The 72089-nt window shown below is 37.4% G+C and overlaps 1 protein-coding gene across 1 annotated transcript; it reads right to left on the bottom strand.

Annotated features, from left to right (window-relative positions):
- Nucleotides 1-56173: 56173 nt before the first annotated feature.
- Nucleotides 56174-66466, bottom strand: LOC124918396. Its single transcript, XM_047458565.1, has 9 exons — nucleotides 66122-66466; nucleotides 65692-65974; nucleotides 65078-65601; nucleotides 64436-64714; nucleotides 64262-64360; nucleotides 57935-58327; nucleotides 57505-57787; nucleotides 56891-57414; nucleotides 56174-56527 (listed from the first exon to the last, which is right to left on the bottom strand). The coding sequence occupies exons 1-9, from the start codon at nucleotides 66464-66466 to the stop codon at nucleotides 56174-56176; spliced, it is 3084 nt and encodes a 1027-aa protein (XP_047314521.1).
- Nucleotides 66467-72089: the final 5623 nt, after the last annotated feature.

Genomic DNA, 72089 nt, shown 5'->3' with positions numbered 1-72089 from the left:
GTAGTTCTAAATGCTCAGTTTCAATAGCATTTGACTAATTATTCACAACGGGATCAACAGTCTTTGGTGTAGAAGCATTAACTATCGATTGAACCTCTAAAGCGGCAGGCTCAATCGCAGTAGGAGGAGTTGTACTTTCTACAAGTACAGGTTATGCATTAAATAGAGGGGGAGTTAGGATATTTACCTTAGATTGAGTTCTCTTTCGAGATGACGTGATTTCACTGGTCTCTCTAGGTCCAGTTCTTGCAACGCTGTTTGTGCTTACAGTGGATTCAACTATGGATTTGAGTCTTTTTGAAGACGCGGCACATGTGGACATGTTTATCCATTTTGAGCCGCCCATAGACCTTTACTGCTAGACTGTTGTCTAGAGGCGTCGAAGGTAGACTCTTTGGCCTTTTTTTACCCCTAGTAATGTATTTACCAACAGTTGCAGCTAACATTATTTTATTAGGGTTTACCAGAATACATGGACCGATCGGGATGTATAAGTGCTTCAGAATCTCTTCTATTTGGACTGAGAACCCCAAACTTCTCTTTGTGTGTGGAGACATCATTTCACTCAGAGTGTTGAATAGGACGAATACCCATTTGATGCTATCGCCCCTGATTATCGCACTCATCATATCAAACTTAAATTGAGTGATTGTGTCAAAATTTCCGCCTCTTCCTTGCAGCGCCTTAGCTGCGATATCGCACAGAACACAGTACTCGTACTTCAAGTCCTTCTTCTTTCCTCTAAATATTACTAGAACATTGCTATCATAAAATGAGGATTACATATGGGATGTCGCATCGGGAGACATTATTTCTTCAGAAAATTTCTTCCCGGTTCTTGAAAGCTTAAGAACTTTAGTGAATAGTTCTTACACGATCATGAACTCTATGCTATTTAACATGGAAGTTATGGAATCGCCGATGACTTTTGCAGATGCGAAAAATTCCTGTATTGCTAGACCGTAACAAGTATTTGGGCCGCTCAAGAACGGTCTGAGATCGGAAAGTTCAATACATTGCAAAACACGCACCATCTCCAACATTTTTCCTTGGTTCTTTCATTTCCATCATGAATCTGAATCACTACTTCCCATGTTTCCTTTTCTATTTTGCGATCTCTGAACTTGCAATACGTATTTCTGTCCAAACCGTTGGAGATGCGGTTTCTGGCATGATTATCCAGATTATTTCTTCTCATATCTTCAGTTGTCCAATCCTTTCTGTCTTTATCAATTATTATCGGTCCTTCGGTTATGATGAACTGCATCTCGTCATCCATAGTGATTAAATGCAAGTGCATGCGTGCCTTCCAGTTGGCAAAGTCGTCACTTTCTAGCATTGGGGGCCTATCGAAAAACATGTTTGCTTGAGTATTGAAACTAACTGCTCTGATACCAATTGTTAGGATCTAGGTCGCGGCTGGCGGACCGGGGTCTGACCGGTCAGCGCGTCTTTCACTCAAAGGGTGGTGATTAATCCGGTTAGAGATTAATACCGGGGTTTCAATACTACACAAACTGTCATAAACCCTTGAACAGAGTTCAAGCGCGGAAGTGGTTTGTTTCAGGTTGAAGCAACACACACACGAGATAGGCAGAACCAGATTTGAATAAGATAGATTTGGAATTTACTGGGTCGGTTTTGGGATTCAGTAAGTCGATTTAAGTGATGTTGAATCGGTTGGAGCGGTATTAGTAGGTTAGTGTAGATCGGTTAGAATGTAAAGCTGGCGGAAAGTAAATAACAAGACAGGTTTTTATGGATGTTCGGAGATGAAACTCCTACGTCACCCCTTCCTCTCGAAACCGCGAGAAGGATATTCACTAAGGAATACACACACAATCCAATCGAGACTTATTTCCTGCTCGATAACACTTGTACAATTTTAACCGAAATTGTAAATACACTTCAAAGAAGCGTTTTAGCTTTCTAGAGATAGAACACAATTTTTGACTTAGGCTGTAGAAAACTTTCAGAACTTGTAACCGCATTTATTCCTCTTCAGCTCCTTCTTTTATAGGTGAAATGCGCCAACGGTCACATTTAATTTCTTTGACTCTGATTGGTTGAGCAGAGGTTCAGTGATTCAGACCTGGCGGTCTAGTCTTCAGACCTGGCGGTCTAGTCTTCCAGTGTGTAGGTCAAACCGACTAGGTTTGTCTTTTACTTAATATGGCAACTGTCGGTTGGACAGTTGCCTGTACCTAGAAGACTACCTTTATGATTTATCCTGGAGTGGAAAGATCTTATAGGACGATCTTCTGCAGCCTGCAGACTTTCCTCAGACTTGTATGAATATGGCAATACTATGTCTGTTCCTACGGTATCATTCTCAACAGATACCCGAAGTGTCTTTTTATACTAGTCGGTTGTTTATGTTAACCGGATGACTTCCGATTTTTCCATAGCTTCTGATTAACCGACTGTTCAATGATTCTGGCCTTCTAATTTGACCAATCTTGTCTTTCTTGTTTGGTCAGGTTTTTGGTCGGTTTGATTGCTTGACCGGTTGAGTTTCTTAACCGGTTGAGTTTCTTAACCGGTTGAGTTCCTTAACCGGTTGAGTAATTTGACCGGTTGAATTCTTTGTCTATTCCTGCACAAGAGATTTGTTTTAGTTAAGTTTTGTTTAACCGATCTAATTTAATCTAACATAAGGCATCATTTTATCCGAGAACACGTCAATCAGAAGCAGATTCGTCTTGAATATGTTCCCATAGATCAACAAACGACAAACATCTTCATGAAGCCTTTGCCCGAAGCTAAGTTCTCTCATTTTAGAAACATTTTAGGTCTTGTTGATCTTGATTGATGTGATTACGTGTATAAATTGAGGGGGAACGTATTGTTCAAAACGTAACTAAACAGACATTAAAATAGAGGTCTTAATACGTACGTCTACTCTAGTAGTTTAATCTTCCTTTGGAATATTTGTCTTGGTTAGTTAACCTGTATGGTTAGATGCATACGTCTAATAGACGTTAGACGTTTTTACGTCATGAGCAAGAGGATGCTCACGTCTAACTAGACACACGTGTTGCACGTGTTGTTCTTGCATAATTAGACGTATACGTCTAATAGACGGATTTCCAAATAGAAGTTGAAAATGTGAAAAGGAGAATAAACGTCTAACTACTCGTGTAATTGGACTTTTCATCTTCTGGCTATTTGGACAACTTAGTTTTGATTATGTATCTGCTCATGTACTTATTCCCGCCAAAAATCAAATCAGTCATTCCTCAAAAGGATTGAAGACACGTGTCTCTCAATACATAAACAATGACTAATATTTCTAATAACTTTAGTTTGTACGTTTAGTATTAACTGTGCATTGTCATGATTAGTATTAAATGATGCGTCCGCTGGGAACAAATTTCTGGATTTTTGATGGTAGATATGATCATTGCATATTAACTACACTATAGGTTTTTAATATTTAATGAGTAATATTACTCAAATGGTTGAGTACTTCAAAGTCTGTGTCTCTCTCTCTAAAATTTGAATCGTCTAGTTCTTGTTCACCTAGTCGAAATGTCATCCTTCTTCCCAAAATCTCTTCAAGTGGATTTTAGATCGGCATCCACATTGAAATCCTCTGGAATGTTTAAAATGTTTGAGTCATTAAAAGCCTCCGGGCTACGAAAGTTCCTCACCCCTCATCCTATCTATCACGAACAGTTGATTCGTGAGTTCCTTGAATCGACAAATTTTTATTAAGACAAGTATATTGCTGGGATCGTTATGGGCAGGATGATCTGCTTTACCGAAAGTTCATTCAGTATGTTCTTCCAACTTCCCACTATAGGTATTCATGAGTTTTCACCCTCTCAATCTGAAATCATGTTTATAATGATGAAAGTCTTCTCTGATTCTCCCCTTATGGATATTCACGGTAAGAAAAGCCTTCTGAAAGATGAGTTTTCTCTTCTAAGCGAAATCATTTCCAAATATATTCTCGACAAAGAGTCCTCCTACAAGTATTGTACGAAGGTTTTTGAGATAATGGTGGCTATCACTAGGAGCGTACATGTCAACTGGACTAGTTTTCTCTTCGGAAATCTGGTCAGAATGATTTGCGCTCGGAAGAGAATCTTTGGCTTTGACGGTCCTCTTGGCGCCTTTCTTTGCTTCCTTCTCGATGAACCCGGTAAAGGTTATCACCTTTCTTCTAAAACTCTGAACAACCAGAAGGTTATTGAATATGTTCTTAGGGTGAAGAGGCTCAAGTCTGAGAAAAGGAAAAGAGATGTTTACAACCATCCTCTAACCGCAGTCTTAGAGACTTCCTAGGTTGAAGACTATCCTTTCCAGAAAAATGATTAAGAAGAAGAAGAAGATTAGAATAAAATTTATTTTCATTTAAGATGAAGTTTTTGAAAGATTTTTGATGTTGTTGTGTTTTGAACTTATTTCGGTCACTTTTGGAACAATGTTTTGTGTGTTTCTCCTGAAAACACTCATATTTATGTGCTTATGAATTTTATATTCTGAATAATGTGTGTTTGAACAGGGGTTTGTTTACATCTATATGATGGATACGCTAATTTGTTGCCTATGTACGATTTCAATCTCATCATCAAAAAGGGGGAAATTGTTGTGTCAAATTATTTTGACTAAGGGATGAAATAGTTTGACTATTGAAATTTTGATGATGAAATGATGAATGGATTATATATGCATCTAATTGTTTTTGATGCAGGTGTATCAAAATCAGATATCATTAGACTTGGTTCTAATGAGGTTCATTAGACCGTTTTGGTATTAGATGCATGGTGTTAGACGTGCAGTCTAACTAGCGAAGTTAGACGTGTAGTCTAACTAAGCGGTGTTAGACGTGCAGTCTAACTAGAGAAATTAGACGTGTAGTCTAACTCGTGGAGTTAGACGTGCAGTCTAATAGACTCGGAATTAGACGTGCAGTCTAACTCGTGGAGTTAGACGTGCAGTCTAATAGACTCGTAATTAGACGTGCAGTCTAACTCGTGGAGTTAGACGTGCAGTCTAACTCGTGGAGTTAGACGTGCAGTCTAACTCGTGGAGTTAGACGTGCAGTCTAATGGAACCGTAATTAGACGTGCATTCTAACTCATGGAATTTGACGTGCAGTCTAATGAATAGTGAAAGTTAGACATGTAGTCTAACTCCTTTAGACTAGTCTGAAGTAGAACCGTAATTAGACGTGTAGTCTAACTCGTGGAGTTAAACGTGCAGTCTAATGTAAATAGAAAGTTAGACGTGCCGTCTAACTAGTGAAAGTTAGACGTGCAGTCTAACTCCTTCAGATTAGTCTGAAGTGATTGTAATTAGACGTAAGTCTAATCCTATTAGACCGGGTGGTCTAATGGATTATGTTATTATACGGGGACGTTTGATTTCATTAGAAGAGGTCGTCTAATTGAAATACGTCTAATGCCTTGCTTAAGCAGTTGCTTGAAGCTAGCTCCCGCCTACCCACGTGCTATAGTTGTATGCTACTCCTACTCCACTTTCTAGTGAAGATCAGTACGACAGCAAGATGTAACCAATCAACCAATGACACTTAAGCGAATATCCTTCCACTACTTGTTTTGCAGGTAAATCTATGAAGAATATTCGGTGCACTACCTGTTGTGTACAGCCACGATCCTTTTATTCAGAGTATGATGTGTACTATGGAGGCGTTCCAATGGAAGAGTGCCATATATCATTATGAAGATTTGACCGTTGGTACCTATCCATATTTAAAGATTCTTAAGGACAACGGACGAACTGCCGGATTTGCAGAGAGAGAATTCAATCGATCATTTTGATATCTAGATTACTGAAACTGTTAGCTGCTTTCTTGCTTTACTGTGTGTTAATCAAGAGAGAGTTTGAATCAAAGAATTGTATTTATTGAGTGATATTCTTTATCATATTGTAAGTTGAACAGAGTCTGTTCTGTTCAACAGTGAGCTATTCGTGCAAACTGTATTTGATTCAAAGTATATAATAGTGAATCCTTCTGGTGGTTGGAAGAAGGGGTGACGTAGGAGAGTTTGCTCCGAACATCCATAAACAAACTGTTGTGTTTTCCATTTCTGTCATCTTCTCATTCTTGATCATAAGCTTCAAACCTTAGTAAACATTTCCACACTTAATTATATTTCAAATGTTTATAAGGGTTTGCGTAGAAGAGAAAGTGAATCAAATCCCTAACAAGATTTCTTTCAAACCGTCTTTCATAAGCCTTCATCAATCGCTAGACCTCCGTCTCTATTGATAAATCCGATCCTATCACTATGCCACTGTGACTTATCGGTTGGCTCCACATATTTTATTTCCCTTTTTGTTATTGACTCATTTGCGTCGTTACTTCCTTGAATGTTGGTTAAGGTACCCTTGACATAAGTTATGAACGAAAGTTTGTCTTTCTTGGGTTTCAACTCTTTGCATGACTTGTTTGGGTTGTTGTTGTTGTATCCTAGCCCAAACTTGCAGTTGGTTGGCCTTTAATGAGTTGTCATCTGATTGACTGCATCCCCAGACTTAGTCCATGCAACAATCACGTAGTTAGTTCTCTCGTTTTCCTTTGTCAACAGCTAAACTGTCTCCTTGAGCTTTTCGTTCTTAGACGATAGTTTATCTGTTTCCCGGATTATGTTGTCTGTTTGAGTTAAGGCAAGGACAGATAGTTTCTTGTACTCAATGACCATGTCATTGAGTGCAGTGACTAAATCGTCTCGAGTGAACTCTTTAAAAGCAAAGTCAAATACCTCTTCATTGTTGGCCATGAAGCACCTAACTTTTTCATCATTACTATCCGAATAACTTTGAGCCCATTTGCTTTTGCTCTCTCCTCTACCACCATTGCTTTCTAATCTTTATTTTGCTTGGATATTTGATGATCCTCCTTGGATTTCTGATTGGTTGGTTTCTTGTCGTCTCTACTTGGCTTCATACATTCTAACTTGTAGTGACCTAAAGTATCACAATTAAAACAACGAATGTTAGTCTTGTAATCATAAGATTAGTTGTTGTTGTTGTGGTAGGATGAGTTGGATTTCTTAATGAATCTGCCAAACTTCTTCACGAGTAAGGCCATTTCATCTTTGTTGAATTACTCAACTGACTTGATAGGCTCAGAAACTACTGGCTCCACAGATGACACCAATGCCCTGGTTACGTTTGAGGATGATGGTTCATCTTCATTTCTTGACTTCATCTTGAATTCATAGGCTTTCAAGTCATCGAACAAATCATGCAACGACATCTTGTGAAGATTTCTAGACTCCCTCATCACCATTGTCTTGACCTCCCAAACACTGGGAAGAGCCCTCATTACTTTGACTATGATCTCCTTATTCCCATAGTCCTTTCCCAAGATGGTAAGCTCATTCACGATGTTGGTAAATCGTTCGTTAAATTCATTCATCGTTTCTCCAGGGCGCATCTTGATGTTGTCAAACTTCTGAGTGGCTACCATGATTTTGTTCTATTTGGTTTGTTCATTGCCTTCAATTAGTTGGATGATCTTTTATCATACTTCCTTGTCAGTGGTACATGTTCGGATCTTTCCAAAAGTGTTCTTATCTAGAGTACCATATATAGCGTTTCTGGCCAAGTTGTCGAGATTGATCTTCTTTCTATCATCATTAGTTTAATCACATCTTTCCTTTTCAATCTTGAAAGGGCCGTTAATAACAACATACCACATGTCATCATCTAGCGAAGCCAGATACACGTTCATACATAGCTTCCAGTCAACAAAATATTCACTTTTTAACATTGGAGGCTTGGTGAAAGAAGTCATGATGATATTTGTGTGTTTGAGAATAGAAACTAGCTTCTCTGATACCACTTGTTGGGATCGGGATCGACGATGGAGACTAGGGTCTAACAAAGTTGAACGTTTACACACACTTCGTTCGATATTAACTCTGTTAAAAGTTAATATTTGGTTTATATTCTTCACAAGTCGTCAAAAACTCTTGAACCGTGTTCAAGTGCAGAAATGTTTGTTTCGACTGAAGCAACATAACGAGATTAGAGTAATGCAATAGGAAAGAAAACACGACACAAAGAATGTTTATGGATGTTTAGAAATAAAGATTCTACGTCACCCCTTCTTTTCAACCTTGAGAAGGATATTCACTAGATGATTTGATTGAATACAACACTTGTACACAACCTAGTCGAACAACCAGGACTTAGTTACTACATGTTTTCGATCTCCTAGCACACATGCTCTTGTTGAACAGAAACAAAATTTGTCAACTTACAATGCTAACAAACTCACACAGAATAGGTAGAATTATAATATAAATTTAGAACTCTAACACTCTTGAAGGCTTATAAACTTTGAGATCTTAAGAGAGTTGATGGCTTAATAGTTCGCAAGAGGATTTTTTAGAAGCCGGTATGAAGTAAGTTGTCCTCTATCTTCTTAAATAGGTAAATGTCAACGGACATGTTTTTGCTGCTCAAAGGACATATTTTGCTTCATAAGACATCAGTCTTGATCTTAATTGGTTGAAGTCCAGAATAGTACTTTAAATGTGATATTCTTTGATATTGTCTGTACTTCGATGATAATAAGCCAAATTGTCATTAATGAGACTATGATTTATGAGGAGCGTAAATATTAGAAGTTTGACTTGTCTTTGATTCTTTTAGTAGAGTTGTACTTAGTTGTGATTCTTTGATCCTCCTCCATCTTCTGTTTGTGCACCTTCTCCAAAATTTTCTTGTCAACCTTCCTTTTTTCCAATTCTTCTTGTCAACCTTTTTCTTCTCCAAATTCTCCACAAACACATCATCCTCCACCTTCTGCTTGTCTTCCTTCTTCTCCACTTTCTTCTTTTGCACCACCACATACACCTTCTCATTTACCACATCTTCCTTGTCTTTATCATTCACCTTCTCCACATCATTAATCTCATCCTTAATTTATACAAAATTCTTAATTTATACAAAATGCTTGAATTATACCTCATTCTTCAGCACCACAACATCATCATTTCCTTTATCATTCAACTTATCCCCTTTATACAAAATGTTTGGCAACTAAGTTTTTTGAAGAATTAATTGGGTTATTTTAGTTCCATCTTAATTTTGTTAAGTTAACTTGGTCTGGATTTAGTTACTCTATTTTATTTTCCCCTTTTGAATTGAAAGACTTGAAGGTTGTATTATTATTATTATCTTTATATTTTGAGATTGATTAAAAAAATATAGCTCTAGAGGCGGTATCTCAAGAGGTGGAGTTACTAGAGGAACCTGATCGAAATCCAAACGCAAAGCTTATGAAGAGATCGGAACAGGTTGCAAACCAGCAAAGAAAGGTCCAGGTCGTGAAGGCGACATAGGTGGTGGAAGTGGAGGCAGCTGAGGCACTATCACTCGATTTCACGACCTCCAAACGGGCAACCCTCTTCTAGGAGAAGAAGCTGATCCAAACGTAAAAAGGGAAGGACCATTAATCTTTTTCTTTTCTTTTCATATTTTAAAAACTCATGTTGGAATACTTTTGTGAATCACTTTGATTTCTATCGTATTTGATGGGTGTTTACATTGTTTTATTAATAATTACCTGGTTTTAACATCATCAAAAGAATTTTTTGGGGGATTAAATGAACTCATCTGATTTTGACAATTTAGCTTAAATAATCAAAAGGGGGAAATTGTTGGGAAAATTTAAGTAAAAAGTTAATTAACTTAGAAGAAATTGTTTGGAAAAACTAAGTAAAGAGTTGATTAACGAAAAATACGAAATATTAAACAACTGAATTTTGATGATGTTTAAATATGAAAGAAGTTAAGCTGTCTAATTGTTTCTATGGAGGTGCATCAGACTTTGCTAACTTAGACGTGGTCTAAGCAGGCTAATTAGACGTGATGCGTAGTTAGACGTTGCGTCTAACAAATACATAGTTAGACGTTGCAGTCTAACAGATACATAGTTAGACGTTGCAGTTTAACAGATACGTAGTTAGACGGTTAACGTCTAACTCCTTTAGACAAGTCTAAAGTGATACGTAGTTAGACATTGAGGTCTAACAGATACGTAGTTAGACGTTTCAGTCTAACAGATAAGTAGTTAAACGTTGCAGTCTAACATATACGTAGTTAAACGTTGGAGTCTAACATATACATAGTTAAACATTGCAGTTTAACAGATACGTAGTTAGACGTTGCAGTCTAACAGATACGTAATTAGACGTTGACGTCTAACTCCTTCAAACAAGTCTGAAATGATACGTAGTTAGACGTTGAGGTATAACAGATACGTAGTGAGACGTTGAAGTCTAACAGATACATAGTTAGAGGTTGCAGTCTAACAGATGCATAGTTAGACGTTGCAGTCTAACAGCTACGTAGTTAGACATTGCAGTCTAATAAATACGTAGTTAGACATTGACGTCTAACTCATTCAGACAAGTCTGAAGGGATGCATAGTTAGACGTTGCAGTCTAATTCCATTAAAGTTATCGGTTTAATGGAACATGCTATTAGACGTTGACGTCTAACTCTCTTAGACTAGGCAGTCTAATGGAGCACGTTTAATGCCTCACTTTAGTAGTTGTTTGAAGTTAGCATACGTCTACCCACGATCAACTAGCTGTGTGCTACTCTACTCCACTCACTCTTGTGCAGTCTGACAAGCTATCTAATTGCATCCAATGAATGAACGCCACATGTGCAAATGTCCTTCCAACAGTTTGTCCAGTACAAGACAATATCAGAGAGGATATTCGACACACTATCAGTTCGGTACAGCCACGATCCATTTGCTTAGAGTCTGCTATACTCTTTTCCTTTGGGCGACCTTCCTATGGACGCTTGACCGTATCCTTGAAGAAAATTCGACTATTGGTGTCCTTCCACTACAAATTGATACTCAAGGACAACGACTGAAAAAATGGTTACTTTGCTTACATTACTATATTAACGAATTACTCTTGCCTTACTGATTTCTATCATCTTCCAAGTTCAAGAGAGAAAGATTCAAAAAACTGTCTAGCGGAGAGAATATTGTTCTTAATATTGTAAGTTGAATAGAGATTGTATGTTCAACATAGTGTTATCTAGTTCAGTAAACTGTATTTGATTCAAAGAAGTTAGTGAAATCCTTCCAGTTGTGGAAGAAGGGGTGACGTAGGAGGGTTTGCTGCGAACATCCATAAACAACATGTTGTGTTCTTTACTTTTCTGTCTTTCATCTTTCATTTGTTCTAGCTTCAAATCCGACGAACACTTCCACCCTTGAATATGTTTCAAGTGTTCGAAGGATTTGCGAGGAATAGAAATAGATTTTAACTTCTAACAAAGTTAAAATCGAATTATTAATCGTTAGTTGTTATCAATAGCCAGACCCCTATCTCTATTGGTTACACCGATCCTGTCACAACTTATCCACTACATACTCAATCTTCTCATTAAATTTCTGCACATCGTCAATCTTATGTGAATTGTACAAAAAATAGACAAAATGCGGGAATTGTGCATACCTCATTCTTCAGCACATCCTCCACCACATCATTCAACTTCTACACATCATCAATCTCATCCTTGAATTAAACATAATGTTTAAATTAGACAAATATGCTTTAATTATACAAAATGCTTGAATTAGACAAATACTTGAATTAGACATAATGCTTGAATTAGATAGAATGCTTGAATTAGACAAAATACATGAATTAGACAAAATGCTTGAATTAGACAAAATGCTTGAATTATACATAATGCTTGAATTAGACAAAATGCTTGAATTATACAAAATTATTGAATTATATAAAATGTGTGAATTATACATACCTCATTCTTCTCACTATTCATCACATCTTCCTCCACCATCTCATTCACCTTAACCACCACATTCTCCACATCCTCATTAAACTTCTACACATCATCAATCTTATCCTTGAATTATATATAATGTTTGAATTAGACAAAATACTTGAAGTATACAAACGCTTGAATTAGACAAAATGTATAAATTGTACATACCTCAATCTTCTCACCAATCATCACATCTTCCTCCACATTCTCCACCACATCATTTAACTTATGCACATCATCAATCTCATCCTTGAATTAGACATAATTCTTAAATTAGACAAAATGCTTGAATTGTGCAAAATGCTTGAATTAGACAAAATCCGTGAATTATACATACCTCAATCTTCTCACCATTCATCATATATTCCTCCATCATCACATTAACCTTAACCACCACATCCTCCACATTCTCTACATCCTCATTTAAGTTCTGCACATCATCAATCTCATCCTTGAAATAGACAAAATGCTTGGATTATACAAAATGCTTAAATTATACAAAATGCTTGAATTGTACATACATCATTCTTCAGCACATCCTCCATCACATCATTCAACTTCTTCACATCCTCCACCACATCATTCAATTTATGCACATCCTTCTCCACATCATTAGACTTCTGCACATCCACCACCACATCATTCAATTTCTATACATCCTCCTCCACATCATTCAACTTATGCACTTCTACCACTACATCATTCAATTTCATCACATCCTCCTCGACATCCTCAATCTCCTCATTCAACTTATGCACATCATCAATATAATATTAAAAAATTAGACAAAATGCTTGAATTATACAAAATGCATGAATTAGACAAAATGCATGAATTGTACATACCTTAATATTCTCACCATTCATCACATCTTCCTCCTCCACCATCTTATTCACCAGATCCTCAATCAACACATTCACCTTCTCCAAATCTCCCTGATTCACCAGATCCTTATCCTTCTCCACATTCACCTTCTCTAAATCTTCCTCATCCTCCTCCTCCACTTTCTCATCCTCCTCCTCCACATCCTCATCCTTGTCTTCCTCATTCACCTTCTTTTCTCCACAAGAACATCCACATATTCATCCTTCAATCATCTACTACTATGTTCCTCCTCTATTGTGGCTGATAATATGTCAAACTGTTCTTATCGTTGGTTCAACATCTGTTTTATGAGATTTATTTCAGTTTTCATTTCAGTTTTTAGTTCATTTAGCTCTTTCGTTAGTTGATCGAATCTATATCCATCCTAGGGAGTCGTTGATGTTGGAGTCATTTAAGGGTCATCCTCATCATGGGATCTGTTGGTACTGGAGTAATTTGAGGGGCATCATCATCTACTTGAGTCCCGATGGAACTCTCGACAGAATAAGTTTCTAAGGCTAGAGGTAGGGATGCGGGTTCTTCTCCTTGTGGAAGGTTTGTCATGAACAGAATGAGAGGTGCTGAGGTGAGTAATTTTATTTTCTTCTTAAATTCAGGCTAAGGAGGAGTTACATCTTCAATATCTCCAAATTTCCTCCTTCTGGAAATAAGTTCATATAAGAAATCATACAAATTATCTCCCATATCTTTAAACTCCTCCCCACCATACAGGATCTTCTCCTCTTTAGACAATTCCATCTTCTTGACAATCTTTCCTTGTAGTGTAGTGTGAAGATTAGAGGCGTATCTCTTCCTGCTAGATTTGTACTGTATTATCCTTGGGCAGACAGACTTATGCGCTTGAAGCATTGTATACTTTGCAAGTTTGGGGATAACCGTTTTAATAACCTCATAGGTCCACACTTGTAAGGCTAGTGCGAACCCAAATACTGTATAATAAACATCGATCTTCTTGTCTTTATTCTTCTTCCCCATGGCTTTCTTCTTGTCTAGATATATCGACCTGAAGTGTTCCAGATCCCTGTTCAAACTCTTCAAGGTTGCTCTAAAGGATAACTTTCTTCATGGAAATTGGAGGACAACTAACCTAAGATTTTTACCATGATGGATCCAGAACATCATCAAGATGTCCTTGCAATGAACATATCTCTTTTCCTATCTGATTCCACAACCTGCCAAATGTGAATCACACAATCCTCACCAGCACTTGCAAGATACTTACCATCCAAGCTGAATTTAATCTTCCAAATTGAACCGCTAAGAGCTTGTATCTACTTACTTTTGTATAGCGAACTAAGCTCTTTGTAAGTTTTTTCATACTGTCGAACACAAACTCTTTCGGGACCTCTAAATGATAGATCCTGACTATCATCTGTCGCAGAACTGAAATGGCGGAAACAGAAGTCTAAACAGAGAAATATGTACATTGAAAAAACCAGTCGTAGCAATACAACCTGAATACAAAGACGCAAACGTAATCCCGCTCTCCTCATGATAACGCCTATGAAATTCCTTCGCTCCATCGAATTTTCCTCCGTCAATCATCGCTGAACTGTTCAAACCGTTCAATCCTCCTTCAAGTCCTCTTAGATCTCCTAGATTTGCCTTCGGAAGTACTGATTAGAAATAAGCATCACATGTTGCATATTGAAACGGTAGAGAGAAAGGAAAAAGAATAACCAACCCATTATTATCAAATCCGAAGAAGATGAAAATGCAGCAGATGGAACCCATTATTATCAATAGAGAAGGAAATAAAGTCTAGGCGGAAGAAGACGACGATTAGGCGGAAGAGAGAAGACGAAGATTAGTAAGGGAGGCTTTCGGAGATTAGGAAGGGAGGCTTTCGGCCTAAGATGTATTTTAATTAGGCAATAGTGATTGGTGTGGGAACCAATCGCTACTATGCTAAAGGAATAGTGGTTGGTCACTTTTATCCAATCGCTACTATCACTTCAAAAAGGCGGTAAAATACGACGCCTATTTTTCGTGGGTTTTAAATAGGTTTATCGCGATTGGTTTTGTAACCTAACGCCGTTGTGTGAAAGTAATAGTTATTGGTCTAAAGGTCAATCGCTATTATCAATGTAGTAGCGATTGGATTTAAACTCAATCGCCACTAAATTGATAATAGCGATTGACTTTTAGACCAATCGGTATGTTTATTCTCTAAAGGGCCTTTTTTTACTAGTGATTGTTGTTCAATATCTTTTAGCCATTTTCCGATAAAATTTCAATTTCCTGAAACAACACAAAAGATCATATGACGAAATAAGCAATCAACACCTTTATTTGACAAATTATCAAATCGTCGTCATATTGAGAATTTCATTTTATTTTTTAAAAAACATCACATTTGAAAAATATTACTCCCATGATAACTAAAATAATCTAAGAAAAGGATGATAGTCACAAGCAACACAAATGATATAAATATTGATGAAAAATCATGATATCTTCCATCTCCAATATGTTGTTTTACTTATTGTACAATGCAATGATCAATTGAAGAGTGTAATTTGTTTCACTTTGTTTTGATAGACCCTATAAATAGTAGTAATAATAGTAAGTCTCACCTTCTCGAATCTTATGTATTATAGATAAATGAAAAACAAACTATTCATTCATCATTTATGCAAAGTTTCCTGTATTTTTCTGTCTGCATTACTTTGATTCAACAAGGATTAATTAGATCCAACATTTCTATATACAAATAATTTAATTCAATTCAATTCAATTCGACTAATTACCTTTTCCTTTTGCTCTTCAACACTATTGAGCTTGAAGGATTGATGTCGGCCAATTCCTCTTTCTCTAGTTTATAAACCGATTGTTTATCTGCTTTAACTGTAACCCTGTCTCTGGTATTAATCTGGCATTGTCTTCTTTCTGATCAATCAACCAACCAATCAATCTTTTTCAAGTTTCTGTAAACATGTCTCTTGTATTAATCATACAATGAAATGTCTGTTTTCAAATAAAACGTTATCGTTGAGTATGCACATTAGATTGAATTGGTACCTGATCATGGCAACATAGTCAACTAAGTGAAACATAGTCATATAGAACACTTAAGGAATTGAACATCCTAAAGTCAAATAACAGATTGCTTCAATGTATCTACATCATATAATAAACAAACAAATTAATCAATACATCATTATCATTAACATATATAACCTAGCGAATTGATTCAATATTAAGATAGGTGTGCATATGATTATGTACAAACAACAGCATTTTAAGCATATTGAAAGCCCAATATTGAATCACCTGAAAATAACAGAGAGCTATAATCTGCATAATTTTGATATTACTTTTGTAATGATAATGAAAATAAGTTAATTATATTTTCATTTTAATTTGTAAAAGTATTTATTGTGTTTACTGACCTCCATCTTCTTCTAATCTACTAGCTATACTGAAATCAATGAAATTATAGATGATACATGTCAGATCTTACTTAACTTGTGCTAACTAATAAAATGAAGAATGCACTAAAGATAAAATCTTCCCAATTTTTCCTTAACATCAACAATGGACTGATCCACCTGAACACAACAAAGCGTATGCCCCATAACTCAACCGAACAAACAAGATGATTATATAAATTGTATTATGAAGGTTCACATCCTCTTATGATCCCTTTCTACTACATTTACGCTCAACATAACAAAACATATAAAGAAAAATTGCACAACTTCATGTATCAAATAGTAGTACACAACGATCATCAAATATATTTATGCGATAAACCCTAGGTAAAGTCAGTCAAAATCATATATAGTGAGATTTGAGCACTATTGCAACACAGTTACATATTTAATCATAAATAATTGGATTGACAATTGAAGAAAAATAGACCTAATGAACAAAATTATCCATAAAAGAAATGGTGGTTGAATTTCAATATTTCATCAGCAAAATCTTCACAAAGAAGAGTAAAAGAGAAATTTATCCAAACTGATCTGAATGAACAACTGATTTGCAAAATGAAAAGTGATATTCCATTGAAATTGAAACAAAAATATATACAAAATAGAACGCATACAAATGCAGGCGAGGTGATGTCGGAGCACATCTTGTAAAAACAATCGCGATCGAAGAAAGCTGAATTGTGGATAGTCCAAAGCCTTTGTAAAAATATCAGCAATCTGTAATTTAGTGGATATGTACTGCAATTTTATAAACCAGATAAAAATTGATTTTGAACTACATGACAATCGATGTCTAAGTGTTTTGTCCGCTCATGAAATACAGGATTTTCTGTAATATGAATGGCAGCCTGATTATCACAATGTAATGTAATGGGTAATTGAAGATTAATTCGGAAATCATTAATAAGATAGGAAAGCCACTTAATCTCGCAAACTGTCACAGCTAAGCTACGATACTCGGCCTCGGCTGAAGAACGAGATACAGTGGGTTGTTTTTTTGTTTTCCAAGAGATAATCGAATTTCCAAACATGATACAATAACCTGATAATGATTTTCTTGCTTCTAGACATGAACCCCAATCAGAATCAAAGAATGCCTCAATATGTAGTGAATTATCAAATGGAAAAAACAGTCCCAAAGAGATTGAACCCTTTAAATATTTAACTAAATGTAAAGCTGCTTCCCAATGACAATTCATTGGTTGATTAACAAATTGAGACAGTTGTTGTACAGCAAATGTAATATCTGGTCTAGTATAATTAAGATATAACAATCTCCCAATAAGTCTCCTATATTTAGAAGGATCTGCCATTATATTCTCATGATCATTGGAAAATTTAATACCTTTGATCATGGGTATTTTAGTTGGTTTACAACCCATAAGATCAACATCACCAATAAGATCGAGAATGTATTTCCTTTGATTAACACAAAAACCATTATTGGTTTGTGCAATTTCAAGACCAAGAAAGAACTTGGCTTTCCCAAGGTCTTTTATGGTAAATTTAGAATCAATAAAATTCTTTACCAAAGAAATTTCAGTCAAATCATTTCCAGAAATAAGAAAATCATCAACATATATGAGCAAAACAGTGATACTAGATTTAGAATGTTTAATATAAAGACAATGATCATGTTTTGATTTAATAAATCCTATTGTAGTCAGACTTAAAGAAATTTCAGCATGCCATTGTCTTGAAGCCTGTTTGAAACCATATAAACTTTTATTTAGTTTACAAACAGGTTTTTTTAAATCAGAATGTACACCCTCAGGAATTTTCATATAAATTTCCTCATCAAGATTGCCATGAAGAAAAGCATTATTGATGTCAATGTGATGTAAATTCCATCGTTTAGAGACAGCAAGTGCAATTAAAAAACGAACTGTAACTGTTTTAGCAACAAGTGCAAAACATTGATGGAAATCAATTCCATCTTTTTGATTAAAACCTTTAGCCACTAAACGTGCCTTACATTTGTTTAAACTGCCATCAGAATTTAACTTTGTTTTGAAAATCCAGCGACAACCAATGGCTTTTTTTCCTTTTGGTAAAGTTGTAATTTCCCAAGTATGATTATGTTTTAGAGCTTCAAGCTCATGTGTCATGGCTTGAATCCAATCAGGATTTTGTGAAACCTCTAAAAATGATTGTGGTGTGTAAGTATGATCAACATTAGAAAGAAAATTAATGTATTCACAGTCTAATAGAGAATTTATAAAAGGATAAGTGTTAGGGGTGTATTTACTGGAATTTGTGGATTCAATCTCAACATGATTTATTTCAAAATCTTTCAACCAGGAGGGTGACTGTTTTTCCCTAGTACTTCTTCTATTTTGATGAACATGATGAGAATCAATTGAATTAGGTAAAGTAACAATATGATCAGTTGATAAAACAGGTTGGTCATCAGATAATTGTAAGTCAGATTGAGAAGAATGTTCAAGCAAATCAAGTGGACTGTCAGAAATAACTTCATGTGTTTTATCATCATCAAAATGTATTTCATTATAAAAAATAATAGATGATTTACAACTATTTGGAACAGATATTGTGTAATGTGAATTGTCAGTTATATTTTGATATGGAAATATATCTTCATAAAAGACAACATCTCTCGAAATAGTACCAATACCGTTATTAATTTCATAAACTAAATAGCCTTTTTGATCAGATGGATAACCAATAAAAATACATTTAATGCCACGATCTTCAAATTTGGTTTTATGCGGCAAAACATTTGCAATGTAACATAAACATCCAAAAACTTTAAGATGATTATATGAACAGTTATCTTGATGTAGCATAAAATATGGTGTTTTAAAATCTAAAACTGAAGATGGCATTCTATTAATTAAATAAGTTGCAGTAAGAAGAGAGAAATGCCAGAATTTAATATGAAGTTTGGATTGATTCATCAATGACCTTGCCACATTAATCAAGTGTCTATGTTTTCTCTCCACAACAACATTTTGTTGTGGAGAATAGGCACAAGTTTTTTGATGAATGATACCTAAAGAATTAAAAAATATATTGAATTTTGAATTTATAAATTCAGTACCATTATCACTTCTTACTATTTTAACTGAAGATTCATATTGATTTTTCACCAAAGTAATAAAATTTTTCATGTTTTCAAATACACATGTTTTATCTTTGAGAAGAAAAATCCAAGTGCATCTACTATAATCATCTACTATGGTTAACATATAAGAAACTTGAATTATTGAAGGTTCCTTATAAGGTCCCCAAAGGTCAACATGAATAAGTTCAAAACATTTTTTTGAAACAGAACAACTATCAGGAAAAGGCAATCTTGACATTTTTGAAATGGAACAAACTTCACAATGGTGTATTTTATTTCCCAAACCAGGGTAGACATTATTCATGACTTTAGGAGATGGATGACCAATTCTATTATGCATTCTAATACAATCAATAACAGGAGATGAAAATTCAGTAGAACTACTATGAGAAATGTCTTTAGAACAATAACGAAGAGAAGAGAAAAACAAATTTCCAATTTTCTTCCCAAGCTGAAATTTGTTGACCAATTTACGGTCCTGCAAAATACATTCATCTTCATCAAATATGCACATCATGTTCTCATCTTTAATCAATTTTGCTACTGATATTAGATTGTATTTGAAGTCTTTTGCTATCATGACATCCTTTAGAACTAATCTTTCATTTAGTTTCATATCTCCTAATTCAACTATTTTTTTAATTGATCCATCCGCTAAATATAGGATCCTTACTTTCTCAAGTTTTCTAATAATAATGAGCAGTTTTCTAGTATTGTAAACATGACTGCTTGCCCCTGAATCTATCAGCCACATTATGTCATTGTTATCATCATGATATGTGCTCATACTGTGTTCAAATGTAAATGCATAACAAGAATCATAACAGGTTGGAATTTTAGTGTACTTACCTGCACTATACTCTGAAGTTCCTACTGCTACCTTCCCTTTTCCTTTTGAATTTGCCTTGCACCATTCTTTGAACTGTTTATATTCCGTTCCAGTAACCTCTACATGTTCTTCAATGTCATCCAATGGAGAATTTGCCACATTTGCTGTGTTGACAACAGCCTGTTTTTTCTATATTGTTTGAACCACTCCGGATATCTAAGTAATTTGAAACAACCTTCTTTTATGTGACCTTTTAATCCACAGTGAGTGCAGATAGAGTTCTTGTAAGGTTTGAATTTTTCAGCAGGTAATTTTGAACTTCCTTCAATTTTCTGATTCTTGTTGTTCAATTCTGTCTTCTCCTTCACCATCATTGCAGTGTATTCTCCTTTAGATATGCTAATATTCCTCTTAGTTTCAACATTAACTAGAATAGTAAATGCCTTATGAACTGAAGGCCATGGATCAGATGCTAACATATTATCCACGACATGTTCATACGAGTCATTTACTCCCATCAGAAACTGAAGCAACTTTGCTTCTTCAACATCTTGCGCTACTTCACTTACAACCTTACATCGATAACAATTGACAACATCTGATCTATCATAGTTGCACTTTCTTGCTGGCTTCAAATGTGCAGTTTCATCCCAAATCAATTTAACTTTGGAATAATGCTCAACAATATCAGAAGTACCTTGTTGAATAGTGGATATATCCTTCCCTAACTAAAAACGTCTTGGTCCGTTGTTGCCTTCATATGTACTTCGAATATCTTTCCATAGTTGTTGAGCAGTTACAGCATTCTGGAAATGAATTTTCAGGTTTTGATCTATTGTGTTCATTATCCAGTTTCTCACCATAGCATCCACTAGCTTCCATTGCATTACTCCATCTACATCTAGTGGCATCTTACAAGATCCGTCGATGAATCCGAGCTTCATTTTTGCCTCCAATGCTAGTCTAATACTTGTACACCACTCATAGTAATGAGATCTTGTTATTATAGAATTAGTAATTATTATTGCACCTGTGATGTCTCCATTTTGAAGAAGTAGTGGATCGGTGTTGTATTTCCTCTTGTTCGCCATTCTCCTCTTCAATCGAACCTTTGTTTCTTGATCTGAGTTTGAAGACGACGATCCTTTGCTGATAGTCAAATTAGGATTTGAAATCTTCACTTCTTGATTCTTGTCGGTTGAATCACTATCTTCTGAGTTTGAAGAAGAATATGAACCATGCTCTGATACCATGAACAAATCCAGCAAGATCACTTTGCTGAATTAATCAATAAAACAAATCGAAAGCAAATAGTAGAGAGAAGGCAGAGAAAACTTATCAACTTCATTGATCAATCAATTGTTGAAGTTACAAAGTGTTAATCGGTTAAAACCCCCCAAATTAGTTTTACTAAACTAACAAATAGCCCTTACACTTTATATATATTACAATTTCAATCAACTTAAAACATTATATTAAAATATTAACATATACTTATTCATTTGTATTACAATTACAAATTTACAAATCTTCTTGATCATTTAGCTTGATAAGAGGCATGTTAATATGGAAGCGAAGCTTATCAATGGAGGATAAATATGAAGATTTTACCTCATATATTGCATAATCAGATCCACAACTAGATACATCGATTTCAGTTTCGTCTCAAGAGAAGCTTTAATTGTGATAGAACAGAGGATATTCAGCTCCTTGCAAAATCTGAAGAAATATAACGGAGAAGAGAACTATATCGGAGGAGAAAGGAACTATATCGGAGGAAAAATCAGAGAATGCTAAAGAAATATCGTATAATCAGATCCACAACTACTTTATTCTTCTCTGTGAAGAAATGAAGAAATATTGTAAGAGTAAAATAATTATAAAAAATGTTTTGACGGTCACTACTATCTATATTATCCAAATCTTTTGATAAATTTTTTGACGAGAGATAATATTTTGTAATACAGATACTTATGGTTTTTATACTTATAAATTTATTATCTTCAACTTCAAATGGATTGTAATATCTAATGTTTCTGACATAATTTTCTACGGTATACATACAAGTCCTTCAAATTTTTATACTTCTAAAATTTTTATACTAAACTTTGATAGAAATATCTACCTAAACCCTGGCTGATTTCTGATATATATAACAAATAAAATTATAAATTCATATCCATGTATATTAATAGCCATGTTTGATAGAGGGGATAAGGTGTATAATACTATTGATATTATTATACCTATAGTAATTTATAATGATTGTTTGGTGGAATAATATTTATATCAACAATATTATTTAAGTATAATTTATATTTAAAGAGGGTATACAGTAATACCTCCTCTAACCTGGTATTAGATGTATAAAATTTTATAAAATTTAATTATCCTGTTTTATCTTTTAATTTTATAAAATTAATCAAATTTTTGTTTAGTTTTGTATTATATTTAAAATATAATAATAATAATAAACTATAACTAAATATTAATTTATATTTAATTTCCTAATTTAAAATATATTTTTAATAAATAAACAATTATGCCATTATAATTTCAATATTATTTTATAAAATTATTATTATTAATATTTTAATTTATACAAACAATTAATATTTTTGTAAATATACAAATATTTATAATAATACATAAATTTTAAATATAATACATAAATATTAATTAATATTTATAAATTTTATTTATATAACTATATAAGTTAAATTATAAGAAATTATATATATATTAATGTAAATTATATAATAGTATTATTTATTTTAAAAATATATTTATATGATTAATTTCAATATAATAAATAAATAAATTATTCTTAAGATAAATATTAAAATAATAATTAAAAATAATTTATTTAAATATAAGGGTAAAAGAGTCTTTTACACTTTTTACTACTTTCTTATGACACCAACCAAACACAAAATAATAAAACATATATAATTTATACATATTTTATATTCCTAACCAAACACTAATAACCTATATAACATCTTAATACCTCCATACAATTTATACCCCTTATAACCCTTATAATTTATACCTAAATAACTAGTACCGCTTACCAAACGATACCTTGATATAAATTTATACCTCTATATAATTACCAAAAATTGTAACTAGTATCTCAAGTACAACATTTCTCTTATACCACTTAATTTTTAATTTATTATTATACACTTTATTAATATTATATATAACTTAGTATTATATAATATATTAAATATATTGTTTTTTAGTTTTAATATTATTATTATTATACATAAATATTTTTAATATATATATATTTTTAAATAATTCAATATTTTAATTAAAAAATATGTATTTATTTTTATAGCGATAATTTTATTAATTATTATTTTATATATTTACTTAATATAAACAATATTATTTATAATAAATTTTAATAAAATTATTAATAATATTCAAATTAAATAAATATAATTTACAATTTATATTATAATTAATTTTTATAATTTAATTAAAATTATACTCATTATTAAAGAATAACACTACAATAATTTATAATAATAAACAATATTATTTCTAATATAAATAAATATAATAATAATAATAATTTTAAATTCATATTTATACTCCTTATACTACATTCATATACCTAACATTATAAACCACGTATAACTTATACCATTTTTTATAATTCCTACCAAACATTAATAACCTATACAACTTATATTATCCTATACAATTTATAAATTGTTGCAAAAATATATTAGTATATATATTTCAATTATTTTATATATCATAATTTTCCATAATTTCACTATTATTATTTTTTTAATTGAAATTCTTGAGCTTTCATATAACGTGATAGAAAAATTAAGTAAGTTTAATTTTTACCGGCCAGAAAACTAAACTAATATTAACTCTCATGTGCAGGAACAGACCAAGTCATATAAACCGGCTGAAGAATACATCAAAGCAATCCGGCTCCAGATGATCAAGTCATGATCAAGAGGAACCGACTTCAACAATTCAAACAGACCGGCTAGTAAAGAAAAGTTCATACTCCAGCCGGACCATATTACGAAAGGATCAACCGGAAACTCAGAATTACAAGATGACGTAATATGACGAAATAAATGCTTCTTGGGAAAATGCAAGGAGATAAGATCCGGATCAGAAGCATGCGAGAAAAACAATGATAATCTTCTTATCCGAAGATCCGAATCAGACAGCCAGAAGGTGCATGTTTGACACGTGTCTAGAAATGCAAGACGACTACGTCTTATATACCTGACCGGTATATGCATGCTTGCCAAATGTTAGAAAGATGAAATGTGCACGCAACATCTCTGAACCGGTGTGGTTTCAAACTGACCAATCCCACGGTGAGAGACAAAGATGACCGTTGGGATCTCATTTACTATAAAAGGAAGACGAAGCGACTTCATTTACAACGGTTCTTAAAAATATCTTAAGAGAGAGAAAGAAATCTTACGCACGATCCTATGTTGTTGTTTCATTTACCGAAAGCATTGTTGTAGTATTGTGTTATTTGTATTACATCAAGAGTGAAGTGGTGTAACCGACGAGTAGCGAGTTAGGCTCGACCGACATTGTGAGTGTTGTAACTTTTAAAGTTAGTGGAGATCCTTCTCATAATCTGAGAAGAAGGGGTGATGTAGGAGGGTTTGCTCCGAACATCCATAAATCTTTTTGTCTCGTGTCATTTCTTTCATTTCCGGCTTACTCACTCTAAAAACCGAACTATTACCAACCGAAACATAATCCTTAATCAAAACCGGTCTATACATACTCCTTAAACCGACTCCTCATAAACCTCATCCAAGTCGTGTGTGTTGCTTCAAACTGAAATAGACATTTCCGCCCTTGAATCCGGTTCAAGAGTCTGTGACAGTTTGCGTACTGTTGAGAACGGTTTTAGTCTCTAATCGGACTATCACCAATCAGAGCGTGTGTTGTGTTGTGTAAGCGGTCAACCCTTCCAAAACCGGAACCCCGGTCCTCTAAGGGCGACCCCGATCCTAACATAACGCTTTATAAGATTTATTTAAAAACCTACAGAATTTTTTAGCATCCTCATTTGTCACATCCTCATTGAAATTAATATTACCCGTAAGACCCACATTTGATGCATCAACACCATGTGGATAGAAGTCAATCATGATATATTTCAATCATCTCCATAAAAATTATTACGCTCCGAGCTCACATCCACTGTAGCATTAGTATGAAGTTGTCCCCAATTATCATCTTTAGTTTATACATTAGTACTAGTATCAATCTATACAACAATACTATCATTGCGTCGTCGGTTTCTCCCATGACAATTCCAAAATGTATATTCTTTCTTTATTTCATACAAAATTAAATGTTTTCTTACAGCAAAATATTCTTGACATAACGCTTTTGTTTTTCAAAATATTCTCTACTACCACATTTAACGCATGAACATGCAATGTTGGTAATTCGTTCAGAATTCACAGCAAAGTTAAGAAAAGAAACGACTCCTTGATATATTCTGGAAGATATCGATCTTTTACTGTATAGATCATTCATTTTTTATTAGGAATATCCATTATATCTATTGAAAAAATATAAGATCTATAATGACAATCTAGAATGATAATCTAATACAAGATCTATATAAAACCCAAACCTAAACCAAATCCATATCAAAACCTAAATCCATATTAAAATCTAAATTCATATCAAAACCTAAATCCATATCAAAAAGCCATATCAAAATCTGAATCAATATCAAAACCTAAATTCATATCAAAACTTAAATCCATATCAAACCTAAATCCATATCAAAACCTAAATCGATATAAAACCTAAACAATCGGTACTATGGCTTCATAAGCGCGGAAAAATTGTCGCCCATTTTTCCTAGATATTTAAGGGCTATACCGATTGATATTATAACCAATAAATATTATTAATGGGCTTTTACCGATTGGTTATAAACCATTAGTATTGTTTTTTAGATTAAATTAAATAAATAAAAAGGAAAACTAATTAAAAGAGAATTAATTTGTCAAGGAAAAAATATTTTAATAAACTTAGATGAATAAGTTTAATTCAATAAGACATAGTTTTAATGATGTTGTCTGAAAAAAACTAAGTTGTAGTCTGAACAATAATAAACTATGGTCTGAACAAAACTAAGTTGTGTAATTTGCCTTTGTGCATGTACGACCCAAAAGTCGTATGTCTTTAGATGTAGTTTAAAACAAGCGCGAGCAAACATAGTCTAAACATCATTAGATGGGTTGTCTAAAGAAGTGTGCGAGCAGACGAAGTCTGAACTTCATCAAACGGGTTGTCTAAAGAAGTGTGCGAGCAAACGTAGTCTGAACTTCAACAAACGGGTTGTTTGAAGAAGTGCGCGAGCAGACGTAGTCTGAACTTCAACAGACATGTTGTTTTAAGAAGTGCGCAAGCAGACGTAGTCTAAACTTCAAGAAACGGGTTGTCTGAAGAAGTGCATAAGTAGACGTAGTCTGAACTTCAACAGACAAGTTGTCTAAAAAAGTGCGCGAGCAAACGTAATCTGAACTTCAATAGACGGATTGTCTGAAATATGCATGAGCAAACGTAGTCTGAACTTCAATAGAAAGGTTGTTTGAAGAAGTGCGCGCGCAGTCATAGTCTGAACTTCAACAGATGGGTTTTTCTGAAAAAGTGCGCGAGCAGAGTTAGTCTGAACTTCAACAAACGAGTTTTTTGAATAATTGCGTGAGTAGACATACTCTGAACTTCAACAGACGGGTTGTCTGAAGAAGTGCGTGAGCAGACATAGTCTGAACTTCATCAGATGAGTTGTAGGTAGAAGTGCACTAGCATACGTTTAGGCTTCAACAAACGCTCTGGTCTGAAGAAGCACTAGTAGACATCTAGGCTTCAACATAAGACTAAAGCAACGCCCGTTCATCTCTTTTGCTCATCGCCCAATAAATGACAGACTACCACATCACGACACACAATAATCAACGGAATAATGCCACATGTCAATATTTAGATTCGACCATTGCATTAAATATCGTGTATCATAAATACAAACCTTCTAAGAAGCTCAAAAGTCACACGCCATTTAAGTAGGTCTACGGTACTCAAGTGCGGCTACAACACTTAAGTAGAGCTACGCTACATCAGCACGCGGAGTTCTACAACACGCCATCATTGAATATAAAGCGCCTATGACTCATATATATAAGTGGATCTTAATAAAGAAGAGAGTTGTCATTCTAGCCAGTTCTTCTAACCGTTTTCACTCTCTCACTATCCCAGTTGTAATTCGCATACTATGTATTTTTCATTAAGATAAGATGAAAGAGAAATTGTTGTAATATCTGTTAAGAACATTAAGCATTATAAGTTGAACAGAAGTTGTATGTTCAACAAAGTGAGAGCTAGTAGTTCAGAACAGGCATTATTAAGTCATAGGTTTCTGACTGAGCTTGTGTAGAGGCTATAAAAGTTAAAGTCTTCTAGTGTATATTTCTGAAAATAGAATAATGAATGAGGTAAGAGTTTTTATCTCCGAATATCCATAAACAACTTCGTATCCATTTCTTACTATCTTATTTATCTTACATCAATACGCTTTAAATCTAGTGAGTAATTATTTACTTGAATCCAATTCAAGAGCTCGCAAAGATTTGTCACGAGAATAGAAATAGGTCTTAACCTTTAATAGGGTTAAAACTGAACTGGAAGTCGATTATTGTTCAACAACACTCAAACCCCACCGGTTGTTGTTGACACCGATCCCAACAAGTGGTATCAAATCAAGGTTTTTTACTATGTAAGCAACAAACATCAATATGTCTATCCTCAACAAGATCCCCATGTTCACAAAGTAAAACTATGATAATTTGAAAATCAGGATGTAAGCTCATCTGGCCGCTCACGACAATGACATGTGGTATGTCAACATGGAAAATCATATAAAGATCTTAAAGAACGGAACAACCACAACTTCACAACTTCAGCACATGGCGTCCTTGAGATGATTGAAAAGCCATGATGTGAGTGGACAACTAAATACAAGAAGAAAGCCAATCTCGACAATGTAGCTAAGAATACCCTATACAAAACGTTGGACAAAAATATTTTCAGCAAAATCAAATCTTGTTCCACCGCTAAACAAATTTGGGAAAATCTGATCCAACTATGTGAACGCAATGACCAGAACAATGAGAACAAACTCATGATTACCACACAAAAATATGATTGCATGAAGATGAAGTCTGGAGAAACCATGACCAAGTTCGAAGAAAGGTTCACAGGCATCACCATCAAGCTTTCCACGTTGGGAAAAACATATAGTAACAAAGAAGTTAATATGATGGTGGTAAAGGCTCTTCCCAGAGAATGGGATATAAAGAATTTGGCTATGAGGGAGCCAAAGGATCTGAATAGAGTAGAGCTTCCTGATCTCTTCGAGAATCTAAAAGCTTACGAGTTTTAGCTAAACTAGAGAAACGAAGAGGAGCAGTCAACCTCAACCATCACTAAAGCATTGGTGACCATTGAAGATTCACCTATTGTTACCATCACAAAGACGATTGAGCAGATCAGCGAAGATGCCATGTCACTTTTCGTGAAGAAAATTTGACAGATTTATGAAGAAAAGCCAATCTTCTCCTAACTCAAGCTCAAACTCAAACAACTATAATTATATAAATGAGTCTAAAGCTAATTTGAAGTGTTTTAATTGTGATAAACTAGGACACTTCAAAACAGACTGCAGGAAGCCGAGGAGAGACAACAAAAGGCCCTTCGACAAGAAGAAGAAGGAGTAGAAGGCCCTAGTCGCTAAGGAAAGGAAAAGCCAGTGGTTTGACATCTTAGTCGAAATCTCTTCATCCAAAAGTGAAGATGATGAAGGAGTTCAGTGTCTTATGACTGACACTGATGAGGTATTTGATTTCTCTTCCGAAGAGTTTTCGAGAGATGAGTTGATAAATGCACTCAATGACATGGTTATTGAGTACAAGAAACCATTTGACGCCTTTGATGAGACAAAGGTGAAACAGACATCTGAAAATATCATCTCATCTCAAGATACTCAACTAGAATCTTTTGTAAACAACATGAGTGAGCTCTCATCTGAGAATGAGAATCTCAAGGAAACTATTAAAAATATATCTTTAGAAAACCAAAGACTTACCTATATGCTTAGTTCCTAGACAAAGTTTAGGGAAGCTGTCAAACAACTAATTATTTAGCAATGACCTGCCGGATGCAAATCCAGTTTGGAATTTGACTATGGATGCCTAGACAAGTCCAATCACAAGTTGAACCCAGTAAAAGACAAGCTTAAGACTATAAGCTTTGTCAATGGACATTTAGTTGATATAGAAACTAATCACAACTGTGATAAATTAGCTTCCAGAGATGTAATAAAATATGTAGAGCCAACTGATAGCTTGTTGAATCCTAAGAGGTTAACAGTAAACCGATCTTGCGAGAACAACCTGACAGAAAGTCAATGAAGTTGTACCAAATATCATCTCACAAAGCTAAGAAGTCATTACCAGGAAAAAAGGCATCTGCCAAGTCTAACAACTATGCCTTATTAAAAACCCACAATGATAAATCCATAAAGAACACAAATCTGGATTCCCTAGGGACTGATGAACCATGGACCCAATTAATGTTGGCGACCAAAGACGTAAAATGTGTATTTGCAGGTTGTACAAGAAAGCTGCTTGGAGGAATCAGTCTGGTACTTGGATAGTGGACGCTCCAGACATATAACCGGCAATAGATAATTATTAATCGATGTAGTCAAATGTTAGGACCAAAGATAACCTTTGGTGACAACAATAAAGATAAAACCGTGGGTAAGTGTAAGATTATCCATGGTAACTTAATTATTAATAATGTACTTTTGGTAGAAAATATTTGCTATAATTTAATAAGCATTAGTCAAATGTGTGATAATGGCTACATAGTTGATTTTCAAAAGTATGCATGTCTAATTAAAGATCGGTAGGGGAATACCCCGTTGACTGGTAGTTGAATAGGAAATTCATATAGGTTGAATTGGAAAAACAATATTTATTAATCAATATGCATGATTGTAAAGAATGATCAAAACTGGTTATGACATAAAAGATTAAACTATCTAAATTTTAAAGCCATAAACAATCTGTGTTCAAAAGAATTGGTAAATGGTATACCCAAGTTAAAGTTTTCCAAAGATAAGATATGATCTTCTTGCAAGATGGGCAAACGTGTCAGATCGACTTTTAAAAATAAGGGTAATATTCAATCCGACAAGTGTCTGGAATTATTGCACATGGATTTTTTCGGTCTAATTCCAATAACTAGTATAGATGGGATGAGATATAATCTTGTCATAATAGATGTCTATTATAGATTTACTTGGGTTGTAATTTTAGCTTCTAAGGATTAGACGACTGAACAACTGATCAATATCCTTAGAAGGCTACAAAATGAAAAGGCTTTAAAAATAATTAAAATAAGAAGTGACAGAGGTACTGAGTTTACAAACAGACTTGTCTCACTTTTCCTTGAGGAGTCTAGAATTAGACACGAGTTGTCTAGTGCCAGAACTCCACGGCAAATGGTATTCCTGAAAGGAGAAACAGAACACTGAAGGAAGCGGCGAGATCAATGCTTGCTGTTTCTGTTGTTTCTCACAGACTATGGGCAAAAGCCATAAACACACCGTGTTATACTCAAATCAGATTAATGATCAATAAACGCCTGAATAAAAAACTATATGAAATATTTTATGGAAAAACCCCTAATGTTGCATATTTTAGGATTTTTGGGTGTAACTATTTCATTCATAATAATGGCAAGAATTATTTGACTACTTTTGATGCCAAAGTAGACTCCGGCGTAATGTTATGATATTCAACAGTCAGTAAAACATACAGAGTATTTAATAAACAAACTCTAACTATTGAAGAGTCCATACATATAGTCCTTGACGAATCTATGGAAAGAAATTCTAACGAAATCATCGAAGTTTTTAACAGGTTAGAATATATTAACCTTTAATATGATAGTGACGATGAAGTTCAGATTGTAAGAAATAGGACGTCTAATCAGCTAGCTGATTCGGTTGTTGCACCAAACGTCTAGACTATAAGTCAGTAGGCTGCTGACAGTCCGGATGTTGCGTGGCCAACTGATATGACATCTGACCTTCTTGGACCTAACTTTAGATAGAATAAGAACCACCCACCTGAATCCATTATTGGTAACCCGTCTGCTCCTATTAGAACAAGACATCAACTAATGGATGATATGGCTAATTCAACGTTTATTTAACAATTAGAACCTAAGAAAATAGATGAAGCACTACTTGATCCCGATTGGATCAATGCAATACAAGAAGAACTAAATTAGTTTGAAAGGAACATAGTATGGAATATAATTCTAAGATTTGAAAAACAATCGGTCATTGGAACTAGATGGGTATTTTGAAACAAATTAAGTGAAGATGGCCTAGTTGCGAGGAAATAGGCCAGGTTAGTAGCTCAAGACTATAGACAAGAGGAGAGCATTGACTTTAAGGAGTATTTCGCCTCTGTAGCAAGGCTTGAAGCTATAAGGATATTCCTAGCCTATGTCGCTTTTAAGAATTTCAAAGTTTATCAAATGGACGTTAAAAATGCTTTTCTAAATGGCATTCTTAATGAAGATGTGTAAGTCGAACAACCTCCAGGTTTTAAAGATTATTCGTTGCCTAATCATGTGTTTAAATTAGACAAGGCACTTTATGGTCTCAAGCAAGCTCCTAGAACTTGGTATGATACCTTAACAAAGTGTTTATTTGAAAATGATTTCATAATAGGCATAGTGGATAAAATAATTTTAGATTCTATAAGGATTCGTATATTTTTACTTGTTCAGATATATGTTGATGATATTATTTTTGGGTCAACTAACTCAAACTCAGTGAAAAGTTTTCTAAGCTCATGCATGAAAAATTTGATATGAGCATGATGGGTTAGCTGATGTTTTTCCTAGGCTTTCAAGTGCATTAACTTAAAGATAGAATCTTCATTAACCAAGCCAAGTATATGAGGGAACTACTAAAGAAATTTGGCATGGAGAGCTGCTTGGCTGCCTCCACCCCCATGAACTCATTTAACAAGTTGGACAAGGATGAAGATGGTTAGAGTGTTGATATCACGACAAACCGAGGGATCATAGGCTCGCTGCTCTACCTAACAACTAGTCGGTCAGACATCATATTCATCGTCGGCGTCTGCGGGAGGGTTAGCTATCTAAGTTTATAGTTGCCAAGCGTATCTTAAAATATCTAAAGGGAACTCAATGCGTTGGAATGTGGTATTCGAAAGATTCCTGACTCAACTTAATAAGTTACTTTGATGTAGACTATGCAGGGTGCAAGATTGATCGTAAGAGCACTAGCGAAACTTGCCAGTTCCTGGGTGACAATATGATTTCTTGGTTTAACAAGAAGTAGACGCCCATCGCCATGTCTACAGCAAAAGCGAAATACCTTGTCGTAGGAAGCTACTGTGCTCAATTGCTTTGGTGTCAACAACAATTGAGAGACTACGGTATCCAGGCAAATGAGTCTCCCATTTTATATGACAACACCAGTGCGATAGCAATCAAATCCAACCCGATGTTGCAGTCTCGACCAAACATATCGACATTCTCCATCACTTCATCGGGGATCACGTAGCACAAAAGCAAGTCCGTCTGGAATACGTGCCAAAAAACCTTCAAATGGAAGACATATTCACAAAGTCATTCCAGAGACTAAATTTTCCTATTTCAAAAATATCTTAAGACTTTTTTATTTACACTAAATTTATCATCTATTCTAAAATTATTTTATGAATAAATTTAGGGGAACCCATTTTTGAAACTAAATTTATTGTTCATTTTACAAAAATAATTTCATGCATAAATTTAGGGGAACCCTTTTTCTAAACTAAATTTATCATTCATTTTATAAAAATATTTTATGCATAAATTTAGGGGAACTTGAAACACAATAAAAAAAACAGACATTTTGAAACAGATATTCCAAATAATGCTGAAAGAGCAGTCGTTTGATGACACTGCACACTAGACGAGCTAAGCTTAAGCGATCTAAAATTTCAACTTAGTTAGACGTCAGGATGATGGGTAAACGTTTGCTAATACAACTTAGACTATGCACGAGTATACGCCTTCTAATTAAGTAGATTAATTTTAACTGGCAAAGAACTTAATCAACCTCAATCTTCCTGTGCAGGTACAGATCAAGCCGCATCATACCGACTAAAGTACATGACTAAATGATCCGGTCATAGTTTATGAAATTGGCTGAACTCCTCAACCGGATCGGCTAGCAAAAGCCAATTTATCTGACTGACTCACTCTTATTGAAGATCATAAAAGTTCAACGGAAAATCTGAAAAGTGGTGAATCTAAGAAAATGACGTAATATGACGATATAGAGATTTCTCGAAAATACAAAAGAAGATAAGATCCGAATCAGAAGCATGCAACGAAAACAATGTTGAAACTATTTATCTAACTCTACAAACAACAATTGATTCAGGCGGCTGACTTGGTGCATGTGTGCCATGTGTCAAAAATGCAAGTCGGCCTAAGTGCATGACTACCAAGTGTCCGAAATAACAAAGCGTGCACACAACCTCTGAACCGGATCGGCGTGGCTTTAAATGACCAATCAAGCGGAGAGAGAAAATTATGACCGTTGTCATATTTTCTCTATAAATAAAAGTCAATGGTTCCGAAGAAACATACTCGTGATATCACTACGAAAAAGCTCATACAAGAGAGAAGAAACAACAAACATAAGATCTTACGCACGACTTCAAATAGCAATTGAAATTCCTGAAAGTGTCTTTGTATTGTGTGTACTTTACCAAGTGTAAAAGTATTGTATTACATCATTATGATTGGTGTAACCGACGAGCTGTTACTCGCTCGGATTGTGTGTTGTGATTGTGTAATATTCCGTAATGAATATCCTTCTCACTGTTTGAGAAGAAGGGGTGACGTAGTAGATTAAACTCCGACCATCCATAAAATTTTGCCTCGTGTTCTTTACTTTAATATTCCGCTTACTCTCTCAAACCTAACCGAAACATCTAAACCGAGATAACTAGTATACCCCTAAATCAAACCGGCTTTCTCCTTAAACCGATATCTCTTAAATAACCTCCAAACCGAACTGTGTGTGTTGCTTCAAGTTGAAACAAAACATTTCCGCACTTAAACCCGGTTCAAATGGTTTGTGACAGCTTGTGTAGTGTTAAGAAGCGGTTTTAGTCTCTAACCGGACTATTACCAATATTGTGTGTGTTGTTGTGTAAGCGTTCACCCTTGAAACTAGAACCCCGGTCCTCCAAGGGCGATCCCGATACTAACAAGTGGTATCAGAGAAGAAATCTTAACACTCAAGCAATCGAAGAAGATGGGAAGCATGACCCACATCGACACGCCACCGATGTTGAACAGTGAAGCGTTTAGCGGCTGGAAGAAATAGATGTATCTTCATCTGATCACGTTGGATGATGAGATGAGCAAAGTTCTGAAGGAGGGTCTGATAAAGATTAACAAGGAGACGGAAGCATGGAAGGCTGAAGATCGAAGAAGAAACAATCTGGACAACCATTGCATGTGATATATATTCAAAACGATAGATGACAACACGTTCAACAAAATTTCGGATTGTCAAAATGCAAAGGAAGCCTGGGAAACGATCATTCAGATCCATGAAGGAAATGACAGAACTAAGGAGAACAAAATCTTGGTGGCAACTAAAAAATATGAGAACATCAAGATTAAACCGGGAGAAAACATGAAAGATTTCAGTGACCGGTTCACTAGTGTAGTCAACGAGCTACACACACTTAGAAAGAGATATGACAACCGGGAGATCATCATAAAAGCTTTGAGATCTTTACTAAGTGCATGGGACATCAAAACCATGGTGATGAGGGAATCAAGCAACCTCAGACAGATGAAGTTGCACGATGTGTTTGAGGACCTGAAAGTTTACGAATTCGAGATAAAATCTCGGATCGAAGACGAAGCATCAATATCATCCGCAACTAGAGCCTTGGTGACATCAGTGGAACTAGCGGTCCATGTATCAACCGTTCTGGCTACCGTCAAAAGCGCTGACCAGATCAGTGAAGACGTGATGGTCATGCTAGCCTAGAAATTTGGGAGATTCATGAAGAAGAATCAACCATCGAACAACAACTTCAACTATAACTATGCCGATAAATCCAATGTAAGATGCTTTAACTATGACGGTTTTGGTCATTACAAGTCAGAATGCCGGAAACCAAGGAGAGACGACCAAAAAACGGGAAACAATTATCCGAGAAACAACTACCAAGGAAACAACTACCACAAGAATGACTACCAACGAAATGACAACAAAGGAAACAACTATCAAAGGAATAACAACCAACAAACCGGTGCAGGATATGAAATCTAGAAGGCACTCATTGCATCCGACGGTGGGAGCAATTGGGCTAACTATGATACCGAAAACGACGAAGAAATGGTTACATGCTTCATGGCACATGAAGAAAAGATATTTGATTTCGCATCTGATGAATTTACTAAAGAAGATCTAGTTACTACACTCAACGACATGGTCGCTGAGTTCAGAAATTTGTCTACTTATATACCTACCTGGTTAAACTATGAAACCAGAGAGTCAAGTGTCTGGTGAGCCATGCGAAACCACGGTATATGAACTAGTCGGACTATCCTTAGAGAATGAGAAACTGAAGGAGATAGTTCAACCGGTAACCGAAGAAGATGAAAGAACCAGATATGTTACCGCTGCTTGGGAAAGATCCCGTGAAGCCGTAAACCAAATGTGTAACTATAAAAGACATCCTAAATGCAAATATGGTCTCGGTTACAAAAACGATAGATCCGACAACAAGACCTCTCCAAACGGGATGAAACTCACAAAAGACAATCTTCCTTTCATAAGATTTGTCAAGAGTTCTTTAGCCGATACTGAGGCAGAACACGATTTAAAACTGGAAAAAGAATTAATATATGTAGGTCCAACCGAATCAGAAAAATAGCTTCATCCTGAGAGAAGGAAAGCCAACCGGTCAGTAAACAGACAAACCAACACACGTTTAACAAGAACTAATATACCATCACAATCACGACAACATAAAGTATTATTCGACAGACAAGAAATTGTTAAGCCGGGTACCGGAAAATCAATTAAAACTATCACCGGGAAAGTGATCTGACTTATTAAAGTTTGGATCCCTAAAGGACTAATCAACCACGGACCCAACTGAATGTGGGTACCAGAAAGGTGTAAATATTTATTTTTTGCAGGTTAGGAGGAGCACGCGGCTGGAAAACTCGGAATGGTACTTGGACAGCGAATGTTCAAGACACATGACCGGCAACAGCAGACTTCTAGCCGATATCATATATGAAACCAGAGCAATGATCACTTTTGGTCACAACTCAAAAGGTAGAACCTTGGGCAAGGGTAAGATTGTCCATGGTAACCTGTCTATAACTAATGTACTTTTAGTTGAAAACTTGCACTTTAACTTGTTAAGTATAAGTCAAATGTGTGATGTAGGGTACACGATTGAATTCCATAACATGCATGCATTGTTAAAAATCATCAAGGTGATACACTATTAACTGGAAACCGGATGGGGAAACATTTATAAAGTTAATTGGAAAACTAAAATTGAAAATCCTGTTTTCATGATAGCTAGGAATGATCCGAACTGGCTCTAGCACAAACGGCTAAACCATCTAACCTTTAAAACCTTAAACTTTATATGCTCTAAAGAATTGGTTCATGTTTTCCAAACATCAAATTTTCCAAAGATAAAGTATGTGTTGCATGTCAAATGGGAAAATAAATAAAATCATCTTTCAAAAGCAATTGAAATTATCAATCTGAACGATGTTTAGAACTTTTACATATGGATCTGTTTGGTGTGGTTAGAGTAACAAGTCTAGGAGGCATGCATTATATCATGGTAGTTATTGATGATTATTCTAGATTTACTTGGGTAACATTTTTGGAATCTAAAAATCAAGCTACGCCGAACCTGATAAAGTTACTTTTAAGGATACAAAATGAGAAATCTATTCGAATTAACCGAATTAGAAGTGATAGAGGAACCGAATTTACAAATAGTATTCTAACTACTTTTCTTGATGATTCTGGTATTAGGCACGAGTTGTCTAGTGCTAGAACACCTCAACTAACGGCCTGGCTGAGAGAAGAAACTGAACTCTCAAGGAAGCCGCAAGGTCCATGATAGCCGATTCGGGTGTTGCTCAAAAATTTTGGGCCGAAGCTATCAACACTGTTTGTTATACTCAAAACCGGTCTTTAATTACTAAACGTTTTACTAAAACTCCTTTTGAAATATACCATGACAAAGTTCCTAATATCTGGTATCTTAGGATCTTTAGTTGTAAGTATTATGTTCACATCAACGACAAAAATTATTTGACCGCATTTGATGCTAAATCCGATGAAAGAATAATATTGGGTTATTTAGCCGTAAGTAAAGCATATAGAGTTTACAACACTAGAACTTTAACGGTTGAAGAAACATCTCATGTTGTTTTTGATGAATCGGTTGAACGAAACACTGCATTACCTTTCAACCTTCACAACAAAATGGAAAATTTCAATATTTATTCTGATGATGAAGATGAGGTTCCGATTTATAGACGGTTTGTCAATGATCAAGCGGTTGATGCTGAACCTCAGCCTGATCAAGTTGCTTTATCGCAGAAAGTTGACGCTTCAGTTTCAATTGAAGAAATCGGTCAGTCTGACTCTGTTCAGCCTACCGATCCGTCTAACCTTGATCAGCAAACCGGATGCTTGGAAGACACGTCCCGAATAAACCTCAGAAGGAATAAAAATCATCCTCTTGAACTAGTAATAGGTAATATCTCATCACCCGTCCGAACTAGGCGACAAAATTTGGAACACTATGAAAACTCAGCTTTCATATCACAAATTGAGCTGAAAAAGCCCGATTGGATTTTAGCAATGCAAGAGGAATTAAATGAGTTTGAGAGAAATAAAGTCTAGTACCTAGTCCCTAGACCAAAACATAAATCGGTCATAGGAACAAGATGGGTATTCAGTAATAAACTCAATGTAGACGGTTTAGTTACGAGGAACAAAACCCAGCTAGTGGCTCAAGGTTACAAACAGGAATAAGGCATTGATTTTGAAGAATCATTTGCTCTTGTGGCTAGAATTGAGGCCATTAGAATATTTTTGGCATTTGCGGCTTTCAAAAATTTCAAAGTTTTTCAAATGGATGTTAAAAGTACTTTTCTAAATGGTAAAATAAATGAAGAGGTGTGTGTTGATCAACCTCCAGGTTTTAAAAATCTAGAACACATGAATTATGTTTACCGGCTAAACAAAGCTCTTTACGGTTTAAAACAGGCTCCAAGAGCCTGGTACGACACATTAACCGCATTTTTATTTGATCACAAGTTTATAATAGGTTCGGTTGATAAAACTATTTTCAAATTTAAGAAAAAGGAACACATATTACTTGTTCAAATATATGTTGATTATATTATTTTCGGATCAACCGATCCAAAATTATGTGATAAATTTTCAAAAATGATGACTGACAAATTTCAAATGAGTATGATGGGAGAATTGAGTTTTTCTTAGGTCTTCAGGTCAAGCAGATTGAAACCGGAACCTTCATAAGCTAGCCAAAATATACAGCCGAACTGTTGAAGAAATTCGGAATAGACACATGTGCCGAGGCGGCTACACCAATGAGCTCATCTGTGAAGTTAGATAAAGACGAGGACGGTCAAGTAGTAGACATAACAGCATATCGAGGAATCATCGGTTCACTACTTTACCTAACAGCTAGTCGACCACACATCCTGTTCGCGGTCGGAGTATGCGAGAGATTTTAAGCCAATCTAAAGCAATCACATTATACCGCGGTTAAAAGAATTATAAAATATCTGAAAGGAACTCAAGACGTGGGACTATGGTACCCAAAAGACTCTAGTTTTAATCTAATAAGCTACTCTGATGCAGATTATGCAGGCTGCAAAATCGATCGAAAGAGTACAAGTGGGACTTATCAGTTTCTAGGAGACCGGCTGGTCTCATGGTACAGTAAAAAGCAGACTTCAGTTGCAACTTCAACCGCAGAGGCGGAGTACCTAGCAGTCGGAAACTGCTGTGCACAACTTCTTTGGATCCAACAACAACTTAGGGATTTCGGTGTAACTACCGAAGAATCTCCTATCTTTTGTGACAACACAAGCGCAATAGCAATCTGTTAGGGTCTAAAATCAAGGCCTCGGTCCTAGAATAAATTCCAGCAACCTTGCCCGGCACCCGGTCTCGGTCTTAGTGTGCACATGGGCCATATTTCTGTTTTGTTGTATTATTATTTTGTTTTGCTTTCTTTTTCTACTTTACAAACTGAATTCTGTTATTTTCTAGTTATTGTTGTAACCGAATATTTTGGGCAAGACATCACCTATATAAGGCTGATCTTTCTTCCCCAAGGACCCATGAATAGAATGATGAAGATATGACTTCGCTCCTATTCGTCTATTATTATTATTATGGACTGTTTGGTATAGACCAACAGTATTTCTCTTCGCACCCTTGATTCTTCTATCCCTTCCCCCCAAATTCTCTATCGAAAACCTTCCGCTGCCCTTTGATTGTAGAATTTCACCGGTCTTATAGATCAAGAACGTGATTCTTGAACCCAAAACACACCTTACGAAACAAGTCGTAACATTCTTGGTATCAGAGCAAGACGATTCTCAAATGAAAGAAACCAGATAGCAGCAAAGATGAATGATCTTAAAACCCTACTCGAAGGGCTGACCCAACAATATGCCTCCATGAATGCTGCCCTGCAACAACATATGACCGAACAGGCTGCCTTGCACAATGCTTTTCTGCCAAATATGAACAGAAGGTATGCTGCTGGAAAAAGCTTGACAGCCATTGAAAAAGGTACGCTTAATAATGGCCAAGATCCCGACACCCGATCCTATAATATTGCTTCTTGCTACCTTCCTCCAACCCGGCTCACAAATATTGATATTCCTGAATTTGATGGGACTGATTTGGAGGGCTGGCTCTTATTTGCCGAGCAAATCTTTAGGGAAAGCAAGACGAATGATGCCACAAAGCTGGACATTGTCCGCACTCACTTCTCAAAAGAGGCAAGAACGTGGCATGAATCATATTTGCGGAATCGCAACCATATGGAAGCATTGACGTTGCATAAATTCAAGAAAGATCTTTTGCTGCAATTCGGTCGCAGGCCCTTGTACAACGCCAAACCGCCGCTGCTGCCCAAACCATGCATTGTTAACACGGTCTGGCCGAGCACAAAATGGGAGCCCAATCATAGGTGCAAATCCAAATTGTACATGGCCCCGACTGATCATCAAGAAGTCCAAGAACGCGTTCAAAAACCCGTCCAAGAATCAGATTTTCATGACCCACCTTTGATGCTTGAGACAAGGGACGAACGTGTCATTATCTTGCACACTTTCTCAGTCCAGCAAGGTGCCCCTCGGTCGCGGGTCAACATAATACAAGGCAGCCAGCTAGAAAAGGCCTTGGAAAATCATAATGTTGCTGCCACGGTACAAACAAAGAACAAAAACGAATGCCAAAGTGTTTCACTTGTTTTGGAAGACGTTGCTGAAAATTTCCAAAAAATAATCAAAGGGCTAACCCAGCAACCCAACAACCGAACATCAGCCAGGAAGGTAGTCGGAAGACATGGCTATGTTGTTGCGCATGTGTTGCTGGTCTGGATAAAGGACTGGGCTTGGTTATTTGAAGACATTCTAGAGTATGCCCGGAAGAAAGATGACCCTTTTGTTGCACTTGGCGTGCTGGGCCGAAGGAAGGACTGGTCGTGGAGCAGGAAGACCGAAGGCTTCTAAGAAATGCGGTCCTAGACTCCGACACTTGCTGGACTTGCTGAAGTCCGACCGAATTCTTTGAAATATTGAGCATGCGAATTAGAGGCTCGGCAGACTCGACAGACCACGGTCCTTTTCGTCGAGGGCGACGAATTTTGAAGGGGGAGATAATGTTAGGGTCTAAAATCAAGGCCTCGGTCCTAGAATAAATTCCAGCAACCTTCCCCGGCACCCGGTCTCAGTCTTAGTGTGCACATGGGCCATATTTCTGTTTTGTTGTATTATTATTTTGTTTTGCTTTCTTTTTCTACTTTACAAACTGAATTCTGTTATTTTCTAGTTATTGTTGTAACCGAATATTTTGGGGCAAGACATCACCTATATAAGGCTGATCTTTCTTCCCCAAGGACCCATGAATAGAATGATGAAGATATGACTTCGCTCCTATTCGTCTATTATTATTATTATTATGGACTGTTTGGTATAGACCAACAGTATTTCTCTTCGCACCCTTGATTCTTCTATCCCTTCCCCCCAAATTCTCTATCGAAAACCTTCCGCTGCCCTTTGATTGTAGAATTTCACCGGTCTTATAGATCAAGAACGTGATTCTTGAACCCAAAACACACCTTACGAAACAAGTCGTAACACAATCACATACAATCCGGTGTTACACTCAAGACCTAAACACATTGACATAAGACATCATTTCATCCGGGAGCATGTGCAACAAAAACACATCCGACTGGAGTATGTCACAACCGAACAACAAGTGGTTGATATCTTCACAAAACCGCTACATGAAGTTAAGTTTTCTTATTTCAGAAATATTTTAGGACTTACTGATAGCAAACAACTTATGTCATAACATTAATGCGTGCTTTCAAACATACATCATCATGAAAAAAACTGGGGCATGTGCTCAGGGAGAAGCTCTCACTTCTCAAGCCATACCTCAATAGAAATTAAACACTCAAGGACGCTAACCGGAAAGATGTCTCCTGTTATGCCTGACAAATTCATACTACCAAATCACATGTATCTATATTGAACAGTTCAAATGACTTGGTAAAAAAAATAGTTTAATCCAAAGCTGAATAAATGTCGATCTGTTTCGACATTTCTTCACACCGGAATAAGCTATCTCGATAAAACCAGTCTTGGAAAACCAACCAATAAAATGCATCATGGTTTCGGTAAATTGAAGTTTTCCGGCTAACTTGGGACGACTGACCGTGTTTCCATGCATACCTTGAAAATGGAACCTATAAATCATAAAATAGTCTACCTCAATCGAGATGACAACACGTGTCCATCATCAAGAGAGGAAGACTAACATTTCGTCCATATATTTATTTTTTCATCATGAAAATCTTTAGCCATCATTACTATTGCATTGGAACTAAACATTGTACATCTAAACAAGTTAACCTTGCACTAATTACTTGATGACATCACTAAGCACACCCACATATCTAACATAGCCGAATCCTTGGCTATATAAACAACCCTTCCTATCTCAAAACATTTCACAAGAACATTATCAACAAAATACTTGAGCAAAGACTATCTAAAAGAACATAAACTCTTCTCATCTCTCTAAAAAGATCCTTCTAGCCAACTTTGATTCAATTTACCAATATGAGGAGTATGGCCTTAAGGAGTTGTTTCTTGACATGGAAAGAACCGGGCTAAGAAAATTCTTGTAAAATCGTTTCATCATCGACTACTTGGTAGTCGATGAATTCTTTGAGACTGCAAAGGAAGTGCACTGGGACATCATCCTGGCGCAAGTCTACAGCCAAACCTTCTTATTCAGCGAGACGGATTTCGCTGAATACTGCGGTTTACCTACTGAAGGGGTAACCGATCTCACATACTCTCCGGTGACCATTGAAGAAATGTGTCACCTGTTCTTAGGCTCTGATATCCCGGTTAAAACATGGGGCTCTAAGAGTCAACTTTCTCACAAGTACTAGATTCTCAGCGAGATTTTGGGAAAATCAGTTTTGGGTAGGGAAAAGAGATACTACTATACTCAATAAGTCTTTGAAATGATGATTGCTATCATGGTTGGCACCCCGGTCAACTGGTCCTGGATCATCTTCAGAATCTAAAAAAGATGATCACGGCCAACAAAACCGGCTACGCTCCTCAGCTGAGCGGCTTTTGTGCAAGTTTTGACATCCACTCTGGACCATTTGTCACTCTCCACCCGAAGCATGTGCTAACCAAGGAGAGAGTTCAAGAGATGATCGATAGATGGGAAAAGGCAACGACTATGAAGACCTCAATCGTTGGATCATCCAATGTTTAATCTTTTCCTGTCCTTTCTTTTAACCGAACCATGACATCTCATTTTCTTACTCTACCGAACCAATAATTTTGCTGTACTACCGGTTTAGTACATCTTTTAATGAAAATCATTTCCTTCCTCTTTTAGCCAAATCTTGAGTCAATAAAAATATTAATACCCTGAAATATTCTACATCGAATAATCTCAAATGATTCTTGGGAACAGACTTATTCATTTGCCAAAAGACGTACCTAGTCCGGATAGACTAGTTAGTCTACATCACATCTTTTCCAAACAAGTTATTATCTTGAAAAGGCATCAAGTATTTATTAACAATACATAAATGGTCAAATTTTCAAAATATTCTCATTAAATGCTCTCCAACCCCCGCACTATATAAAGACACCATTTCTCTTCAAACAAATCACATTTCAAAATCAGCTCTCTCTCTCTCTATACTTTGAACTTTCATCTCTATATCTTAGCCTTTCACTTATCCTTCAAAAATGAATACTGAAATCATAAACTCCATCATCGTCGATTTCGAATCCGTCCTTGAGAACAGACTCATCATTGTCTTGATCGAACCGCTGATCCAATCCGGTCTTCAAACATTTCTTGAAGGATCAGACACCATCCTCGAAGAGGAGGTGCACGAATTCTATAATAACGCACAAGTAAGGGATGATGGGAGAATCACCACTTACATTGATTGTGAGTTCTACCGGCTCACTGAATAGGCTTTTGCAGAAATGTTCAACCTTCTAACTGAAGGGTTCTCTAATTTCCCCTCTCCTCCGGTTGAAGCAAATGAGCGTTATGGTCACATCCTCTCCTGCAGTAGAAACAAGGTTGGATGTTGCGACTTAAAAGATGAATTGACCCCCCACTTCCAAATCCTTCAGGACTTGATCCAGCGGTCCATTCTGGGCCGAATGGCGAATCAAAACTACACTCGCCAAGTATTTAACCTCATAATCGCAATAACAAATTACTCACCCATAAACTGGGCCACCTTCATCTTCAACAATCTAAAGGAGCACATCACGACTCGAAGGAGAAGAATCGGATTCGCTCCTCAAATCACCCGGTACATCCGCTCCGTCATTCCAAATCGTGAACCCGGAATACCGGTAGGACCTGCAAACACGCTGACCAACGATATAATGAAAAACTGGATTGCAGGAATTGAGAACTAGATCGGTCACACCGTGGAGGATTGGGACTTGAAGTTAAATGAGATGAATCTTCACAATTGATAAATTTTTATTTTCTTCCGATTCATTTCCGGTCACATCGGTCATTTTGTTGTACGACCGGGTGACCATCTATTTTATCATCTCCCTCGTATTAATTTATAATATTTTCACTTTTTCTAAACTTCTGGGTTACCACAACTTTCTGAACTAACATAAAATTCCGGCTTAAATTTAATTTTTTCGGTTTGCCAAATTTTCAAGCTTAACATAATTTTTCCGGTTTACCAAATCTTCGGTTAAACATTAAAAGCTTCTGGTTAACCAAAGCTTCGGCTAAAACAATAAATCTCAAACATTAACATTCGGCAAAACTTCAAAAATTAACCGCCAACAGTTTACCGCTCAAATTTACCACTCTAAATTACCGCCAAAAGTTACTACAGTAACTTTTGGAGGGAAATTTTGGCGCCAAAACCAAGAACCAAGCGACGGTTCAATTTCTTAACCGTCAAGAAACCGCCCTTATATAAATTGGAAGTTAAATCATTATTCATCCATGCTCTCTCTCTCTAGAAATTTCAAAACAATTCTGCATCTTTATTTCTCTCGATCATCTTCATCATCTTCATTAATCACCATGAGACGAGATAACACACTCTTCACTTACATCTTGCAGGTCGACTTCAAAGATATCGACGAAAACGGAACCAACGAATACAAGGCCTTGATCGGGTCTTGAAGAGAATCTGGGCTGGAGAAGTTCTTATCTGGTCCGTATGTTCTTCATCAAAAGGAAGTCCTGAAGTTCTTCCACCAGGCGAGTCTAACGAAACGGACCATCACCGCCACTGTGAGCGGCACCACCTTTGAGATCACCGATGAACTATTTGCTGAAGTCCTCGGTTTACCAAATGTCGAAAGGAACTTCCGGACCGGTTTATTAGAAGCCGACTCTGCGGCGGTCTGGTAAGCACTTTCAAAGGATGCGGGTGACCTGGTGAATCACACCATCCGGAAGAAGACACTAAAGCCAGAGTTCCGGTGGCTCCTAGACATTGTCTCCAAATCCTTACAAGGAAAAGGAGGAAACTTCGACAACATGACCAGACTAAAACTCGAAATGATGATGGGCATAGTCCGCGGTGACAAAATCGATTGGGGCTGTGTATTATTCGAGCAACTTTGTGAAGTGGTTGCTAAGGCAAACGATCGGGTTCAAGCTTACGCCATACCGATCGGGAAAATTCTCAAATTCCTTAAAATCCAAATCAGTGAAGGTACACCTCTCTCCAACTGCAAAATTATGAATGCTGAGAGTGTTCTGACACGGGTTGTTAAACCGGATAAGGAAAGAGTTCCAAGATCAAGGGGCTCTAAGAAGGCTGAATCGGCTACATCGGAAGGCGCAGGTTCTAAAGTAGCCGAGTCGTAGGATAAGGGTAAACAGATAGCGGCAAAAGAGAAGACAGATAGAATCAAATCTTTGGCAAAGAAAACCAGGAATCCGACTAAGAAGAAAGCGGCTGGCAAGTCAAAAGATTCTGAGAAAACTCCATCCGAGCAATCCTCTCGGCTGTCCAATCCTCTATTTCAACCCATTCCCATAAAGGTTAACATTCTGTTTCCTATCTCCTCATCCCCTCCTCCGTCTGAAGAGGTTAGTATCCACTCTGTTCACTCTAAATCTGTTCAGATTACTATAGAGAAAGTGGTACAAGATGTCACTCGTGCTAATGAAGACGAGGTGACAAGTGTTCTTGAAGAAACTGGTCAGGTTGGTGCAACTGATCAAACCAAAGACAATCCGGTCGAAGAAACGGCCAACACTGAAACTGAAGTCCCTCCAATGCGAGAGGGAGATAATGAAGAAAGACAATCGTTCGGTCCAGCTGTGGGAGATTCTATCCCAACCGGATCCAACCCAACACCGGCTTATAAAGGGCCGGTCAACCAATCTATTACGTCGGGAGGTTCAAATCCGGGTGATAAAGAAACACAAGAATTGGCTAAGGATGATCCTCCGGTGCAATGAGGAAACGGATCTCAAAATGGGTCAACCGGTCTTACTACTCAGGGACCAGAACAACCCGAAATTTTAACGGAATCAGCTCCTCCGACTTCTCAACGGGAAATAGAGGCCATATTTCAGCAATTGCTAACTCATCTGGACGAAGCGGCTGAAGGAATAGCTCGTCCTTATCACTTTTGGGCCAGAGTCAGAAGTCAAAACAAATTCTCACACATGATTCCCGATCTTACCTTAAATAAGTACTAGTCAGAACTGTTGATAATAGAACAGGAAGATTTCGATCTTGCGAAAACCGATATCATCTCAATGGTCTTAGCAAGAGGATCTCTGATCGATGAACAAGCCAAGCTGAAAGCATTAGATGAAGCATTCAATAACGTTCAAAGGGATCCAAACGAGATGGAAAAAAATAATGATTGAACGTTTCACCAAGGTGAGAAACGATACCATTCTCAACATCGAACGGATAGAGGAAGAACTAGAAGTGGTATGCAATGACTGTCTCTTGTATCAGAAAGATTACCAAAGAAAGCCTATTTTTGAAATCGGTGAATGCTCCAAAACAGAAGGGGACCGGCAACAAAAATCTCATCCGCATCCAAATGAGGATAAAGCCGACAGTCCCATCCCTCCAAGTAAGTCCTCCTCTCACTCTGCTTCCAGGGATAATGAATCGACCGGTTAAAAGAAATCGAAAACTATAATGTCGGTTCATACACAACCAAGTCAGGAAATTGAGTACACATCCGAGAATATCAAGGGCATCATCGATAATGCGGTTGTCACATCAATGAATGAATGGCACAACATCACGGAAGATAGAACCACCACCCTCAAATCTAAACTAATTGAATCGGTTAAGGCAACAGTTGAGTCATCAACCTCTCCGCTGTTAGAAATGTTCCAAATTATGGCGGCTCAGATTGAGGAGCTGACAAAGCCAAAAGAGGTTAATGCTCAAGACCAGATCCAAGCTGATGCTGAAACAGCCCTTCGACTCTAAGCCAAAGAAGAAAAAGAAAAACGGTTGAGAAAAGAAATGGAAGAAAATGACTTGAGAATAGCCCGAGAATTTGATAAGGTAGAAAAGGAGAAACGAAAACAAGCTGAATCGGTTCAGGCTGAAGGAATAGTGACAAGGCGTTAGTCTAAAAGAAAGAAGATAGCCGATCTGATGTATCAGGTAGAACAAAGTGGCCTTCAAGGTCCACAACCGGATGATCACCCAAATCGACCCTAGCCGATGAAGAAGAAGAGGATGACACTCCTCTACGACCAAGGAAGAAGAAAGTTGCACCGTCCTCATCCGCTCTATCGACAAGTCAAGGAACATCAGTCATTCCACCATCTCGACCACCCAGACCGACATGTGGATCCTTCCACTTCAACAGCTTACCTCCCGGAAGAACAATCCTCTTAGCCGGATGGCGCATGAATGCGGATCGAAGAGCTAGGGAATGACAAGCCGAGCAGGAGAAAAAGCTCAAAGAGCAAGAAAATGGAGGACCATCTGATCCATAGTTTACTTGTTTTATTTCTTTTTTGTCTTGAACTTATGAACTTATTACCCCTACTTTTCGCTTATCTTATTTATGAAGTTAGTTTTTGAAAAATCAACTCTTTCAACCAGCTTAGGTTCATCAGACACATATTTCAAAATAGCATATTTTGACACTTTTCATTGAAAAGTATCAAAAATGGAGAAATTGCTAAAAATATCTTTCACCCTTAGAAAAATTAAGGAAGTTAATTTTTAAACCGGCCATACATTACAAGTTTTGAATATTTATTCTAAATAATCAAAAAGGGAGAAATTGTTAGAAAAATTAAAGAAATTAATTTTTAAACCGGAAATACATTACAAGTTTTGAATATTTATTCTAAATAATCAAAAGGGGAGAAATTGTTAGAAAAATTAAGTAGATTAATTTTAATCGGCCAAAGAACTTAATCAACCTCAATCTTCCTGTGCAGGTACAGATCAAGTCGCATCATACCGACTGAAGTACATGACTAAATGATTCGGTCATAGTTTATGAAACCGGCTGAACTCCTCAACCGGATCGGCTAGCAAATGCCAATTCATCCGGCTGACTCACTCTTATTGAAGATCATAAAAGTTCAACGGAAAAATATGAAAAGTGTTGAATCTGAGAAAATGAAGTAATATAACGATATAAAGATTTCTCAAAAATACAAAAGAAGATAAGATCCGGATCAAAAGCATGCAACGAAAACAATGATGAAATTGTTTATCTAACTCTACAAGCAACATCTGATTCAGGCGGCTGACTTGGTGCATGTATGCCATGTGTCAAAAATGCAAGCCGGCCTAAGTGCATGACTGCCAAGTGTCCGAAATAACAAAGCGTGCACGCAACCTCTGAACCGGATCGGCGTGGCTTAAAATGACCAATCAAGCGGAGAGAGAAAATTATGACCATTGTCAAATTTTCTCTATAAATAGAAGCCAATGGTGCCGAAAAAACATACTCGTGAGATCACTACGAAAACGCTCATACAAGAGATTATAAACAACAAACATAAGATCTTACACACGACTTCGAATATCAATTGAAATTCCTGAAAGTGTCTTTGTATTGTGTGTATTTTACCAAGTGTAAAAGTATTGTATTACATCATTGTGAGTGGTGTAACCGACGAGCTGTTACTTGCTCGGATTGTGTAATATTCGGTAGTGAATATCCTTCTCACTGTTTGAGTAGAAGGGGTGACGTAGGAGATTAAACTCCGAACATCCATAAAATTCTGCCTCGTGTTCTTTACTTTAATATTCCGCTTACTCCCTCAAACCTAATCGAAACATCTAAACCGAGATAACTAGTATACCCTTAAATCAAACCGGTTTCTCCTTAAACTGATATCTCCTAAATAACCTCCAAACTGAATTGTGTGTGTTGCTTCAAGTTGAAACAAACCATTTCCGCACTTGAACCCGATTCAAGAGGTTTGTGACAGCTTGTGTAGTGTTAAGAAGTGATTTTAGTCTCTAACCGGAATATTACCAATATTGTGTGTGTTGTTGTGTAAGCGTTCACCATTGAAATCGGAACCCCGGTTCTCTAAGGGCGATCCCAATCCTAACAAGATGTCTATTATCGTTGAAATGGAAGACATGTGATCAATACAACTAGTCGGTTGTCTTAGTGCTCACCAAACATCTCCTCTAAAGCCAAATGGGAGACAACTATATCAATTTTATCAAAACCCTGTCATTTTACTCCTACCTTAAAAAAGTGAACGGTCACATTATTAACATATAACATGAAGACACGTGGCTTTCATGTATTAAAATGTGACCAACACTCCATATTGCTTATCAAACGCCTGTTATTTCTAATGATGTCATTTACTTCGTAAATAATGATTTTTGAGACTATGTTCCATTTCTTTAAAAATTTGTTAGGCCTTTTAGACCTAAATTAATTTAATTAAATATGCACAAATGGAGGGGGACATTTTTTGATTTGACTAGAAAGATGTATTAAAACAAATGTCTCAAAATTGGACTGATTAGATCAGTCATTGAAAGAGAATGTATATCAGACGAGTTATGCTTAAGAAACTTGCAATTTAAGCATGGTCAGACATCTCAATGTAAGGCAGACACCTTTCGAATAGAAGTTTATCCAAGCTCAAACGCAAGGTATATATGCGGACAATACATATAGACGTCTATCTACGTGCGCTCTTCAGACGCCTCATCTTAAAACGAGTGGGACATCTGTCCTATTTTTAATGCGTTGTCTTTTTACCTTCCCTCTTAGACAGTAAAATGTTCACATTCCCAATTAATTGGAGGGAATATTTATTTAATGATGACTTTTAATGACGAACGTTTATCTTAAAATGAAAGTTTATTTTTAATGATGACATTTGGGACCCGTGTCAATTCAAATCTATTTTAGGGTGTCTTGCACGCCTAAAATATTACTCTATATTTGAGATTTTCTAAAACTTTAAATCTTATTTCGCTCTATAGTCTTTCTAGAAACTTAATCGTCTTCTTTGTCTATTTTCAAAACCCTAAGATGTCTAAGAAAACTATTGTCTTTCCTCAAAACACCATGCAGGTAGACTTCGATTCGGTGTACGCATCAGGGTTGTCGACGATGGTGACAATGTTCAAATCCATGGAGGCTTTCGGCCTCAGGAAATTTCTTGGCGGACCTTTTATTCTTCACGACCAGGAGGTGTGTGTGTTCTTTGATACCGCGAAGATAGAAGGAGATTATATTTCATCAATTGTGAAGGACCCTCTTTGCCGAGTTCCTCGGGCTTCCGACGGTAAGCCACACGTTTATTGAAGAAATTATGACCGAGGTTATCTCGGAGATGCGTACCTTCTTCTCTAATATCGGAGGTCTTGTGAAAATTAACGGGAAGAAAAAGTATCTCAAATATGAGTACTGTCTTCTCAACGATATTTGTGTTAAATCCATTCAAGGGAAAGCAGGGTCGTTCGATGCCTACACCCAAGATAGATTCGAGATGATGGTGGACATAATAAAAGGAATGATTGTCAATTGGGCGTCCATTCTTTTCTCTACCCTTTTCTAAATGGTCTCTCCACTTAGCAAGCAAAGTATGGGCTTCTTAGTCCAACTCAGTTGGATTCTTGAGCATCTGAAGGTGCCTGTAGGCAAAGGCGCCACCATAAACGTAAACAAGATAATGACTAGTTCTATAGTTGGGAACCATATTTCTCGAATGAAGATAGTTAAATAAACAAAATCAACCTCATCGGCTCAACAGACGAGTGGTTAGTCGACCACTCGGTCCAAGCGTCCTACGACCTCTAGTCATAAGACCCCTACGAAGAGAATGAAGACGTCGGTAATGAAGTCTTCCGCAAGCACTTCCAGTCAGAAACGGGTGCCTATTGGAGATACTTCTAAAGTCGACTCCATTCCAAAAAGGGATAGGATAGAGGAAGCCCCTATTGGTGTTGTTCCTTTGTTCTCTGCCTCACCGTCTCCTTTAGCCGAAGTTTAGGCTAGTCAACTCAAGGCGCTTGGTGAGGCGTTTACCTTAGCTGCTGGTCAGACGGATGTCATTCCATCTGGTCAAACGGATGCTCTATCTACTCATCAGAGAGATGCCTCTCTTGTAGTTCAAGCGTCTAATAAGGTAACTTCCGATCCTATTCTGGTCATAGACCCCTTTGTAGTTCCCATTGTGAAACAAGCTGCTAAACCAACTACTGAGACAATTGGTGAATCTATTGAGGAGAGACATGGGGAAGAAGTTGTTATCTCCCTTGTCGAACTAGTGGTTGTGGAAGTTACTGGTCAAGATGAAGTTGTTATACCTGTAAAAGAGCAGGAGGCTGTGCCTGTGTCTGATGCTGTTAATATTGAAGAAACAGTTGATCCGGCTACTGTACAGACCAATGAAACAGCACTCGTTTAGACGGATGCGGGCCCTACTGCAGCCTTTCCAACATCACTATGAAGCCAGAGGGCTGACGACATCGCATTTAGAGAGCCTGTTCCTAACCCCAAGCCTTCCGAAGTTGTAGGGAAGGGAAAAACGCAGTATACTATATTCCAGAACTCCCGTCTGAAGTTAATCAAACACTCGACGTCATCTTGGAGGACGTTGAGTCTACAACGTTTGTGAAAATCGAGTTGTTTGATAAATGGCTATGCACTAGGCTCAACACGAAGTTTAGTGATATCACAGGTTCTATTGTGGCGAAAAAATGGAAGGAACTGCTTAAAATGGAGAAATCAGTCCTATACTAGGCCAAGACCTAAGATGTCAATGAGGCTCTCAAGAGAAGAGAGCTCGTTGTATCAAATGCTAGAGGGCGTGCCCTCTTTTCTATCGTCTGCCAAAGGAAAAAAAACTTTAATCCTTCTGACAAAACTGCTCAAACATATGGGAAGGTTCTTGAATTTCTTCAATTGCTCATGGAATCCTATTGCTTCAATCATAAAGCAACTTCACATTATGATTATTCAAAGACTTGAATTCAGTAAGCAAGAAAATTGAATGGTTTCTCTCTTTGTAAAATCCGATTGCTTATTCGTTCTCTAAGGCAGATTGTCTGTTGTCCTTTAGATTTGTTAAATACTGAGCAGGAGCTAACTGTCGAATCTTTTAGAATGATACGTGGCACTTTTCCATTGGAAAGCCTCCATTGTACACAGCATGTTCTAAGCACAAGGATCGTGGTCGTACACCACTGGTAGTGTGCCGAATATTCCATCAGGGATGTACCTGCAAAACAAGTAATGTGAGGAAAATTCTCTTATGTGGCATTCCTTGGTTGGTTGTACATAGTTGTTGTACTAATCTTCACTAGAAAGTGGAGCAGGAGTAGGGTACAACTATAGCACGTGGGTAAGTGAAATCCTAGCTTCAAGCATACTGCTTAAACTGAGCATTAAACTTATTTCAGTTAGACGGACTGTGAAAATCATTCTAATGAAATAAAACATCTCCTTTTAATAACCGAGTCTATTAGACTGACCGGTCTAATAGAATTAGAATACACGTCTAATTACAATAACCATTAGACTGCACGTCTAACTCCACTGAGTTAGACTACACGTCTAATTCCGGTTCTACCTCAGACTTGTCTGAAGGAGTTAGACTCACGTCTAACTTTCAATAATTAGACTACACGTCTAATTATCCAACAACCATTAGACTGCACGTCTAACTCCATTGAGTTAGACTGCATGTCTAATTCCGGTTCTACCTCAGACTTGTCTGAAGGAGTTAGACTCACGTCTAAGTTTCACTTTCTATTAGACTGCACGTCTGATAGGATTGACTTTATCGATAGAGACGGGGGTCTGGCTAAGATTGAAGGCTTATGAAAAACGGTTTGAAAGAAATCATGTTAGGGATTTAATTCGCTTTCTATTCTACGCAAACACTTGTAAACACTTGAAATGAATTCAAGGCGGAATTGTTTACTTGGGTTTGAAGCACAAGATGAAATATGAAAAGATTGCAGAAATGAAGAATACAGCAGTTTGTTTATGGATGTTCGGAGAAACTCTCCTACGTCACCCCTTCTTCCAACCACCAGAAGGATTCACTATAATATGATTCGAATCAAATACAGTTTACACACACACTTAGCTCACTATTGAACAGAACATTTTCTGTTCAATTACAAGATGAAGAATATCACTCAGCTAAAGGTGTTTTTATTCTAGCTCTCTCTTGATTCACACACAGTACAATCAGAAAGCAGCTTCATAGTATGAATTCAGTAAGCAAGATGATTGAGTAGTTTCTCTCTCTATAAAATCAGATTGCTTGTTCGTTAGGCAGATTGTCCGTTGTCCTTTAGATTTGTTAAATACTGAGCAGGAGCTAACGGTCGAATCTTTTAGAATTATACGTGGCACTCTTCTATTGGAAAGCCTCCATTGTACACAGTAGGTTTGAGCACAAGGATCGTGGTGGTACACCACTAGTAGTGCGCCGAATATTCCATCAGGGATGTACCTGCAAAACAAGTAATGTGAGGAAAATTCTCTTACGTGGCATTCCTTGGTTGGTTGCATATAGTTGTTGTACTAATCTTCACTAGAAAGTGGAGCAGGAGTAGGGTACAGTTATAACACGTGGGTAGGTGAAATGCTAACTTCAAGCGTACTGCTTAAACTGAGCATTAGACGTATTTCAGTTAGACGGATATGTAAAATCAGTCTAATGAAATAAATCATCTCCTTCTAATAGTAACGTCTATTAGACCGACAGGTCTAATAGAATTAGACTCACGTCTAATTATCCAATAACCATTAGACTGCACGTCTAACTACACTGAGTTAGACTGCACGTCTAATTCCGGTTCTACCTCAGACTTGTCTGAAGGAGTTAGACTCACGTCTAACTTTCACTAATTAGACTACGCGTCTAATTATTCAATAACCATTAGACTGCACGTCTAACTCCACTGAGTTAGATTACACGTCTAATTCCGGTACTACCTCAGACTTGTCTGAAGGAGTTAGACTCGCGTCTAACTTTAACTAATTAGACTACGACTCTAATTATCCAATAATCATTAGACTGCACGTTTAACTCCACTAAGTTAGACTGCACGTATAATTCTGATTCTACCTCAGATTTGTCTGAAGGAGTTAGACTCACGTCTAACTTTCACTAATTAGACTACGCATCTAATTATCCAATAACCATTAGACTGCACGTCTAACTCCACTTAGTTAGACTGCACGTCTAATTCCGGTTCTACCTCAGACTTGTCCTAAGGAGTTAGACTCACGTCTAACTTTCACTTTCTATTAGACTGCACGTCTAACTCCACTAAGTTAGACTGCACGTCTAATTTCGTATACATATTAGACCATCCGTCTAATTGCAAATATATTAGATTACACGTCTAACTCCGATGAGTTAGACTGTACGTCTAATTCCGTATATATATTAGACCATCCGTCTAATTGCAAATATATTAGACTACACGTCTAACTCCGATGAGTTAGACTGTACGTCTAATTCCGAATATCTATTAGACCATTCGTCTAATTACAAGTCTATTAGACTACACGTCTAACTCCGATGAGTTAGACTTTACGTCTAATTCTATGCATTCATTAGACTACACGTCTAACTCCGATGAGTTAGACTGTATGTCTAGTTCTATGCATTCATTAGACTACACGTCTAACTCCGATGAGTTAGACTGTACGTCTAATTCTATGCATTCATTAGACTACACGTCTAACTCCGATGAGTAAGACTGTACGTCTAATTCTATGCATCTAATTGCCAAAATCGGTCTAATGATCCTCATTAGAGCCAAGTCTTATGAAATATTGTTTCAATACACCTGCAACTCATAAGTTATTTCATCATCAAAATCTCAATGGTTAAATTATTTCAACACACAGTCAAAATAATTTGACCCAACAATTTCCCCCTTTTTGATGAAGAAATTGCAAACCTGCATATATATCAACACATGCATTCATCATATAAATAAACAAAACCCTTGTTCACTTACATCAAACATTCAAAACCAATATTCAGAGAATCATCAGAGAAACATTGTTTGAAAGACTTAAATAGAGCATAAGAAAAGAAATTATTATTCTTCCCTTTTAACTCGTGGATCGGTTGGACTCATGTCTTGACCGGGAAGCATGTTGAAGAAGGAAGGATAGCCGCGACCACCACGACCGCCTTCACTTGATCTACCACCCCGTTCATTGCCGCTGCCACGACCTCCTTGATCAACTTTGGCTAGCCTACTACGGCCACCACTGCTTCGACCTCCACGCTCACCACCGCTTCGACCTCCACCTCTCTTGGTTGGCCTAGGATTGTCATCAGTGCTTGGAGCTTGCCTGGATCTAGTGTCGATTGACACTCCATCATTTCTTCCACTTGACTCGCTTTGAGCGGGTCGAGATTGAGTACCTTGAGCATTGGCCTTTGCGTTCTCCTTTGCTTGAAATTTCCTTTGCAATGGAGTCAGCAAATTCATGTCGTTCATTGTCATTTCTACTCAAACAGCCCTGAATTTCCACCATCGGATTCTTCACCAGACTGAATTCTTCTAAGGTCTCCTTGTGGTGTTCATCATTGAATTGCCTTTCAATGTTCAGAAGTACACTTTGACAGCTGAAGAGTTGCTTTTCAAACTATGAGAAGTTTAGATTTGCGACATGAGTCTCATAAATGTTCTTCTTCAAAGTGTTGTCAAACTCAGTAAGGACCTTGATAATCTTGCTAAAGCCCTCTCTTTCTTCTTCCTTCGTGTTCATGGCCTGTGTCATGGTCTTCTGAATCGATGAGAGAAGAGACCTCATAGATCTTAACACCTTGTTTCCTTCGATAGAGGACTCTTCAGGAGATGAGATCTCTTCAGACTCTGCAACCATGCTCTTAATTGACTCAAAGTTTATGTGAATCTGCAAGGATTGCTCCAGTTGATTCTTTTCGGCCTTCTTAGCAGCTTCATCCTGCTCTTCTTCTTCAATTTCTTCTTCAGCTCTCTGAAATCTCTCATAGAGATTTCCAGTGTAATGAAGAGGAATGTTGATATTTTCATGAACATTTCCCACAATTGTGTCGGGAAATAGACGGGGCTTGATAAACGTTGCTTGTTGATCCTGTTCCTCCTCAGATGAGGAACTTTCTTCTTCATCGGCCTTCTCTTTAGAGGGTTCCCCCTCAGATCTGACAGTTTCTGGCTGAGTTACCTCTGCCACTTTCTCTTGAACAACCTCTGTTCTCACAACAGGGGTTAACATCACATTTTCTTCAAGAGGAGCTTGAACAGCTTCCTCAATCACATCTTCGACAATCACTTCTTCTTCATTTGTCTCAAGAGCTTGTTCAGGCTCTTGGACAATCACTTCTTCTTCTTCTTCATTCGGAAACTCTTGAATGGGTTGATCTAGAATGCGTCTCTCTTCGGGAGAAAGATTCTCGAATTCGATCACGAGAGCATCATCTAGCTCATCAGCATCTTTCTCAGCATTAAGAATATCCATAGCTTCATCATCATTTAGAGGTTCTGCACTAGAGCAATCGGCGCCATGAATGTGTCGAGAAGCTACTGAGACGTAGCCATCTAGGATGTCGTTTAGCTTCTTCAAAACCTTCACTTCTACTTCAGATCCTTTCTCAAAAGGATTGAAGTTTGCCTTTCTGGCTTCGAAGATTGGGAAAAGAGCTTTTCCATACAGACAAGCTTCTACAAAATCTTTTCTCTTTAGAGCCTCAGCAACCTCTGAAGTTCTATCCCTTTTCAGAACTTTGTTTTCGTTTGCCACCCTCTTCTTCCATTCTTTCGTTATAGTAGAGTTTGACAAAGAATCATTATACTTGGATGACAATCTCTCGAGAAACCAAGATTCAAAAATCTCCAATTTCTCAGCTGTGATAACTTTAACTTGATCTAAAATGAGGTCAACAATCCCTGTTGCCTCCGATACCTTTTCAGGAGCTTGGGTTGAAATCTTTTTGCCTTTTCCAACAACCTCTACGGGTTTTGGAGCAATTCTGGGTTCACCGATTACGATTCCACCTGACTGTCTTTTGGAACGCATCAGTTCAAACGCTGATTGAGGTTCCTTACAGAGCTCAGCAGGGAGCTCCACACGAGGTACTTTCCCTGCTACCAATGAATCTTTAGGAGCGGGAATAGTGGATTCACCAGCCACAAGGGTAAGAACAGCCCCTTGTTCTGGTTGTGAAGACTCTGTAGCACCGGCGGCTACTAGGTTAGTTTGAACAATAGGAGACGCATTCTTGTTAACACTTTCAATATTTAGACCGGCTGACTCAACAGCAGGCCCTTCAGCAGATTCTCTCAACGGAGAAAATACAGATTCAGCTTGTTCCACAATAGGAACATCAAACTTAGGCACAGCGGCCAGAGATTTGGAAGAGGTTACCTTTACAGATTTAGACGCGCGGGACGCCTTTGTCTTCTTCTCCTTTGAGACACAAGATCTCGAAGGTTTCCTCAAAATGGTTGAGGGAGTGGATAGTGAGGACATCGGAGTTGCAGCAAGTACGCCTAGACCTTGCCATAACCTTGAATCGACAGATTCAGAGTCCTTCTTGTTTGAACTCTTCAAACTGGAGGAACTTGCCTCCGATTCATTCACCGTTTTCGTTCTCTTTTCCCTTGTTGACATCAGAAAAGCAGATGGTTGCTTGGATCGGGTAGAGGGCTTTCCACCGATTTGGTAACTCGATGCACCATATGCAGATTCAAGATTGTTCTTCATCCTCATCAGTGTATTAGCCACTGTAAGGGAAGTATAAACTCTTGGAGAGTTGATCTACACAGGTTCACCAACAGGAACCCTCAAATGCTTCAACAGATGAATTAGTTGAGAAGAAAACGTTATGCTTTCCTTGTTCGTCTTACTGATCGAGAAGCACAAGTTCTGGAAAAGGGTGTGAGCCTAGTTTACCTAGATTCCCTTTGAGATAGCACACATATAGTCAAAACGGTCTTGACTATAGAGATGGAAAGAACCTGATTTCCCTTGTAGCGCCTTTGCCACCACGTCGTTCAGTAGAATAAAATGCGGTTTGAACACATTTTTGGGTCCATTAACATGGATTATTGAACCATCAGTAGAGAAGGTACTCTTCATCTACTCCATGATTTCTGGTGAGAGGATCAAGTTGAACGAGTGCCCCTTCGTTGGAAGTTCAAAGAACTCCGCATAACTGCTTCATCGAATGAGAACTCCATTTCGTTGACGGTTGCTACGATGGATTCACCCACCATAGTTGCCGTTTTGAAGAACTCGCGAACTTCTTTTTCATAGAATACGAACGGACCGCCAAGATACTTTCTTAACCCATAATATTTTAGGGTTCGGAACATCTCCACCACCTCCGATTGATCAAAAGTATACACCAATGGAAAATCCACCTGCAAAGTACAATGACCCAAAGTGATTTTCTTCACCATTTTTCAAAAGAATATGAAACGACACAATATTTCAGAGAGATTTAGAGAGAGAAATGCAAAGAAAGCTAGGGTTCTTAAAGATTTTGAGAGATTGAAAACTTTCAAACTCATGCACTAATATCCTTATATAGACAGAAGAGGGGAATACAGAATAACCGTCTTTTCTCAAGGGTATGGCCCGTCAATAAATGTTAGACGTCCTTTTTCAATGAGTCATCATTACAAATGAGGGTATATCAGTCATTTTCTTTAAATTTGAGAGACACGTGTCTTCATGTTATTAAGAGATGACTGTTTGATATTATGAGCGGAAAAGTAAATAGCTCTCAATTGTGGGACAGTTGTCCTTGATTAGTCTAATCAGCACGTAGTTAGACGTTTTTCTTAGTTCACAAATCCATATAATAAAACATCTATTAGACGGGTGAGTCTATTAGACGCATACGTCTAATTCCGTGTTTATAAAAATCCGTCTAATGTCTATTAGACGTGTACGTCTAATTCCGCATAAACACCACGTGTTAGACGTGTGTTTGATTAGACGTGAGCATCCACTTGCTCATGACATAAAAACGTCTAACGTCTATTTGACGTGTCCATCTAATCGCGTAGGTATAGCACCTCAACATATAGACTTAGATGTATAGATTATGAGCAAAAATACGTCTAAGTACACACTGTTTCTTTTAAACACATTTGTCTAATTAGACCGATTAAGAATATTCGTCTACATAGTATCTTTACTTTCAAAGTAATTTTCCCTCTCATTATGGACATAAAAATGTGATAGATAATTTTTGTGGTCCCAAGACCAAAAACATTTTCAACAAATAAAAACATTTATTCTTCTATAGGGCTATGTACTTAGAGGAGTACTCTTCTAGCTTACTTCATGCAATCTTCCTGCATCACCTCAGTCTCCTGAGTTCCTTCTTCATCTTCTTTTGCCATGAAGCACGCCACCTCTTCTTCATCACTTTCACTGGATGAAAAATAAGAGCCACGTCTGTTTACTCTGTTCTTCCCGTCACCTGCAATAAGAGCCTTCAGCTCTTTTCCATCATCCTTGGCATCTTCACGCTTTGGCTTCCGGCATTCCGATGCGTAATGACCTTTAATACCACAGTTAAAAAAAGTGACATTAGCTTTAGATTTTCTATTATCATTAGAATTTTAAGAGTTTGAGTTAGAGTTGCTCTTCTTCATGAAGTCGCCAAACTTCTTCACAAAGAGAGACATGGCATCGCTGCTCAACTGTTGATTTGCCATCTTCACGTCCGGAGCGGTTGGTGGCTCTTCAACAGTCACCAACGCCTTGGCAATGATAACGGGCGTAGGTTGATCTTCTTCCATCCTACAGTTCAGCTCGAACTCATAGGCCTTAAGGTCAGCAAAGAGATCAAAGAGAGAGATCTTATTAAGATCTTTGGATTCTCTCATCGCCATAGTCTTTATGTCCCATTCCCTTGGAAGAGCATGCATGACCTTGATAGCAAGCTCTCGGTTGCTATAGGTCTTGCCTAGGATAGACAGAGAGGAGACGATCTTGTTGAATCTGGTGTCGAAATCGTTCATTGTTTCACCAGGACGCATTTTGAAGCTGTCAAAATATTGAGTGGCAACCATGATCTTTTTTTCCTTGGTTTGCTCGTTGCCCTCGCACAATTGAGTGAGTTTGTCCCAGACCTCTTTGGCAGTATCACATTCGATAATGTAGTTGAACATGCTGTCATCGAGAGATCTGTACATAACGTCAAGAGCTTGTTGAGGTTGTTCTGCCTCTTTTCATCAGAGTTCCAGTCGTCCTTCTCCTTATCAATCTTGATAGGACCTTCTGTGACAACGCTCCACATGTCATCATGAAGAGAAGAGAGATGAGCACGAACTCTTTTATTCCAAACAATGTAGTTTTCTCGAGAGAAAGTTGGAATGGCTCTAGCACTGGCATCTTTTGTTATGGTCGACATATTTCTGGAAAGGCTTGAGAATAGTAACCTGGCTATGATACCAATTGATAGGATCGACTTTATCGATAGAAACGGGGGTCTGGCTAAGGATGAAGGCTTATGAAAAATGGTTTGAAAGAAATCCTGTTAGGGATTTAATTTGCTTTCTATTCTACGCAAACACTTGTAACACTTGAAACGAATTAAAGGCAGAATTGTTTACTTGGGTTTGAAGCACAAGATGAAATATGAAAAGATGACACCCCTTTTTCCAACCAATATGAAAAGAAACTCTCCTACGTCACCCCTTCTTCCAACCACCGGAAGGATTCACTATAATATTATTTGAATCAAATAAAGTTTACACACACTAAGCTCACTATTGAACAAAACACTTTCTGTTCAATTACAAGATGAAGAATATCACTCAGCTAAAGGTGTTTTGATTATAGCTCTCTCTTGATTAACACACAGTACAATTAGAAAGCAGCTTCACAGTATGAATTCAGTAAGCAAGATGATTGAGTAGTTTCTCTCTCTACAAAATCAGATTGCTTGTTCGTTAAGCAGATTGTGCGTTGTCCTTTAGATTCATTAAATACTGAGCAGGAGCTAACGGTCGAATCTTTTAGAATGATACGTGTCACTCTTCCATTGGAAAGCCTCCATTGTACGCGGGAGGTTCTGAGCAAAAGGATTGTGGCTGTACACCACTAGTAGTGCGCCGAATATTCCATCAGGGATGTACCTGCAAAACAAGTAATGTGAGGAAAAATTCTCTTACGTGGCATTCCTTGGTTGGTTTCATATAGCAGTTGTACTAATCTTCACTAGAAAGCAAAGCAGAAGTAGGGTACAACTACAGAATGTGGGTAGGTGAAATGCTAGCTTCAAGTATACTACTTAAACTGAGCATTAGACGTATTTCAGTTATACAGATTTGTAAAATCAGTCTAATGAAATAAAACATCTCCTTCTAATAGTAACGTCTATTAGACCGGCTGGTCTAATAGAATTAGACACACGACTAATTATCCAATAACCATTAGACTACACGTCTAACTCCACTGAGTTAGACTGCACGTCTAATTCCGGTTCTACCTCGGACATGTCTGAAGGAGTTAGACGCACGTCTAACTTTCACTAATTAGACCACACGTCTAATTATTCAATAACCATTATACGGTACTTTTAACTCCACTGAGTTAGACTACACGTCTAATTCCGGTTTTACCTCAAACTTGTCTGAAGGAGTTAGACGCACGTCTAACTTTCACTAATTAGACCACACGTCTAATTATTCAGTAACCATTAGACGGTACGTCTAACTCCACTGAGTTAGACTACACGTCTAATTCCGGTTCTACCTCAGACTTGTCTAAAGGAGTTAGACGCACGTCTAACTTTCACTAATTAGACCACACGTCTAATTATTCAATAACCATTAGACGGTTCGTCTAACTCCACTAAGTTAGACTACACGTCTAATTCTGGTTATACCTCAGACTTGTCTGAAGGAGTTAGACGCACGTCTAACTTTCACTAATTAGACCACACGTCTAATTATCCAATAACCATTAGACTGCACGTCTAACTACACTGAGTTAGACTGCACGTCTAATTCCGGTTCTACCTCAGACTTGTCTGAAGGAGTTAGACTCACGTCTAACTTTCACTAATTAGACTACGCGTCTAATTATTCAATAACCATTAGACTGCACGTCTAACTCCACTGAGTTAGATTACACGTCTAATTCCGGTACTACCTCAGACTTGTCTGAAGGAGTTAGACTCGCGTCTAACTTTAACTAATTAGACTACGAGTCTAATTATCCAATAATCATTAGACTGCACGTTTAACTCCACTAAGTTAGACTGCATGTATAATTCTGATTCTACCTCAGATTTGTCTGAAGGAGTTAGACTCACGTCTAACTTTCACTAATTAGACTACGCGTCTAATTATCCAATAACCATTAGACTGCACGTCTAACTCCACTTAGTTAGACTGCACGTCTAATTCCGGTTCTACCTCAGACTTGTCCGAAGGAGTTAGACTCACGTCTAACTTTCACTTTCTATTAGACTGCACGTCTAACTCCACTAAGTTAGACTGCACGTCTAATTTCGTATACATATTAGACCATCCGTCTAATTGCAAATATATTAGATTACACGTCTAACTCCGATGAGTTAGACTGTACGTCTAATTCCGTATATATATTAGACCATCCGTCTAATTGCAAATATATTAGACTACACGTCTAACTCCGATGAGTTAGACTGTACGTCTAATTCCGAATATCTATTAGACCATTCGTCTAATTACAAGTCTATTAGACTACACGTCTAACTCCGATGAGTTAGACTTTACGTCTAATTCTATGCATTCATTAGACTACACGTCTAACTCCGATGAGTTAGACTGTATGTCTAATTCTATGCATTCATTAGACTACACGTCTAACTCCGATGAGTTAGACTGTACGTCTAATTCTATGCATTCATTAGACTACACGTCTAACTCCGATGAGTAAGACTGTACGTCTAATTCTATGCATCTAATTGCCAAAATCGGTCTAATGATCCTCATTAGAGCCAAGTCTTATGAAATATTGTTTCAATACACCTGCAACTCATAAGTTATTTCATCATCAAAATCTCAATGGTTAAATTATTTCAACACACAGTCAAAATAATTTGACCCAACAATTTCCCCCTTTTTGATGAAGAAATTGCAAACCTGCATATTATATCAACACATGCATTCATCATATAAATAAACAAAACCCTTGTTCACTTACATCAAACATTCAAAACCAATATTCAGAGAATCATCAGAGAAACATTGTTTGAAAGACTTAAATAGAGCATAAGAAAAGAAATTATTATTCTTCCCTTTTAACTCGTGGATCGGTTGGACTCATGTCTTGACCGGGAAGCATGTTGAAGAAGGAAGGATAGCCGCGACCACCACGACCGCCTTCACTTGATCTACCACCCCGTTCATTGCCGCTGCCACGACCTCCTTGATCAACTTTGGCTAGCCTACTACGGCCACCACTGCTTCGACCTCCACGCTCACCACCGCTTCGACCTCCACCTCTCTTGGTTGGCCTAGGATTGTCATCAGTGCTTGGAGCTTGCCTGGATCTAGTGTCGATTGACACTCCATCATTTCTTCCACTTGACTCGCTTTGAGCGGGTCGAGATTGAGTACCTTCAGCATTGGCCTTTGCGTTCTCCTTTGCTTGAAATTTCCTTGCAATAGAGTCAGCAAATTCATGTCGTTCATTGTCATTTCTACTCAAACAGCCCTGAATTTCCACCATCGGATTCTTCACCAGACTGAATTCTTCTAAGGTCTCCTTGTGGTGTTCATCATTGAATTGCCTTTCAATGTTCAGAAGTACACTTTGACAGCTGAAGAGTTGCTTTTCAAACTATGAGAAGTTTAGATTTGCGACATGAGTCTCATAAATGTTCTTCTTCAAAGTGTTGTCAAACTCAGTAAGGACCTTGATAATCTTGCTAAAGCCCTCTCTTTCTTCTTCCTTCGTGTTCATGGCCTGTGTCATGGTCTTCTGAATCGATGAGAGAAGAGACCTCATAGATCTTAACACCTTGTTTCCTTCGATAGAGGACTCTTCAGGAGATGAGATCTCTTCAGACTCTGCAACCATGCTCTTAATTGACTCAAAGTTTATGTGAATCTGCAAGGATTGCTCCAGTTGATTCTTTTCGGCCTTCTTAGCAGCTTCATCCTGCTCTTCTTCTTCAATTTCTTCTTCAGCTCTCTGAAATCTCTCATAGAGATTTCCAGTGTAATGAAGAGGAATGTTGATATTTTCATGAACATTTCCCACAATTGTGTCGGGAAATAGACGGGGCTTGATAAACGTTGCTTGTTGATCCTGTTCCTCCTCAGATGAGGAACTTTCTTCTTCATCGGCCTTCTCTTTAGAGGGTTCCCCCTCAGATCTGACAGTTTCTGGCTGAGTTACCTCTGCCACTTTCTCTTGAACAACCTCTGTTCTCACAACAGGGGTTAACATCACATTTTCTTCAAGAGGAGCTTGAACAGCTTCCTCAATCACATCTTCGACAATCACTTCTTCTTCATTTGTCTCAAGAGCTTGTTCAGGCTCTTGGACAATCACTTCTTCTTCTTCTTCATTCGGAAACTCTTGAATGGGTTGATCTAGAATGCGTCTCTCTTCGGGAGAAAGATTCTCGAATTCGATCACGAGAGCATCATCTAGCTCATCAGCATCTTTCTCAGCATTAAGAATATCCATAGCTTCATCATCATTTAGAGGTTCTGCACTAGAGCAATCGGCGCCATGAATGTGTCGAGAAGCTACTGAGACGTAGCCATCTAGGATGTCGTTTAGCTTCTTCAAAACCTTCACTTCTACTTCAGATCCTTTCTCAAAAGGATTGAAGTTTGCCTTTCTGGCTTCGAAGATTGGGAAAAGAGCTTTTCCATACAGACAAGCTTCTACAAAATCTTTTCTCTTTAGAGCCTCAGCAACCTCTGAAGTTCTATCCCTTTTCAGAACTTTCTTTTCGTTTGCCACCCTCTTCTTCCATTCTTTCGTTATAGTAGAGTTTGACAAAGAATCATTATACTTGGATGACAATCTCTCGAGAAACCAAGATTCAAAAATCTCCAGTTTCTCAGCTGTGATAACTTTAACTTGATCTAAAATGAGGTCAACAATCCCTGTTGCCTCCGATACCTTTTCAGGAGCTTGGGTTGAAATCTTTTTGCCTTTTCCAACAACCTCTACGGGTTTTGGAGCAATTCTGGGTTCACCGATTACGATTCCACCTGACTGTCTTTTGGAACGCATCAGTTCAAACGCTGATTGAGGTTCCTTACAGAGCTCAGCAGGGAGCTCCACACGAGGTACTTTCCCTGCTACCAATGAATCTTTAGGAGCGGGAATAGTGGATTCACCAGCCACAAGGGTAAGAACAGCCCCTTGTTCTGGTTGTGAAGACTCTGTAGCACCGGCGGCTACTAGGTTAGTTTGAACAATAGGAGACGCATTCTTGTTAACACTTTCAATATTTAGACCGGCTGACTCAACAGCAGGCCCTTCAGCAGATTCTCTCAACGGAGAAAATACAGATTCAGCTTGTTCCACAATAGGAACATCAAACTTAGGCACAGCGGCCAGAGATTTGGAAGAGGTTACCTTTACAGATTTAGACGCGCGGGATGCCTTTGTCTTCTTCTCCTTTGAGACACAAGATCTCGAAGGTTTCCTCAAAATGGTTGAGGGAGTGGATAGTGAGGACATCGGAGTTGCAGCAAGTACGCCTAGACCTTGCCATAACCTTGAATCAACAGATTCAGAGTCCTTCTTGTTTGAACTCTTCAAACTGGAGGAACTTGCCTCCGATTCATTCACCGTTTTCGTTCTCTTTTCCCTTGTTGACATCAGAAAAGCAGATGGTTGCTTGGATCGGGTAGAGGGCTTTCCACCGATTTGGTAACTCGATGCACCATATGCAGATTCAAGATTGTTCTTCATCCTCATCAGTGTATTAGCCACTGTAAGGGAAGTATAAACTCTTGGAGAGTTGATCTACACAGGTTCACCAACAGGAACCCTCAAATGCTTCAACAGATGAATTAGTTGAGAAGAAAACGTTATGCTTTCCTTGTTCGTCTTACTGATCGAGAAGCACAAGTTCTGGAAAAGGGTGTGAGCCTAGTTTACCTAGATTCCCTTTGAGATAGCACACATATAGTCAAAACGGTCTTGACTATAGAGATGGAAAGAACCTGATTTCCCTTGTAGCGCCTTTGCCACCACGTCGTTCAGTAGAATAAAATGCGGTTTGAACACATTTTTGGGTCCATTAACATGGATTATTGAACCATCAGTAGAGAAGGTACTCTTCATCTACTCCATGATTTCTGGTGAGAGGATCAAGTTGAACGAGTGCCCCTTCGTTGGAAGTTCAAAGAACTCCGCATAACTGCTTCATCGAATGAGAACACCATTTCGTTGACGGTTGCTACGATGGATTCACCCACCATAGTTGCCGTTTTGAAGAACTCGCGAACTTCTTTTTCATAGAATACGAACGGACCGCCAAGATACTTTCTTAACCCATAATATTTTAGGGTTCGGAACATCTCCACCACCTCCGATTGATCAAAAGTATACACCAATGGAAAATCCACCTGCAAAGTACAATGACCCAAAGTGATTTTCTTCACCATTTTTCAAAAGAATATGAAACGACACAATATTTCAGAGAGATTTAGAGAGAGAAATGCAAAGAAAGCTAGGGTTCTTAAAGATTTTGAGAGATTGAAAACTTTCAAACTCATGCACTAATATCCTTATATAGACAGAAGAGGGGAATACAGAATAACCGTCTTTTCTCAAGGGTATGGCCCGTCAATAAATGTTAGACGTCCTTTTTCAATGAGTCATCATTACAAATGAGGGTATATCAGTCATTTTCTTTAAATTTGAGAGACACGTGTCTTCATGTTATTAAGAGATGACTGTTTGATATTATGAGCGGGAAAAGTAAATAGCTCTCAATTGTGGGACAGTTGTCCTTGATTAGTCTAATCAGCACGTAGTTAGACGTTTTTCTTAGTTCACAAATCCATATAATAAAACATCTATTAGACGGGTGAGTCTATTAGACGCATACGTCTAATTCCGTGTTTATAAAAATCCGTCTAATGTCTATTAGACGTGTACGTCTAATTCCGCATAAACACCACGTGTTAGACGTGTGTTTGATTAGACGTGAGCATCCACTTGCTCATGACATAAAAACGTCTAACGCCTATTTGACGTGTCCATCTAATCGCGTAGGTATAGCACCTCAACATATAGACTTAGATGTATAGATTATGAGCAAAAATACGTCTAAGTACACACTGTTTCTTTTAAACACATTTGTCTAATTAGACCGATTAAGAATATTCGTCTACATAGTATCTTTACTTTCAAAGTAATTTTCCCTCTCATTATGGACATAAAAATGTGATAGATAATTTTTGTGGTCCCAAGACCAAAAACATTTTCAACAAATAAAAACATTTATTCTTCTATAGGGCTATGTACTTAGAGGAGTACTCTTCTAGCTTACTTCATGCAATCTTCCTGCATCACCTCAGTCTCCTGAGTTCCTTCTTCATCTTCTTTTGCCATGAAGCACGCCACCTCTTCTTCATCACTTTCACTGGATGAAAAATAAGAGCCACGTCTGTTTACTCTGTTCTTCCCGTCACCTGCAATAAGAGCCTTCAGCTCTTTTCCATCATCCTTGGCATCTTCACGCTTTGGCTTCCGGCATTCCGATGCGTAATGACCTTTAATACCACAGTTAAAAAAAGTGACATTAGCTTTAGATTTTCTATTATCATTAGAATTTTAAGAGTTTGAGTTAGAGTTGCTCTTCTTCATGAAGTCGCCAAACTTCTTCACAAAGAGAGACATGGCATCGCTGCTCAACTGTTGATTTGCCATCTTCACGTCCGGAGCGGTTGGTGGCTCTTCAACAGTCACCAACGCCTTGGCAATGATAACGGGCGTAGGTTGATCTTCTTCCATCCTACAGTTCAGCTCGAACTCATAGGCCTTAAGGTCAGCAAAGAGATCAAAGAGAGAGATCTTATTAAGATCTTTGGATTCTCTCATCGCTATAGTCTTTATGTCCCATTCCCTTGGAAGAGCATGCATGACCTTGATAGCAAGCTCTCGGTTGCTATAGGTCTTGCCTAGGATAGACAGAGAGGAGACGATCTTGTTGAATCTGGTGTCGAAATCGTTCATTGTTTCACCAGGACGCATTTTGAAGCTGTCAAACTATTGAGTGGCAACCATGATCTTTTTTTCCTTGGTTTGCTCGTTGCCCTCGCACAATTGAGTGAGTTTGTCCCAGACCTCTTTGGCAGTATCACATTCGATAATGTAGTTGAACATGCTGTCATCGAGAGATCTGTACATAACGTCAAGAGCTTGTTGAGGTTGTTCTGCCTCTTTTCATCAGAGTTCCAGTCGTCCTTCTCCTTATCAATCTTGATAGGACCTTCTGTGACAACGCTCCACATGTCATCATGAAGAGAAGAGAGATGAGCACGAACTCTTTTATTCCAAACAATGTAGTTTTCTCGAGAGAAAGTTGGAATGGCTCTAGCACTGGCATCTTTTGTTATGGTCGACATATTTCTGGAAAGGCTTGAGAATAGTAACCTGGCTATGATACCAATTGATAGGATCGACTTTATCGATAGAAACGGGGGTCTGGCTAAGGATGAAGGCTTATGAAAAATGGTTTGAAAGAAATCCTGTTAGGGATTTAATTTGCTTTCTATTCTACGCAAACACTTGTAACACTTGAAACGAATTAAAGGCAGAATTGTTTACTTGGGTTTGAAGCACAAGATGAAATATGAAAAGATGACACCCCTTTTTCCAACCAATATGAAAAGAAACTCTCCTACGTCACCCCTTCTTCCAACCACCGGAAGGATTCACTATAATATTATTTGAATCAAATAAAGTTTACACACACTAAGCTCACTATTGAACAAAACACTTTCTGTTCAATTACAAGATGAAGAATATCACTCAGCTAAAGGTGTTTTGATTATAGCTCTCTCTTGATTAACACACAGTACAATTAGAAAGCAGCTTCACAGTATGAATTCAGTAAGCAAGATGATTGAGTAGTTTCTCTCTCTACAAAATCAGATTGCTTGTTCGTTAAGCAGATTGTGCGTTGTCCTTTAGATTCATTAAATACTGAGCAGGAGCTAACGGTCGAATCTTTTAGAATGATACGTGTCACTCTTCCATTGGAAAGCCTCCATTGTACGCGGGAGGTTCTGAGCAAAAGGATTGTGGCTGTACACCACTAGTAGTGCGCCGAATATTCCATCAGGGATGTACCTGCAAAACAAGTAATGTGAGGAAAAATTCTCTTACGTGGCATTCCTTGGTTGGTTTCATATAGCAGTTGTACTAATCTTCACTAGAAAGCAAAGCAGAAGTAGGGTACAACTACAGAATGTGGGTAGGTGAAATGCTAGCTTCAAGTATACTACTTAAACTGAGCATTAGACGTATTTCAGTTATACAGATTTGTAAAATCAGTCTAATGAAATAAAACATCTCCTTCTAATAGTAACGTCTATTAGACTGGCTGGTCTAATAGAATTAGACACACGTCTAATTATCCAATAACCATTAGACTACACGTCTAACTCCACTGAGTTAGACTGCACGTCTAATTCCGGTTCTACCTCGGACTTGTCTGAAGGAGTTAGACGCACGTCTAACTTTCACTAATTAGACCACACGTCTAATTATTCAATAACCATTATACGGTACTTTTAACTCCACTGAGTTAGACTACACGTCTAATTCCGGTTTTACCTCAAACTTGTCTGAAGGAGTTAGACGCACGTCTAACTTTCACTAATTAGACCACACGTCTAATTATTCAGTAACCATTAGACGGTACGTCTAACTCCACTGAGTTAGACTACACGTCTAATTCCGGTTCTACCTCAGACTTGTCTGAAGGAGTTAGACGCACGTCTAACTTTCACTAATTAGACCACACGTCTAATTATTCAATAACCATTAGACGGTTCGTCTAACTCCACTAAGTTAGACTACACGTCTAATTCTGGTTATACCTCAGACTTGTCTGAAGGAGTTAGACGCACGTCTAACTTTCACTAATTAGACCACACGTCTAATTATCCAATAACCATTAGACGGTACGTCTAACTTCACTGAGTTAGACTGCACGTCTAATTCCGGTTCTACCTCAGACTTGTCTGAAGGAGTTAGACTCACGTCTAACTTTCACTAATTAGACTACGCGTCTAATTATTCAATAACCATTAGACTGCACGTCTAACTCCACTGAGTTAGATTACACGTCTAATTCCGGTACTTACCTCAGACTTGTCTGAAGGAGTTAGACTCGCGTCTAACTTTAACTAATTAGACTACGAGTCTAATTATCCAATAATCATTAGACTGCACGTTTAACTCCACTAAGTTAGACTGCACGTATAATTCTGATTCTACCTCAAATTTGTCTGAAGGAGTTAGACTCACGTCTAACTTTCACTAATTAGACTACACGTCTAATTATCCAATAACCATTAGACTGCACGTCTAACTCCACTTAGTTAGACTGCACGTCTAATTCCGGTTCTACCTCAGACTTGTCCGAAGGAGTTAGACTCACGTCTAACTTTCACTTTCTATTAGACTGCACGTCTAACTCCACTAAGTTAGACTGCACGTCTAATTTCGTATACATATTAGACCATCCGTCTAATTGCAAATATATTAGATTACACGTCTAACTCCGATGAGTTAGACTGTACGTCTAATTCCGTATATATATTAGACCATCCGTCTAATTGCAAATATATTAGACTACACGTCTAACTCCGATGAGTTAGACTGTACGTCTAATTCCGAATATCTATTAGACCATTCGTCTAATTACAAGTCTATTAGACTACACGTCTAACTCCGATGAGTTAGACTTTACGTCTAATTCTATGCATTCATTAGACTACACGTCTAACTCCGATGAGTTAGACTGTATGTCTAATTCTATGCATTCATTAGACTACACGTCTAACTCCGATGAGTTAGACTGTACGTCTAATTCTATGCATTCATTAGACTACACGTCTAACTCCGATGAGTAAGACTGTACGTCTAATTCTATGCATCTAATTGCCAAAATCGGTCTAATGATCCTCATTAGAGCCAAGTCTTATGAAATATTGTTTCAATACACCTGCAACTCATAAGTTATTTCATCATCAAAATCTCAATGGTTAAATTATTTCAACACACAGTCAAAATAATTTGACCCAACAATTTCCCCCTTTTTGATGAAGAAATTGCAAACCTGCATATTTATCAACACATGCATTCATCATATAAATAAACAAAACCCTTGTTCACTTACATCAAACATTCAAAACCAATATTCAGAGAATCATCAGAGAAACATTGTTTGAAAGACTTAAATAGAGCATAAGAAAAGAAATTATTATTCTTCCCTTTTAACTCGTGGATCGGTTGGACTCATGTCTTGACCGGGAAGCATGTTGAAGAAGGAAGGATAGCCGCGACCACCACGACCGCC

This window comes from Impatiens glandulifera, unplaced genomic scaffold (assembly GCF_907164915.1).
Source record: "Impatiens glandulifera unplaced genomic scaffold, dImpGla2.1, whole genome shotgun sequence".
Lineage (NCBI taxonomy): Eukaryota > Viridiplantae > Streptophyta > Magnoliopsida > Ericales > Balsaminaceae > Impatiens > Impatiens glandulifera.
The sequence above is the reverse complement of the archived record's forward strand: the minus strand, read 5'-3'. Positions and strand labels throughout refer to the sequence as shown.

Excerpts from the sequence above, each read along its gene's own strand:
- LOC124918396 (XM_047458565.1), bottom strand. The coding sequence starts at position 66,466 with ATGAGGATGAAGAACAATCTTGAATCTGCATATGGTGCATCGAGTTAC. Across the intron at positions 65,975-66,121 it reads GCGCGTCTAAATCTGTAAAG|AATGCGTCTCCTATTGTTCA; the intron begins GTAACCTCTTCC and ends AGTGTTAACAAG. Across the intron at positions 58,328-64,261 it reads CCTTAGAAGAATTCAGTCTG|ATCAACTCTCCAAGAGTTTA; the intron begins GTGAAGAATCCG and ends GAACCTGTGTAG.